We start from the raw sequence: 60,948 nt of genomic DNA on the forward strand, positions 1-60,948 counted from the left end.
GGTCTATCTGTCTGTCTCTGTACCAATACCATGCAGTTTTTATCACTATTGCTCTGTAATACTGCTTGAATTCAGGGATAGTGATTCCCCCTGAAGTCCTTTTATTGTTGAGGATAGCTTTAGCTATCCTGGGTTTTTTGTTATTCCAGATGAATTTGCAAATTGTTCTGTCTAACTCTTTGAAGAATTGGATTGGTTTTTTGATGGGGATTGCATTGAATCTGTAGATTGCTTTTGGTAAAATGGCCATTTTTACTATATTAATCCTGCCAATCCATGAGCATGGGAGATCTTTCCATCTTCTGAGGTCTTCTTCAATTTCTTTCCTCAGTGTCTTGAAGTTCTTATTGTACAGATCTTTTACTTGCTTGGTTAAAGTCACACCGAGGTACTTTATATTATTTGGGTCTATTATGAAGGGTGTCGTTTCCCTAATTTCTTTCTCGGCTTGTTTCTCTTTTGTATAGAGGAAGGCAACTGATTTATTTGAGTTAATTTTATACCCAGCCACTTTGCTGAAGTTGTTTATCAGCTTTAGTAGTTCTCTGGTGGAACTTTTGGGATCACTTAAATATACTATCATGTCATCTGCAAATAGTGATATTTTGACCTCTTCTTTTCCGATCTGTATCCCTTTGATCTCCTTTTGTTGTCTGATTGCTCTGGCTAGAACTTCAAGAACTATATTGAATAAGTAGGGAGAGAGTGGGCAGCCTTGTCTAGTCCCTGATTTTAGTGGGATTGCTTCAAGTTTCTCTTCATTTAGTTTAATGTTAGTAACTGGTTTGATGTATATGGCTTTTACTATGTTTAGGTATGGGCCTTGAATTCCTATTCTTTCCAGGACTTTTATCATGAAGGGGTGTTGAATTTTGTCAAATGCTTTCTCAGCATCTAATGAAATGATCATGTGGTTCTGTTCTTTCAGTTTGTTTATATAATGGATCACGTTGATGGTTTTCCGTATATTAAACCATCCCTGCATGCCTGGGATGAAGCCTACTTGATCATGGTGGATGATTGTTTTGATGTGCTCTTGAATTCGGTTTGCCAGAATTTTATTGAGTATTTTTACGTCGATACTCATAAGGGAAATTGGTCTGAAGTTCTCTTTCTTTGTTGTGTCTTTGTGTGGTTTAGGTGTAAGAGTAATTGTGGCTTCGTAGAAGGAATTTGGTAGGGCTCCATCTGTTTCAATTTTGTGGAATAGTTTGGATAATATTGGTATGAGGTCTTCTATGAAGGTTTGATAGAATTCTGCACTAAACTCGTCTGGACCTGGGCTCTTTTTGGTTGGGAGACCTTTAATGACTGCTTCTATTTCCGTAGGAGTTATGGGGTTGTTTAACTGGTTTATCTGTTTCTGATTTAACTTCGATACCTGGTATCTGTCTAGGAAATTGTCCATTTCCTGAAGATTTTCAAATTTTGTTGAATATAGGTTTTTATAGTAAGATCTGATGATTTTTTGAATTTCCTCTGAATCTGTAGTTATGTCTCCCTTTTCATTTCTGATTTTGTTAATTTGGACGCACTCTCTGTGTCCTCTCGTTAGTCTGGATAAGGGTTTATCTACCTTGTTGATTTTCTCAAAGAACCAACTTTTGGTTCTGTTGATTCTTTCTATGGTCCTTTTGTTTCTACTTGGTTGATTTCAGCTCTGAGTTTGATTATTTCCTGCCTTCTACTCCTCCTGGGTGTATTTGCTTCTTTTTGTTCTAGAGCTTTTAGGTGTGCTGTCAAGCTGCTGACATATGCTCTTTCCTGTTTCTTTCTGCAGGCACTCAGCGCTATGAATTTTCCTCTTAGCACAGCTTTCATTGTGTCCCATAAGTTTGGGTATGTTGTACCTTCATTTTCATTAAATTCTAAAAAGTTTTTAATTTCTTTCTTTATTTCTGCCTTGACCAGGTTATCATTGAGTAGAGCATTGTTCAATTTCCACGTATATGTGGGCATTCTTCCCTTATTGTTATTGAAGACCAGTTTTAGGCTGTGGTGGTCCGATAGCACGCATGGGATTATTTCTATCTTTCTGTACCTGTTGAGGCCCGTTTTTTGACCAATTATATGGTCAATTTTGGAGAAAGTACCATGAGGAGCTGAGAAGAAGGTATATCCTTTTGCTTTAGGATAGAATGTTCTATAAATATCCGTTAAGTCCATTTGGCTCATGACTTCTCTTAGTCTGTCGACATCACTGTTTAATTTCTGTTTCCATGATCTGTCCATTGATGAGAGTGGGGTGTTGAAATCTCCCACTATTATTGTGTGAGGTGCAATGTGTGTTTTGAGCTTTAGTAAGGTTTCTTTTACGTATGTAGGTGCCCTTGTATGGGGCATAGATATTTAGGATTGAGAGTTCATCTTGGTGGATTTTTCCTTTGATGAATATGAAGTGTCCTTCCTTATATTTTTTGATGACTTTTAGTTGGAAATTGATTTTATTTGATATTAGAATGGCTACTCCAGCTTGCTTCTTCTGACCATTTTCTTGGAAAGTTGTTTTCCAGCCTTTCACTCTGAGGTAGTGTCTGTCTTTGTCTCTGAGGTGTGTTTCCTGTAGGCAGCAGAATGCAGGGTCCTCATTGCGTATCCAGTTTGTTAATCTATGTCTTTTTATTGGGGAGTTGAGGCCATTGATATTGAGAGATATTAAGGAATAGTGATTATTGTTTCCCTTTATATTCATATTTGGATGTGAGGTTATGTTTGTGTGCTTTCATTCTCTTTGTTTTGTTGCCAAGACGATTAGTTTCTTGCTTCCTGAGGCTCAAGTTCGCTCGTGGGGTGCTGCCCAGGGGCTGTCTGCAGCGGCAGCAACCAGGAAGACCTGTGCCGCCCCTTCCGGGAGCTTCAGTGCACCAGGGTTCCAGATGGTCTTTGGCTTTTTCCTCTGGTGTCCGAGATCTGTGTGCAGGGAGCAGTCTCTTCTGGTTTCCCAGGCTTGTCTGCCTCTCTGAAGGTTTAGCTCTCCCTCCCACGGGATTTGGGTGCAGAGAACTGTTTATCCGGTCTGTTTCCTTCTGGTTCTGGTGGTGTCTCAGGCAGAGGGGTCCTGCCGCTCCTGGGCCCCCCCCACGGGAGCCCAGAGGCCTTATACAGTTTCCTCTTGGGCCAGGGATGTGGGCAGGGGTGAGCAGTGTTGGTGGTCTCTTCCGCTCTGCAGCCTCAGGAGTGCCCACCTGACCAGGCGGTGGAGTCTCTCTCTCACCGGGTCTGGGAGCAGAGAGCTGCTGATAATGTATATTTTTAAATTTGAGAAGCTTGTGTTTAATATGTGTATATTTAGAATTGTAGTATCTTTTTGTCATTGCAAAGTATGAAATGAATTTCCTTACATCTTCTGGACAGGATGAGTTTGAAATCTATTCTGTCAGCTACATAGACAAACTGAATAGGGACATGGTTCTTAGTTCGGTTTCACTAGTATACCTTCTATATCTCTCAGGATGGTAATCCTGTTTCTGGCTTAATATATGTCTGTTTACTGGGGAATTGAGTTTAGTGATATGTAAATATTTTTCAAACCTCTGTGTTAATTTTGTCATTTTTTTAAATTTTTGACTTTTTCATCCATTTCATTTGATTGACTGTCCTAGTGGTGTTAATTTATTTCCTGCGACCTCTGGTATTTTATCCTTCCCTGCAAACTATAGTATTACTATTAGGATCCTCTATAGAGCTGGCTTACTGATTATACATAGTTTTTAATTTATTTATAATATCCCTTAATCAGCACAGTAGCTGGGCAGCTGCCTGTCCTGCATGGAATTAGGTCTAATTTCCAAACAATGTCTCTGAACTCCTACTTACTATGCAGCATCTTGGCTGCTCTTTGTTCCACTTGGTCAGCCCTCAGGACCAGGCTTTCCTCTGTCTTAACCCATGGCTGCTGTCCTCCTTCCTCTCTCCTCTCCATCACATCCATTCTTCCTTTCTTCTTGGCAGCTCCTTCCTTCTTCCCCCCTCATGATCCTCTCTAGCAAAGCCCTCAAAAACGCACCTCCACCATCTGTCTGCTGTGCTTCTTTATAATCACAATTAATGGGAGAAGGGTCACTTTTCTGCGGGTTAAACAGTCTTACATTCTACAAATTAGCATTAAAATACAAGCTGAATTTTATCAATACACCACAGGATTTTCTTTCGCTTTGTTTTGGTTTAATTTTTCTTTTAACTTTTAACTTTTCATTTCATTTTTGGCTATCTTTTATTAATTGGTTATTTTATTAATTTACATTTCACATGTTATCCCGCTTTCCAGACTCCCCTCATCAAGCCTCATCATCATATTTCTTCTCAGCATTTTCTATATAACAGCCTTCCCCGAACTACACATATCCATTCCCACCTCACACATCTAGGATCTCCATTTGGTGGGGCCTCATTCCTACCAGAGTCAAGGTGCTACCACCACATTGATACCAGATAAGTCAATCCTCTTCTACCCAGTACCTAGGACAATAGACCCATACTTGTATACACATTGCCTAGTTATTTACTCCCTAGGACCAAGGAAGATTGGTGAGAGAGGGTCTGGTTAGATATTTAAAACCAATGATTGCTGCTTTCTCTTCTTTTTTTGGTTATTGGTAAAAATATGTTTGTATACTTCTCTTTTTTGTAATTATTGTGAGATGATTAATTTCTTGGATTTTCTTGGATAATATTTAGTTCATTGTCTTGGAGTTTTCTTCCTATTATCCTCTGGTGTGCTTTATAGAGAAAAATATAGTTTAAATTTGATTTTGTCATGTAATATCCTGGTTTCTCCATTTATAGCGATTGGGAATTACTCAGTGTATAGGAGCTTGGGTCTGCATTACATCAGCCCAAGATTTTCTGGCTTTTAGAGTCTCTCTTGAGAAGTCTGGTGTAATTCAAATTGGTCTGAATTAATTTGGTACTGGATATTTGTACCTTACCCCTTTTAATGTACTTTCTTGTATCTGTGCATTTAGCGTTTAATTTTTATTTGAAGGGAGGAATTTTTCTGGTATAATTAATTTGGCGTTCTGTAGGCTTGTTGAATGTTTTGGCCTTTTCTTTCTTCAGCTTACGGAAGTATTCTGCGATGATGAAGATATTTACTGAACCTATGAGCTGGAACTCTTAATTCTCTTCAATATCTATTATCCTTAGGTTTGGACTTACATTGAGTCCTGAAATTCATGGATATTTTGGATTCAACAAACCGTACATGTTTATCTGAGATGGATTTTTTGTGCTTTGTGGGGTGACCTCCTTGACCCCTACGCTTCCATTTATTATCTTGTTGGATAATGAGACATGGTCAGGAATGGTGACCTCTTGCCATAAACTATATGAAAATAGTGAGGTCAATTTATGTGTGTCAATATCCGTAGTCTTCTGGGTGGTTTTGGATCCTGGTTGGACATATGCAACTATTTCAAAAGCCCAGGATTGATATTCCTTGGGGTCCCATGATGATGCAATCAGACATGACAGAAAAAGACCAGAATACACATCAGAGAATGTGATTTGTATAATAGAGAGAACATTATTAATGTTCTAACTTATTAAGTTAGGATACAGAATATCTGATCACACTGTGATCTCCAAGAATGTATTATTTAACGAAAAACTATGGTTTGGTATAGCATTGCAAGGGCAAGGACATTTACGTAAGATCTGTTTGTTTCCTGTAAACATGGACTTTATTACTGTATGGTTCACCTACCACACACCTTTATTGCAAAGGTAAAAAGTGCACTTAGGTCCAGAGAAGATCGAGGCATGACTTGACAGAAAATGAAGATAACTAAGGCAATGGAAAGTCTTAGAGTTGAAGGATTACTAAGAAAGTGCTCAGAGGGAACAAGAATCACCTCTCTGGGAGGTCAGTGAATTAGGAAGGACAGTTGGGAGCTTTACTTGACGTCAGCATCTAAGTCTGGAAACGTCATTGGTAAAATTAATGTCTGGAATTTTGTGTTGTGAAACAGCACATTGGCTCTGCAGCATTTGGCAAGGTCCATGGACAGAGAGATTACACCAGCTGGAAACAATCTGAAAAGAAATCAGGTTTTATTCAGTTACCTGTGAAATCCTCAAGGAGAGGGGAATGGATGGGTAGCACCTTAATAGAAGGATTTATGATCTCAATAGTGCTACTCTAGATGCCTTCAAGATAGATGCAGAAAAAGAAAAACTAAATAACTTCACAGGAATTAGAACAATTCTGACCATGATTATTTCACATTGGCAGTTTATACTTGATTCGTCTTTTTAAATTTAAAACAAGAGCCTAGGGTGTAAATTCGAGGTAGCATTAGAATCACAGTATGTTCACACCACCTTTAAGGTGCCCAGCATCTAACACTCCGTGGCTAGAGATTCTACTTTTAACTGGATCACCAGAGAAAATCTACAATCAACCATGCTAGGGAGGCCCTGATCAGTGTGTATACTTTGTCCATCTCCACGACAACCCACTTCAGCAGAAACGCCTCCATTTTACAGGTGAAGAAACCACAGCTCAGAGCCAATTATCATCAGATCCCTCAGTCTCACTGGCTGTCAGTTACACCCACATCCTTCTCTGTGAAGGGAAGCTTTGGGCCTGATGTGGGCTGTGCAAGCTGACTCTCCTGAGATGATCAATGCTCTTCTTGAACCTGGGAGAACTGAAGACAAGATGAGCACACAGACTCCTGGGATAGATCCTGCCTCTGGGACCTAGGATGGGACACAGTATCCCTTGCCATGTGCCTCTCCTCATCTGAGGAATCTGTTCCCATGTGTCAGCTTCTACGGCAGTGGGTCTCAACACTCCTAGTGCTGCAACTCTGTAATACAGCTCTTCATGCTGTGGTGACCCCAAGTATAAAATTTTTTCATTGCTACTTCCTAATGAAGTTTGCAGTACTTATAAGTCATAATATGCAAGGTATCTGATATGCAATCTGTGTGTGAAGTTGTGCCTCACAGTCTGAGAAACATTGCTTTATATAATTTTTTTTAAAAGAAAGGCCTTCCTATGAGGAGGACCCGGAGCAGACATAAAGGCAGAGACACCGTGAAGTAGTGACAAGTGTCAGCAGGCCCAAGGCTGCTTGCCTTAATGCCAACAGAGATTTTCTAGCTAAAGGTACAATCTGGAATCACTGGCCCCATGACAATCTTACCTCAATTTTCCCACTTACAATGTCTGTCTGCTTGGACATGTCTGTCCAGGAAGCTAGTCCCTGTAGTCTCTGATAAAGGCAGAATGCTAAAGGCAGGTATGGTTTCCCTCTTTTGGCCCACAGTCACTTGTATAGAAGTAAGTTCAAATCCCCTGTGGGTAAATGTGTGTCTCTCACATAGTGTATTAGAATTGAAATATCTGTTTGAGTTGAGAAAAACCAACTCCCACTTCAGATTTAGAGCTGACCAACATTTTCTTTCAGGAGAATGAAGAAGCTGGCCAGGCCTGGAGACCCAGATCCCCTCCGTGCCTGGGATAATCCCACCTACAGTAGACTTCAGCTTCACCTAGCAGGTGTTATCAGAAAAATCTGACCTTAAGATTCTGAAATCCACAATATGCACAAACCCTAGAGTTGTTAGGTGGCCGATTTGGGAGATTTCTCCAGGTTATAATCATTCTGGCCTCTTCTCTTCCCTTGGATGCACTCTGTTCTCTCTTGTCTGTTGGTCCTAAAAGGACTTGGGTCAACTCAAGGACTTCTAGGGGAGGAGCTTTTGTTGTGGGAGTGAGCATGGATCAAGAATGTAACCCCATTCTGACTGGGCAACTAATCTCCAGAAAAATCTTCTGCAGGCAAAGAACTGGGTCCTGTGATAGACTACACTGTTTAACAGGGAGATCTGGTTGCTTTCTCCAGGAAGAAGCACTTGGGTGTTGACTCTCACTTCTCAACCTTCTGTTCTAAATCACTTCTGAGAAGGGGCACTTTCGTCTAACTCCTCAAAGGGACCTACCCTTCATTGTGGCTGGAGGATCCTATGGTGTTGCAGCTCTGAGCTGGGAGTGGGAGCACTCAGACTGACTTGGAGAAGCCTCTTTTCACAGCTGATCTAGATGTGAGGAACAGGTGCTTTTAAAGAAGCATGGGAAAGTATTTCCTGCAGGAGAGACCTCTGCAGGCAAAGACACACAGGACAGGGAAAAGCGAGTTTATGTACTGCCATCACATCCTAGCAGTCTCTATATGGGGCAAGCTTTTCCTCACCTTAGTAACAACAGCATGTAATAAATGAACCTTTTGCTGATTTCTGTCGTGGTTCCGACGTCAAAATGTCAATGAGCACCATGCAGACCCCGGACTTAGGCTGTATTAAAGTAGTCCACAGTATCAGTGTTATCTGCAAGGTACCATGGGACAGTAGTAATGCTTATTTGCATGAACCTGGACAGTTTTCACTACAGTCTTCTAAGTCATTTTATAAAATTTTATAGTGAGTTCATGGAAGAACAGGCTCAAACATAGACAGGAACATGCACACACACACACACACACACACACACATACATACATACATATACATATACTTTACTGAAATGGTGCATATTCTTTGTACACCAAAAAAAGGTGAGCATTAATGAAAATATACTAATAATTGAATAAGTGGTGGAAGCTGTGTAGAGACTGTGGCTTATAGTTACTTAAAAGGTCCTCACCAGGCTCTCTTCTTGTTGGTGGGTAAACGTCAAGTGCAATTGGGGTTCGTTATTTTCTTTCTCCATAGCACGCCGGACTAGGGTGGAAGCTAGGGTTTTCAGAATATTTGGTAAGTACTGTAACATTGAATGAAATCCTAAGGCTGGAACACTATTAATGTTCTAAAATATTACAGGGCAAGCTAAAGTCATATATCTACTGTATTTAAAGAAGCAATGAGAGCGAGGTAGATTGATGCCCTGTCTAAATTCAGAAATGTTGGAGACCGAATGTCTCCTGATGGTGTTATTTTATCAATGTAACATAACATATGTAACATATGCTCTTTAAAAGTAAAGGCCAGAAGTCCACAGAATAACAGCATTGGCCTTACCATATCCTCCCTTTGGGGATGGGAAAACTAATGTTCTGAAATCTTTGACTCTCAGGAAATGTGATCTTCATGGAAATTCAATTCCGTTGCAGATGGTCCAGTTGTTGTGGCCCATTGTTAGAAATATCAGCCTAAACCTATACTCCATCTGACAGAAAGCTCAGAATACAATTCACAGAACTTACTCCACATTCCCCAGACTTGTTTCTTTTTTCCATTATTTTTTTTTTTTTGATGAAAGGCCAGATTGCCTCACACTACTCTGTCGAAAATCGCCATTCATACTCCCAAAATTCTTGGGAAGATCGGAAAATGTGTCTTCCTATGTATCTGCCAGGCAGGGACTGAGAAAAAGTAGGGCACTGGTTGTTACTACAACACTGGTGACATCACAGAGGATGCCAAGAACTCTCTAGGAAACCATAGAATTTCCAAGAAGGGACATCTGATATCATAGAGAACAGAATTTGCCTCCCTGCTAATAACCTCCCTGTACAGTGCATAAGCTGAGGTGCCCTTTCCAGGAGACTTTCCTAGGGCATAGACACTGAGCACCTCCTGATTCCAAGGCCAAATATTCCTCAAGGCTTGATTATGGAAACCTTAGTAATTCCTATGCGTTTTAATGAATATTTCCCTGCTATTCCTGCCCAAAAATGTCTCATCTCAACTCAAATTATCCTCATTCAGCAATATTAGCCATTAAAAATTCCTGAAAAATAACACCAGTTTGAATATGCAGTCAAAAGATTCTCTTGTCTCGTTATGTACATGTGCTTGAGATCACATCAAGAAATAGCCTGCATGGTAGGTTGCGACATGGGTGTGTGTTATGGGAACTCTCATGAAGCCTTGTACTTAGCATTCCACAGTTGCCACAAAATCCCTTAGGAGAAAGAGTTGAAATCATTATTGTGCTAGGAACAGTTTGGAGTCCAATTGACAGAGGAAAAGTCAAATGTTGGAGCCACCAATGAAGGCACCCTCATGCTGCTTGTGGGGTTCTCCTCCTTGCACCAATTTCACCAAAGGACCATTGCTCACAGGCCTCTGTAAGCTATACCATGAGATCCTATCTGACAGTTTTTACCTTGGGCCTTTCACTGGGCATGCCCTCACCTTCTGTAAATTTAACCCCATTCTTCTAGTTTTAAGACCAAATGGTGATTATCTCTTTACAAGTACGTACTGTTTTGGTCCATATCGCTTCCCTACCATGTCTATTCTGAATCTCCAGCTTCAGCTTGCCTCACCCTATGTTCCTCTGTTTGCCTGGAGTTCTGCCCACATACATTCTGAGGTAGCTCTTGGCCATAAGATCTTCATTACGTACAATCGGCAGTGAGACAAGACCTGATAGAACTCTCAGCTTGTGTTGAGCTGGTGAGAAGGACAAACATCTACAAAGTAGCAAACCTGATGATGGATCATAAAATGATTAGAAAGAAATCCTGCTATCACTTAGCTCTCTGCCAGTAAAGAACTAAGACTTGAAGTTGACACACCTTAGTACAAAGAGACGTCACCTCAGCATTTCCTCTTTTACACCAAGAAATACCCTTATCTTTACATTGATAAGCTAGATAAAGTAAGATAAATTTTGAGATGCATCACATAAGAATGACAGTCCCAATATTCAGTCCATTTCTATTTGGCAAAATTGGAGAAGGTACTTCATTAACTAAATTATATTAGTGTAAAATTTTGTACCTGAATCACTTTCTCTCAGTTCTTAAACTTTTTTATCCTCTGTCTATCATAACTTTCATTTATTAACCATAATAACTTCCCCGAATCAAAAAGTACTATATTTCATTGTAAACAATTTAAGGGTCTATGTCCTTCATCTTTTTAATTTTATACCTCTTTTGTGGACATATTGCCATTTTTTATTTTTTCTTTTTTCATCTTCCACAAGTAGATCATTTTTTCTCTGATATGGAGAAGGATGCAAGGGTGGACTACAGATATGAGGGGGTGGTGGATATCAACGGAGTTGAGCTGCATGTTGCGAAATTCACAGAGAACAAATGAGAAGTTTAAAAAAATTAAAATGTGCACATTGGGGATAAAGAAGTGAATGCTTAACATGGAGAGGTTTGGCAGTGGACTGGGTATTTGTGGGGGTGGGGTGTATTTGGGTGGGGTTCTGACATGGTAAGAACACTGTCTGTTCTGGTCCTTCCAGGGAAACTCCTCCCATCCCACCTCTGCCTCTATCTCCACCTCCAACAGCTGAAACTGCCTCCTACTACAGCAGCAGCTTCTGGGCATCTGCCTTTCTGCTCAAGCTCTTCTAAGTGCTCGGGGGTGATACAAGCTTTGAAAAGTCCGGGGCAGCAGTCAGGCCATGCACACTCTGTTGTCATCCCCGTCGGGGCTCAGGATTTATGGTGCCAGAGCAGTTGTGGCGGGCATTTTGATGCTGCAGTGGGTTGTCTGTCGAGCCCCTCATTCTGGACCTCCCATGTCCCCCCTGGTCCTGTCAGGTTCCTAGTTGTCACACTCCTGTGTGATGGTGAACTCGTTTTCTTTTCTGAGTCTCATGACAAGAAAAGGTTAAGAGTAAACTATCTAATCATCTCCATCTGAGACCTGAGAAGGAGAAATGTTGCCTGAAGAAACAGGAAATTCAGAGCAAATAGCTTCCAATTCTAAAGAAATGACAGAAATTGTTGGCTACCGTGACAGACAGTCAGCAAATATTCTTGTGTCAGTGTGGCATCCAGTGTCAACTGAATGGGCCAGGGGCTCTGACAACAATGCTTTGAAGTAGGTCACTTGAAGGACTATCCTCACTTTCTCTCCAAAGCCTGGGACAATAGACTTCCCCATGATCCCCTTCTCCACAGTCTGTACAGCTTTCTGGCAGCAGTGGAGGTAAGTGGGTAGTGTTTCACCCCATGGCCAATTCGCCACATTTGAAGGACACTCCAGTTAGGGTTCTTTAGTGCCCATCATTTTCTTCAGAATAGCATGAGGACACTGCCCGGACTTGAGGTCTCTCCCACTGTGAAAAGCCTTTGACTACAAGGACATCTGAAATGGCAGATTCTTCAGATCTATAAAGAATTACAGAACCATCTTTTTATGTAAAGTCTATCTCAGTGCACAAATGTGGAATTTTTTCAAAGGATTTACTGTTTAATTTGAATACATATAAAAGAAGCTAAATAAAGCTTATTTCTGTACCTAACTAAACAAGTACCTAACATCACTAGAACACTGATTATTTATACTTGGATAGTACTATTTGCATTCCTTAATTATCCATGGCAGTGTACAGTAGTAATTTTATACAATTAGAATTTTACACCGTATTGTGAATAAGATGCATATACTTATATCTTAAACAAGAGTTTAATCATTTATTCAAGTATAATATGAAATTCTATCATCATTCAAATTCCATGTCATCCTAAAATATTTGACACTTGGTGTTGCTTCCTAGTATAAAAAAAGATTGAATATTCTATGCTTTTTGTCATGTTAGCCCCTTTCTCCTGCTTCCCAAAACCCTAGATAGGAGAGATAAATGGTTGAGGAGAGAAAGAGAAAGTAAGTAAGATGTCCCTGATTCTATTCTCTTTAACTGTTTCCTCACATTCCATGACCAGTAAAAACTTGCATCCAACCCACTAAATGACAATAAACATCTCTAACCCACTGCAGACAAATAAGCAGCCACCCATCCTTCTTTTGAGAATGAGGGTGTCATGTTCTCTAAAGTTGTATCCCTATGAATGTGGGGTGACAAGTTTTGGGGACCTTGCAATAATTGGGATATTTTCCAAATCCTGTGATTTCTTACAGTTTCCTATGCTTTCAGGCCCTGAATGTGGAGGGAATAACTGAAGTCTTTGCTACATTAACAACTGAAAATACAAACACACATTCATACTATTTGAGGAAGGTCACACACTATCTACCTCTTGATGTTTGCTCAAAATAATTGGTCAATTACTATTTTATATAGCTTCATTTATCTTCTTAGTATGCAGGCAGAAAAGAGACAGATTGTTTGCCAAAATAATGTTAATTACTTCTATGCCAGTCACCAATAGAATTCCTGCAATCCTTTGAAGTCTTTCAGAGAAGCTCTATTTTGCACAATACTCACAATACTTATGTCTCCCATGTGGCAAACTAAAATGGACTGTTATGATCTGCTTACATATTTCAAAAGTTTTCCCACTCCAAAGTCTTACACCCTCCTCCAAAATACAAGAGATTCCCCGCAAAAAAAAGTCCACTAGTGCTGGTTCCAGTTTATATATCCGTCACATATCTATTACTGCAAAATCTACCATGAGCAAAAACATCTCAAGGAATCCAGTTTTTCACATTGTGGTAACCAACCCCCAATTACAAAATCATGTCATTCCTAAGTCATAAATGTAAGATTACTACTCTTTGGAAGTGTAATGTAATTATCCTGTATAAAGTATGTCTCATGAGTGATTGCCCTGAGAAGGGGTTGCAAGAAAAAGATTGAAAACTGCATCTTGTGTGTGGAGGTGGTGGTGGTGGTGGGTTTTTTGTTTTGTTTTGTTTGTTAGTTTGGCCTCTTTTTCAAAAACCAGAGGCTGATGAGAACATACACCAATAACTGGGTCTTTTATATAATTCCTATAGACTTTGTGTCTGTTCTCATGACATCAACAGGCTGGGTTTCTTTTTTACTATTCCCCAAAATGAACTTGAACTTATTAAAGGTGACGCATCCTGCAGTGATGAACTGTCTTACTATTTAGCAGTGTCTGACTGCCCTGCTCATTTGTGCTTTCATGGATTTTGAGATCTTTTTTTCATTCCCATAAAGCCCTGCATCCTAATTAGGACAGGATGGATGTTAACTAGTAAATGATTCTGCTAGGATTTGATATAACAATATTAATCATACTGATGCATGAAAATGAAAGGTCTTTTCATTTTCTAGTTTCTTCAATTTTTTTCTTAATTTTTGTAATGTTTTCATTGTAACAAGTCTTCACTTTCTTAGATTTATTACAAGATTTTAAAGCTATTCTGAATGTTTTTGTTTTTTTGGTATGTTTGTTGATATTTATTGTTGCTATACAGGAATTTTATTGATTTTAATGTGATTTCAGTTAGTGGGTCCATGAGCTGTAGTTTTCTAGTGGAACCGTAGTGTTCTTTACATATAGATCATATCACCTGCAAATGAGAATACTCTGACTGCTTTCCTTCATATGGACATGCCTTTCCATCTTTCTATTTTCTGTTTTGGAGAAGACTTCACATACTACTTGGATTAGATGAAAAGATTGAACACCTGTGACTTATTATTATTTTAGTGAAATGCATTAAGATATTCTCCAGTTAGGATGCTGTTGGCCTTGTATATTGCCATTATTTTGTTAAGGTGTATCTTCTCCATATCCCAGATTCTCCAGGACTATTTTGTGTATCACTGTGAGACTTTGCCAAAGAAATTGTCTGCCTCTAGTGCAATGATCATGTGTTTCCTGTTCTTGGTTTCATGTGGTGTATTGTTTATTCATCTGTATTTGTTGAAACATTCTCGGTCCCTGGAGTCAAGCCAGCTTGATCATGGTACCTGATATGTTTGGTATATGTCTGAATTTTATTTGCCAGGATTCTATTGAGAAATTTTTCACTTATGTGTTCCTTCCAATCTTTATTTGTTTTATAGGCTGCAAAGAGATACCATGAGCAAGGGAACTTTTCGAAGAAAGAGTTTATTGGGGCTTACAGTTTCAAGGATCATGAGTCTGATATCAGGGGTACATGGCAGCAGGTAGGTCAACGTGTTTCTAGAGAACTAGCTGAGATCTTACATCTTATCTGCAAGTTGGACACTGAGAAAATGAGACTTAAGTGTAAATGGTATTGAATTTGGAAACCTCAAAGGCCAATCCCAGAACAATCCTACAAAAAAACAAAACAAAACGAAACAAAACAAAACAAAACTATATCTTCTATTGCTTCCCGAACATTTCCTCTAACCAGAAACAAACATTCATACATGTGAGTTTATGGAGACCATTATCATTCAAAAGACCACATTCTACTCCTAATTGTCCATAGGATCTTAAACATATCATAATGAAAAATGCACTTAGCTTGCTTTGCAAAAGCCCTATAGTCTTTACTGTCTACACAGTTTATCCAAAGAGCTTCATAAAACTGCAGGCAGTCCCTTAATTATTCCCCCTATGAAATCAAATGGCCAATTACACACATCCAATGTGTAATGCCAAATCACATATGTTATCATTGCAAAGTGAAGTTGGGAAGGATGGCCCGCCAATTCAAGGCATAATCGCAATAGCCCACACTCCACATTCTCTCCTTCTGACATAAGAGAAAGAGATTAGATGGGTTCACTCCTCTGCCTTTGCTGACTGAAACGTAATTCATAAACATTTGTTGTATCATATAGAACTGTGGATGGTGGTTGTGTTTTCAATGTCACTCATTTCTAGGAATTTTTCCTTTTTCCTTATTTATTTCTCCCCTTACCCTTTCAGTAGTATATTGTTTATGTTACTTACTTTCCATGAGTGTCTGTATTTTCTGTACTTTTAATTGTGTGATACCAGTTTGATTCCTTTGGGCTCAGATAGAACGCACGACATTATTTCAACGCTCTTATATTTTCTGAGGCTTGTTTTTTTCCTACTCTCTGGTCAATTTTGGAGAAATGTCCACAGGCTGATAGAAAATATATGTATAGTTCACTGTAGTTTGTTAGTTCCATTTGCCTGATGATGTCACTTAATTCTCACCTCCTGTTTTGTTTATTTGCATATGATCTGTTAAGTGGTCAGAATGGAGAAGCAAAAGATGTCACAAACACTATTAGAACGAATCTGTAGTTTCATACCTATCTGATAACATATATTTTTAAATTTGGGAAGCCTGTGTTAATATGTATATATTTAGAATCGTAGTATGTTTTAGTAATTGCAAAGTATGAAGTGAATTTCCTTACATCTCTGGACAGGATGAGTTTGAAATCTATTCTGTCAGGTAGATAGAGAAACTGCATAGGATTGCTAGAGGGACATGTTTCTTAGTTCTGTTTCTCTAGTATAACCTGTATATCTCTCATGATGGTAATCCTGTTTCAGGCTAAATATATGATTGTTTACTAGGGAATTGAGTTTAGTGACATGAAAATATTATTTAAACCTCTGTTAACTGTTGTCATTTGGTTAATTTATGAGATTTTTGTAGGCTGCTTTTGATTTACTGTCCTAGTGGTGTAAATTTATTTCCTGTGTCCTCTGGTATTATATCCTTGCAAATAAAGTATTCCTATTAGGATCCTCTATAGAGCTGGCTTACTGGTTATACATAGTTTTTAAATTATTAATAATATCCCTTAATCAGCACAGTAGCTGGGCAACTGCCTGTCCTGCATGGAAATAGGTCTCATTTCCAAACAATGACTCTGAACTCTTACTTATTATGCAGCATCTTGGCTGCTCTTTATTCCACTTGGACAGCCCTCAGGTTCAGGCTATCCTCTGCCTTAAACCGTGGCTGCTGTCCTGCTTCCTCCTTCCTCACCATCGCATCCATTAGTCCTTTCTTCTTTGGCAGCTACTTCTTCCTTCTTCCCTCCTAGTGATCCTCTCTAGCAAAGCCCTCAAAAACTCACCTCCACAATCTCTCTGCTGTGCTTCTTTATAATCACAATTAACTGGGAGCAGAATCACTTTTTTGGGGGGTTTAACCAGTCTTACATTCTACCAATCAGCATTAAAATACAAGCAGAATTAGGTCAATCCTCTACAGGGTTTTCTTTTCTTTCTTTCTTTCTTTCTTTCTTTCTTTTTTTTTTTGGTTGGTTTAATTTTTCCTTTACCTTTTTACTTTTTATTTGATTTTTGGCTATTTCTTATTAAATGTTTATTTTATTTATTTACTTTTCCAATGTTGTTCCTCTCTCCAAAATCCCCTAATGAAGCCTATCATCACATTTCTGCTCAGCTTTCCCTATATAACAGTGCTCCCCACCTCACACATATCCATTCCCACCTCACACCTCTAGGATCTCCATTTGGTGGGGCAACAGGCCTAGCAGAGTCAAGGTCCTACAACCACATTGATACAAAATAAATCAATCCTCTTATACACAGTACCTAGGACCATAGACCCATACTTGTATACACGTTGGCTTGCAGTTAAATCCCTAGGAGCTGGGGAATTGGTCACAGAGGGTCTGGTTAGATATTAAAGACCAATGATTACTGCTTTCTCTTCTTTTTCTGGTTATAGTCGAAATTATGTTTGTGTCCTTTCTTTCTTGAAATTTTTGTGAGATGATTAATTTCTTGGCTTTTCTTGGGTAAAATTTAATTCATTGTCTTGGATTTTACCTCCTATCATCCTCTTTTGTGCTTTCTTAGAGAAAAATATTGTTTAAATTTGATTTTGTCATGTAATATCTTGGTTTCTCCATTTATGGTGATTGGGAATTACACAGTGTATAGGAGCTTGGGTCTGCATTACATCTGCCCAAGATTTTCTGGCTATTAGAGTCTCTGTTGAGAAATGTGGTGTAATTCAAATAGGTCTGAATTCATTTGGTACTGGATATTTATACCTTACCCCTTTTTAATGTTCTTTCTTGGATCTGTGCATTTAATGTTTTAATTTTTATGTGAAGGAAGGAATTTTTCTCCTAAAATTAATTTGATTTTTTTGTAGGCTTGTTGGGGTTTTTTTTCTTTTTTTCTTTTTCTTTTTTCTTTTTTTCTTTTTTTGGCCTCTCAATTCTCTTCTATATCTGTTATCCTTAGGTTTAGACTTAAATTGTGTCCTGAAATTCATGGATATTTTGGATTCAATACATTGTAAATGTTTATCTGAGATGGATTTTTGTGCTTTCTTGGGTGACCTCCTTGACCCCAACTCTTCAATTTATTATCCTGTTGGATAATGAGACATGGTCAGGAATGGTGACCTCTTGCCATAAAGTATATGAAAATAGGGAGGTGAACTTGTGTGTCAAGTATCAGTAGTCTCCTAGATGGGTTTCTTTCCTGGTTGGCCAAATACAACATTTTCTAAAGCCCAGGATTTATGTTCCCTGGGATTCCTACGATGATGCAATCAGACATGACAGAGAGAGACCAGAATACACATGAGGGAACTTGATTTATATAATAGAGAGAACATTTGTAAGTTAGGATACAAAATAACTGATCAGACTGTGATCTCAAAGAATGTATTATTTAATGAAAAACTACTTTGTGTGTTAGCATTGCCAGGGCACAGACATTTATACAAGAGCCGTTTGTTTGCTGTAAACATGGACTGTATTATTTATTACTGTATGGCTCACCTACCACACACCTTTCTTGCAAAGGTAAAAAGTGCACTTAGGTCCAGAGCAGTTCAAGGCAGGACTTGACAGAAAATGAAGATAACTAAGGCAATGGAAAGTCTTTGATTTGAAGGATATTTAAGAAAGTGTTCAGAGGGACCAAGCATGCCCTTCGTCTGGGAGGTCAGTGATTTAGGAAGGACACTTGGGAGCTTTACTTGACGTCAGCATCTGAGTCCAGGAACTTCATTGGTAAAATTAATGTCTGAAATTTTGTGTTGTAAAACAGTACATTGGCTCTGCAGCGTTTGGCAAGGTCCATGGACAGAGAGATCACACCAGCTGGGAACAATCTGACAAGAAATCAGGTTTCCTTTAGTCACCTGAGAGGTCCTCAAGGAGAGAGGAATGGATGGGTAGCACTTTAATAGAAGGCTTTAGGATCTCATTTAGTGCTACTCTAGATGCCTTCAATATAGATGCAGAAAAAGAAAAACTAAATGACTTCACAGGAATTCGCTTAATTCTAATCATGAGTATTTCACATTGGCAGTTTATACTTGATTCGTCTTTTTAAATTCAAAACAAGAGCCTAGGGTGTAAATTCGAGGTAGCATTACAGTCACAGTATGTTTACACCACCTGTATGGCACCCGGCATCTCACCCCACGTGGCTGGAGTTTCTACTTTTAAATGCATCACCAGAGAAAATTTCCAATTAACCATGCCAGGGAGGCCCTGACAAGTGTGTATGTTCTGTTCATCTCCACAACAACCCAATTCAGCAGAAAGGCCTCCATTTTACAGGTGAAGAAATCACAGCTCAGAACCAATGATCACCAGATCCCTCAGTCTCACTGGCTGTCAGTTAGACCCACATCCTTCTCTGTGAAGGGAAGCATTGGGCCTGATGTGGGCTGTGCAAGCTGACACTCCTGAGATGATCAATGCTCTTCTTGAACCTGGGAGAACTGAAGACAAGATGAGCACACAGACTCCTGGGATAGATTCTACCTCTGGGTCCTAGGGTGGGACACAGTATCCCTTGCCATGTGCCTCTACTCATGTGAGGAGTCTGTTCCCATGTGTCAGCTTCTATGGCAGTGGGTCTCAACACTCCTAGTGCTGCAACTCTTTAATACAGCTCTTCATGCTGTGGTGACCCCAACCATAAAATTTTCATTGCTACTTCATACTTGATATTGCTGTTCTTATAAGTCATAATATGCAAGGTATCTTATATGCAACGTATCTGATATGCTGTCAATGTGAGAGGTTGTGCCTCACAGGCTGAGAAACATTGGTTTGTATAATTTTTTTAAAAGAAAGCCTTTATACAAGGAGGACCTGGAGTAGTCATAATGGCAGAGACACGGAGAAGTGGTAACAAGTGTCAGCAGGCTCAAGGCTGCTTGCCTTAATGACAACAGAGTTTTCTTGCTAAAGGCACAATCTGAAATCACTGTCCCCAGCACATTTCTTACCTCAATTTTCCCCCTTACAATGTCTGTCTGCTTGTACATGTCTGTCCAGGAAGCTAGTCCCTGTAGTCTCTGAAAAAGGCAGAATGCTAAAGGCAGGAATGGTTTCCCTCTTTCGGCCCACAGTCACTTGTATAGAAATAAGTTCAAATCCCCTGTGGGTAACTGTGTGTCTCTCACATAGTGTATGAGTATTGAAATATCATCTGTTTGAGTTGAGGAAAACCAACTCCCACTTCAGATTTAGAGCTGACCAACATTTACTTTCAGGAGAATGAAGAAGCTGGCCAGGCCTGGAGACCCAGATCCCCTCCCTGCCTGGGATAATCCCACCTACAGTAGACTTCAGCTTCACCTAGCAGGTGTTATCAGAAAAATCTGACCTTAAGATTCTGAAATCCACAATATGCACAAACCCTAGAGTTGTTAGGTGGCTGATTTGGGGGATTTCTCCAGGTTATAATCATTCTGGCCTCTTCTCTTCCCTTGGATGCACTCTGTTCTCTCTTGTCTGTTGGTCCTAAAAGGACTTGGGTCAACTCAAGGACTTCTAGGGGAGGAGCTTTTGTTGTGGGAGTGAGCATGGATCAAGTATGTAACCCCATTCTGACTGGGCAACTAATCTCCAGAAAAATCTTCTGCAGGCAAAGAACTGGGTCCTGTGATAGACTACACTGTTTAACAGTGTGATCTGGTTCCTTTCTCTACAAGAAACACTTGGGTGTTGACTATAATTTCTTAACCTTCTTTTCTATGTCACTTCTCAGAAGGGGCACTTTGCTCTAACTCCTCCATGGGACCTATCCTTCATTGTGGCTGGAGGACCCTATGGTGGTGCAGCTCTGAGCTGGGAGTGGGAACACTCAGACTTACCTGGAAAAGTCTATATTCACAGCTGATCTAGATGTAAGGAACAAGTGCTTTTAAAGAAGCATGTGAAAGTATTTCCTGCAGGAGAGACCTCTGTGGATGGAAAGACACACAGGACAGGGAAAAGCCTGTTTATTTGCTGCCATCACATCCTACCAGTTTCTCTATGGGGCGAGGCTTTGCCTCACCTTGGTACCAACAGCATGTCTTAAATGAAGCTTTTGCTGCTCTCTATAGTGGTGCCGATGTCAAAATGTTACTGAGAACCATGCAGAGGCCGGATTCAGGTTGTATTAAAGAAGGCCATAGTTTCAGTGTTTCCTGCAAGGTACCATGGGACAGTAGTAACACAAGTCTGCATGCACCTCGACAGTTTTCACTAGAGTATTCTAAGTCATTTTATAAAATTTTATAGTGAGTTCATGGAAGAACAGGCACAAACCTAGACATGAACACACACACACATACACACACACACACACACACACACACACACTTTACTGATATGGTGCATATTCTTTGTACACCAAAACAAGGTGAGCATTAATGAAAATATACTAGTAATTGAATAAATGGAGGAAGGTGTGGGGAAATGGTGGCTTAGTGTTACTTAAAAGGTTATATGCAGCCTCTCCTTTTGTTGGAGGTTATCCTTCAAGTGCAATTGGGGTTCGTTATTTTCTTTTGCCATAGCACACAGGACTAGGGTGGAAAGTAGGGTTTTCAGCAGGTTGGCAAGTACTGTAACACTGAATGAAATCCTAAGGCTGGAACACTATTAATGTTCTAGAAAATTACAGGCCAAGCTGGATGAAGACACCTAGCTGACAATGTGGACATCTCAAGACATGTACTGGACAATGACAGAAATGTCTGAAGACTTGAAATGTTTGGGAATCACAGAGAGAATGGAAGGCCCCTGAGATTACACTTTACACTAAGGACAGTTTGTTCAGAAAGGGATGACATGAAATTTTGTTTCCTGTTACAGAAGTCAGTTGAATTTATCCAAGGTATTGTATGCCAATGGTAGCATTAACAGGACAAAGCCCATATGGTCTTGAAGTCTTATAAATTATGAGTATGTGTAGCAAGAACCAGGTCTTTACCTAGTAACTGAGGACGTCAAATACAGTAACAATGTTATAGTGTGGTGGATATCTAGTTACCACTAGCTTCTGTTTTGATACAGATGACTCTTTCTGTGGCATGGTTAGCTCATAATGAATGACTAGAGGACCTATGTTTGAGAATAAACAAACACTACATTGCTTCTGTAACTGCTGAGCTTTAAAGCCCTGGTGGGACAGCAACTGTTTGTGGACATTCTGGATTATTACTTCTGTATTTTTACGTTTTGAGTAACTCAGACTCTGAGTAAATCAGTTCAATTCCATAAATCGGAAATCAGTCACCTGGAAAAAATACTTGTTACAACAGGGACCTAGATTTGTCATGGAAAAAAGGCAGCTTTTACTGGCCCACCTAGGTTCTGGGTTTGCACAGGCTTGCTATCCAAATGAAACGTGCTCACAGCTGTAGGCTGCATTCACTATTTTTGCTCTTAGGTTCCTCCCTATACTGCTTAGATTAAGATAATTTTCTTGCTGTCTATCAAAAGAATTCATTATGTGCAGCTGGCCTACAGGAAGATAGTTTCCATTCTGTATTTTATAAAATGTGCATAGTAGATACGGTCATCACTGATACTAGGTGAAGGATCTGCTCTAATATGGAAACTAAGTGATGCTGGAATAACATCCTGAATCCACAATGACAGAGGGCCCTGTATGGATTCTTGGTAGCCTAACACATTGAGCCTGCACAGCTCAGTAAGGTAAATGTGAATACACATTTCCTGAGATCTTTCTATTTAATTGGAGGTGACCTTGTCCACCTAAGAGAGCACATGCTCTCAAAATACAAAGGCATCCTGCGGGAGCTGTGGTCTTGCCTCACAGGTTAGAGCATCTGCTGCTCTCTCAGAAGAAGCACATGGTTCCTAACAATCATCTACAACAGGGGATGTGATTTCTTCTTTTGGACTATGAGGGAATTTCACCCAGGACAAGCCACAGACATTCAGTAGAGAAAAAGACCCATTGACATAAATGAGCATTCTATGCCTAATCCGCAACAATAACAACACAGCATATGTATGGTCTAGGACAACAGCATTTATCAAAACCTATTTCCCAAGATGATTTTGAAGGTCATTATCTGTGTGGATATATTGACCGCGTACTGCAAGAAAGCACGAAGCACATGGTTCTCCATTATGATTACTTCTATATTTCTTTGGAATCATTGTCAATTTTTCTGCAGCTCTACAACTATGAGTGTATATTAGTCAATATGTGGTACACAGGATCAATGATGAATGTGTGTTGTAGACTATTATATACTAAGATTAGCAGAACACATGACCGCATGGATAAAGAATGGCAGTGATCACATCATAAAATGTGCATCCAAGAAAAGAACACATTATCCAGCCAATATACGCTATCACACTTAGTACCCCTTGGTGACTTTGAATTCACTGTTTAGGCCAGAAACTCTGGACCATGCAGAATCCATCTCTAGCCATCATTTTTAAGAGCACAGGAGGGGACAGAACACTTGAATAAGCAAGATGGTTTCAAGAGTCAAGACTTACAAATCAAATTTTATTCATAAGGAATGCAATTTAAAACAAAAAAGGATTAAAATGAATATTAATATAAATATTTAAAAGTATTTTCACACGTGAAAAATATTAACAAGAACATATAACTATGAAATACCAAAAAGAAAACTTCATTTAAAATCATAACAAAAATATTTCTAAACAGCATATTCTTAGTGAACATTTTGAAGCACAGTTATATTGCTGTTTCTCCTCTAGCAGGCAAAATGGCATTGCAGTCCCCAAGTCTTCTCTCAAGTGGTGTTATCCTAAAAAAAAGGGAGTAAGACCTCAATCAGTCAGGCTGGCTTAGTGAAAGATAAATTTAGGGTTTCTTAGCAATTAATAAATTAACTGTGAGGGATATTATTCATCCAAAATATGTTGTTACTATTCAGGATGGTAGTCAGCAGGGCACTCCTGAGAAAGCAACAGATTCTTCAGGATGCTCCCTTCCTGCTGTGTGTCCCATTCCTGCTCTCTTGCACTTTCTGAGACCAGGGAGAGGAAGGCAGTTATTCAGACACTGATTTGTTGGAGACCTGCATGCCAGCTGTCAGGTTTCTGCCTTGTACCACCTCAGCTCTATTGGACGTCACCATTGATGTGTTATCTGATAACATTGCTGGTGTGTCTGTGGGCAGGGCAAAGTCTACAGCAATCCTGACAGTAATGTGCGCTGCCCATCTGGGACTCAGACTTAAACCAGTGCAAACCAAGAACAGGGCAATGGGAAGAGACCTCATTGGGTTACAGGAAGAAATGTGAAGGCCATGTGTCACCAAGACTAAAGACAATGACAAGGATTAATTTGCCATTTGCACGCGGTAATTATCACTGAAAGGTGCTTCCCAACTTGGAGGTCACATGACCAAAAAATGTCATTTATCACAGGACCAAAACTTGTTCAAAGTGCTACATAGCATCCATTCTATCACTGGGGCAGGAAATATTATGATATCAATTGTCTGTCACCATTTCTAGACTGCAGCTTCAAAAAGAGCAGCAAAGCATACTTGTTAATCATTCAGTTTCTAAAAAGTGCTGGACTTCCCTGAAATCTTGTGCATAGACAGAGCAATGAACAGTTCAATTGCATGAGGTGGTTGGCTTGTTGGGAGTGTAAATTAGTAAGGTGGTAGGGGAAAGCAAACAGGTATGAAATTAGCAAATGGAATGAGATGTTGTTAAGCTGACACAGCTGCTTGTCCCTACCAGATGTTGCTGGGTCTGGAGGTTGCTCTTCTTCTCCTGTTCATCCTTATCGTTCTTGTGCAAGTCAATCAAATATTTCTGTACCAGCGGTGTACACTCCAGATGTTCTGCTTTGCTTGCCTTCTTGAATGGGAATAACTTCTTCTGCACACATATCTTGTCCATATGGATCCGGCTGGGAAGGTAGCTGGAAACACACTCTGCATAGTTAGATCCTGCAGCTTCTTCCTCCCATTTCTACTCCCAAGTCCCACAAACTTGCCCTGGACCCAGATACCAGTGAAAACTTCATATACTACCTCTCTATGCACACAAGGCTGCTGCACAAACATCAAGCAGCCAATTCAGGGAAGAATAAATTGTTTCTGTGACCCAAGTACCAATAAGTACCCAAGTACCATGTCTCTCCAAAACAACAGGGGAACTACTTCTATCCATGGAAAGAAAATGCATGGGGGCAACATTAATAAATAGTGGGCAAATACCCTCAAAGGAGGTCAGTAGAATTAAGGGAAGGTCATGTTATCCAGTTGGTCCACACATTGAGTTTTGTTAAACCTGGTGTGACCGCAAAGGCCCAGTTCAGCCTATTAGCCATTTGGTGAGCTGAATCAGTACTGGTCTACCTAGAGCCTTCTGAAGATGTGTAGACACTCTGGGTATGAGTAACAGTCTCCTGTGGACCTAAAAACTGAGTCCAAAAGACCCAGGGCACAGTGATGTTTAAAGAGCACAAGACATGAAACAGAGCTGCAGACCTCAAATCAGAACAAAGGAAGGCAGGTGTGGGCAAAGCACAGTAATGGCCTTTCTGACCAGTGCTCACCGATAGAAGTTAATCTCCTTCTGGAGCTCCTGAAATTTCTCACAATGCTCGATGTTCCTCATCTCTAAGTTGTGCAGTAATGACATGACCTCCCTCTCCTTTATCTTCAATTTTTCATAAAATGGATTTGACCTGACATAGCGGCTGGCCCTAGGAGAGTAAAACCCAATGAACATCTGCGTTTAGGAATATATGAAAGCAGGCTGGGTCTTCTACTACCCCAGCCATGGGAGGACAATTTCTGAGTTCTACATATTGGGAGCTTCTTCAGCTTCAGAAACCTGTTATTCTGGGCCCAGGACCCCATAAGCTCGGCATCGAGATAAAGGGTTCCCAGGTTCCCTTTCTACACTCAGAAGGGCTGTATCTGCAGTCAAGCTAGTTATGCTAACAAGGGCCTAGGCCACAGCTCTCCCACCTCCAAGACCTAGAAAACTGTGATTTCAATTTTCCTGTTTTGACAACAGGAATTCTACATCCTGAATAATTAATATTGTAGAGACACACAATTCACACAATTATGGCGTTGAGACCATAAATCGCCACAAAATTATAATCTGCCCAAATGGCACAAATATACAGACAAATGTGACCACATTGGCAAAGAAGTGTGCAGTTGAAAGAGGGACTCACAAAACAAAGCACTCACGTCACCATGAAATTGTTATACATGAATATACTCAGGAAAAAACATAGACCCCTAGATTCCAAGTGTGGGGGGAAATATAAACATATAAAAATTGTGCATGTGCATGTAGGTGTGTACACACAGAGACACAGAAACTGGGACACACACACAGGAAAAGAAAAGAAAACAGTAAGAGAATGAAAAAGGGAGCGAAATATGCAAAAGGAGAACACAATCAGAATCAGAAAAAATGCATGCCACATTATTGGCTCAGAGGTAAACAAAAAAGAAGGAAAAGCCCTGTGTCTCTGGCCATCTAGTCAAACATTGAGATGAACAATTTGGGATCTGTCACCTCAGGCTACTGCAACAAGAGTCCAGCATCAGTCACCTTCCTAGCACACACCCAAACTCACAGCACCTAGAACCTTGCAAAGCTACCACCTGTCAAGGGCTTTCCAAATGCACACTGGGAACTCATGCTCCAGGAACGTTATCCCTGAATCCTCACTAAGGCCACAAGTTCAGATTTTCAGCTGGAGGCAGCAGATGAGACCATTTCCCATCTCACTCCTGACCAAGGGTCAGGTTCTGAATCTCCTCTATATCAGAAATGAGGTTTAGGACGAGTATTTTGGGAGGCACAGCTTTCTAGACCCAACACCTTAATAGAATAAGATGTAGGTGACACTGCAGGTCCATGAGTGACACAAGGCAGTTTGGAGCAATGCATACCTGTTGTTCCTGTATCTCTCTGTCACGTAAGTCAGGAGATCTCTTAGCTCATTTCTCTCCTCAGTAGCTGACTGCAGCTGTCTAATCAGTCTCTGCTCTTCTGTGTTCTCCGTGTTGGCCTCCTTGTTGATTACCACAGGGCCAGGGGATGATGTCAGTGTCCCATCCTCTGTAGGTAGAAGAACACAAGTGAACATTTTTGGGGAAACTGATGAGTGTGCATAGACCATGGTGAGCCCCAAACAGGAGGAGAACATGTGTAGAACACAGTGTCACCACAAAGAGTTTGTTGTTGCCTAAGAGACCTCCTCAGTGGAAGTCAACTCTCCCAGCACTCTATAGAGACCAAGAGATGTCAGATGCCGGGTGTTCCCTATGCCTGCTGACCCATGCTCCATGTACCACAGAGATGGCTTCTACGGGATTGTTATCAAGTTAACAGGGTACAACTTTCTTTCAGGACCCTCACCGCTGTATTTTCAGAAGTCAGATGATAAATTCAACCTCCAAAAGATTTGAGTGATTGGAGATACTCAGATGTCCTGCACTGATACTCTAGGCCACACCATTTGGATTTAAAAAGCATTGCGGGGGATGTCATGGTCAACAGACTTATCAATTCCCCTAACTGAAACACCAAATGCCACAGAAGTGCCAATTGGTTACAGGCTGAATCTTGGTCTACCTGCTACAAATAGTTTTAGTACTGTAAAAAAATGTTTGTAACACACAAACTCTAATTTATAATACTAAAGATGTCCCATCTCTGCCAATTAGAAAAAGTCAGAGGAGTTCTAAGAACATAAGGCCAGAAGCTTAATTCTCTCCCTGATACTAAAGACAGAGATCTACTGTATTTAAAGAAGCAATGAGAGTGAAATAGATTGATGTCCTGTCTAAATTCAATAAAGTTGGACACTCAGTGTCTCCTGATCGTGTTATTATATCAATGTAATGTAACATATGCACGTTAAATGTGAAGGCCAGAAGTTCACAGAATAATAGCATTGACCTTACCAAATCTTCCCTTTGGGGATGGGCAAACTAATGTTCTCAAATCCTTGACTTTCAGGAATTGTGATCTTCATGGAATCCTTTGCTGATACTCCAGTTGTTGTGGAGTATTGCTAGACAGGTCAGGCTAAGTCCATTCTCCCTCTGAAAGAAAGCTCAGCATACAATTCACAGTACTTACTCCGCATTCCCCAGGCCAGCTTTCTTTGTCCATCATTTGTTTTTGATGAAAGGCAAGATTCCCTCACTCCATTCTGTCCAAAATCGACGTTCACTCTCCCAAAATGCTTGCGAAGAGGGGAATACATGTCTTCCAATGTATCTGCAAGCAGGGACTGAGAAAAAGTAAGGCACTGGTGGTTACTACAACACTGGTGACATCACAGAGGATGCCAAGAACTCTCTAGGACACAATAGAATGTTCAAGAAGGGTCAGCTGATGTCATGGTGAACAGACTTTGCCTCTCTGCTAATAATCTCCCTGTATAGTGCATAAGCTGAGGTGCCCTTTCCAGGATACCTTCCCAGGGCATAGCCCCTGAGGACCTCCTGCTTCCAAGGCCAAATTTTCCTCAAGGCTTGATTATAAAAACCTTATTAATTCCTATGCATTTTAATGAATGTTTCCCTCCAAATCCTGCCCAAAAATGTCTCATCTTAAGTCAAATTATCCTTATTCATCAATATTAGCCATTTAAAATTCCTGAGAAATAATACCAGTTTGAATATGCAGTCAAAAGTTTCTCCTGTATCCTTATGTACATGTGCTTGAAATCACATCAAGAAATAGACTGCAAGATAGGTTGCAACATGGGTGTGTGTTATGGGAACTCTCATGAAGCCTTGTACTTAGCATTCGACAGTTGCCCCAAAATCCCTTAGGAGAAAGAGTTGAAATCATTATGGTGCTAGGAACAGTGTGGAGTCCAATTGACAGAGGAAAATGAAATGCTGGAGCCACCAATGAAGGCACCCGCATGGTGCTTGTGGGGTTCTCCTCTTTGTACCAACGTCACCAAAGGAGCATTGCTCACAGGCCTATGTAAGCTCTATCATGAGATTCTGTCTGACAGTTTGTATCTTGGGCCTCTCACTGAGCACGTGCTATCTTCTCTATATTTAACCCCAGTCTTCTAGTTTGGAGACCCAACGGGTGATTATCTCTTTAGAAGTACGCACTGTTTTGTTCCATATCTCTTCCCTACCATGTCTATTCTGAATCTCCAGCTTCAGCTTGCCTCACCCTATGTTCCTCTGTATGTCTGGAGTTCTGCACACATACTTTCTGCTGCAGCTCTGGGCCATCAGATCTTTATTTCGTTCAATCGAAATCAGGTGAGACAACAGCTGATAGATCTCTTACCTTAGGTTGAGCTGGTAAGAAGGTCAAACATCTACAAAAAAGAAAACCTCATGCTGGGCCATAGAAATGACAAGAAAAAGTTCTGCCAGCTCTTAGCTCTCTGCCAGTAAAGAACTAAAAATTGAAAGCTGACACACCTTAGTACAGAGGGAGGTCACCTCATCATTACCCATGTTACACCAAAAAATACCTTTATCTTTAACACTGATCAGCTAGATAAAATCAGAAAATTTATGGGATGCATCAGATAAGAATGACTGTCACAATATTCAGTCCATTTGTATTTGGCAAAATTGGAGAAGGTACGTCACGAACTAAATTATATTAGTGTAAAATTTTGTACCGGAATCATTTTCTCTCACTTTTTAAGCTTTTCTATTCTCTATTTATCATAGTTTGCACTTATTAGCCATAATAACTCTCCTGAAATGAAAAGTAATTTTGTTTATTTTAAATAATTTAAGGGTCTATGTCCTTCATCTTTATAATTTTACACCTCTTTGTGGACATATTGCCATTTTTTTCTTTTTCTTTTTTCAACTTCCACAAGTAGATTATTTTTCTCTGATATGGAGAAGGATGCAAGGGTGGACTTCAGATATGAGGTGATGGTGGATATCAATGGAGTTGAACTGCATGATGTGAAATTCACAGAACAAAAAAGGAGTTTAAAAAATTAAAATGAGCACATTGGGGATGAAGAAGTGAATGCTTATTATGAAGAGGTTTGGCAGTGGACTCGGGATTTGTGGCGTGGGCTGGGTGTGGGTGGGGTTCTCGATTAGTCAGAATGTTATCTATTCTGGTCCTCCAAGGAAACTCCTCCCTCTTCTCTCATCCCTCCTCTGCCTCCAGCTCCACCTCTAACTTCCATAACTGCCTCCTACTACAGCAGCAGCTTCTGGGCATCTGCCTTTCTCCTCACTCTTGTAAGTGCTCCGGGGTGATACAAGCTTTGAAAAGTCCCGGGCAGCAGTCAGGCCATGCACACTCTGTTGTCATCCCCGTCAGGGCTCAGGATTTATGGTGCCACAGCGGTTGTGGCGGGCATTTTGATGCTGCAGTGGGTTGTCTGTGGAGCCACTCATTCTGGACCTCCCATGTCCCCCCTGGTCTTGTTCAGGTTCCTAGTTGTCACAGTCCTGTGTGATGGTGAACAAATTTTCTTTTCTGAGTCTCACAACAAGAAAATTTAAGAGTAAATTATCTAGTCTTCAACTCCATCTGAGATCGGAGAAGGAGAAATGTTGCCTGAGTAAACAGGAAATTCAGAGCAAATAGCTCCAATTCTAAAGAAATGACAGAAATTGCTGACTACCGTGTCAGACAGTCAGCAAATATTCTTGTGTCATTGTGGTATACCCTGTCAATAGAATAGGCCAGGGGCTCTGACAACCATCCTTTGAAGTAGGTCCTTTGATGGACTATCTTCTTTTTCCCTCCTAAGCCTGGGACAATAGACTTCCCATGATCCCCTTCTCCACAGTCTGGACAGCTTTCTGGCAGCAGTGGAGGTAAGTGTGTGGTATTTCACTCGATGGCCACTTTGCCACATTTGAAGGACACTCCAGTTAGGGTTCTTTAGTGCCCATCATTTTCTTCAGAATAGATTGGGGACACTGAAAGAGATGAGGTCTCTCCCACTGTGAAAAGCCTTTAACTATTAGGACATCTGAAATGGGAGATTCTTCAGATCTCTACAGGATTTGAGAATCACCTTTTGAAGTAAAGTCTATCTCAGTGGAAAAAAGTGGCTTTTTTCCAAGGGATTTACTTTCTGTTTAACTTTGAAATCATACAAGAAGATTCATAAAGCTGCACTAACTAAACTGTACCTGATTTCCCCAGAAGACTGAGTATTTATAGTTGGACAGTACTAGCTTGCATTCCTTAATTATCCATGGCAGTGTACAGTGGTAATTTTATACAATTAGAATTTATACCAAAGTGTGAATAAGCTTCATATACTTATATCTTAAACAAGAGTTTAATTATTTATGCAAGTACAATTTTAAATTCTATCATCATTCAAAATCCATGCCATCCTAAAATATTTGAGACTTGGAGTTGCTTTCTAGTATAAAAAGAGATTGAATAATCTATGCTTTTTATTATTTTAGCCCCTTTCTCCTGCTTCCAAAACCATAGATAGCAGAGAAAAAGGTTTGAGGACAGAACGAGCAAGTAAGAAAGATATCCCTGATTCTAATCTCCTTTACTGTTTCCTCACTGACCATGACCAGTAAAAATTGCAACCAACCCCCTGAATGACAATGAACATCTATAACCCACTGCTGACAAATAAGCAGCCACCCATCCTTCCTTTGAGAGTTTGGGTGTCATGTCCATTAAAGTTGTATCCATATGTTTGTGGGGTGACAACAAGTTTGGGGACCTTACAATAATTGGGATATTTTCCAAATCCTGTGAGATCTTGCACTTTCAAATGCTTCCAGGTACTGAATGTGGAGGGATTAACTGAAGTCCTGGCTACATTAACAATTGAAAATATGAACACACATTCACACATTTTGAGGAAGGTCACACATTATCTACCTTTGAATTTGCACAACACTATTGGTTCGTTACTTTTTTATTTAGATTCAGGTATCTTGTTAGTATACAGGCTGAAAGGATATAGATTGTTTGCCAAAACATTGCTAATTGCTTCTAAGCCAGTCACCAATAGAATTCCTCCATCCTTTCAAGTCTCATCAGAGAGGCTCTATTTTGCACACTACTCACAATACTTATGTCACCCATGTGGCAAACTAATAGGGAGTGTTATGATCTGCTTAAATATTTCAAAATTCTCCCTATCCAAAGTCTTACACGGTCCACCAAAAAAAAAAAAAAAGAGAGAGAGAGAGATTCCTCACAAGGACAAGTCTACTAGTGCTGGTACCAGTTTATATATCAGTCACATTTCTGTTACTGCAAAAAAATACCATGACCAAAAGCATCTCAAGGAATACAGTTTTTCACCTTATGGTAACCAACCCCCAAGTACAAAATTATATCGTTGCTAAGTCATAAAGTTAGGTTACTACTCTTTTGAATGGTGATGTAAATATCTTGTATAAAGTATGTCTCTATGTGATTTCCCCAGGAAGTAGTTGGAACCAACGGGTTGAAAATTGCAACTTATGTGTGGAGGTGGTGGTGGTGGTGGTGGGTTTTTTGTTTTGTTTTGTTTTGTTTCTTAGTTTGGCCTCTTTTTCAAAACCCAGAGGCTGATAAGTACATACACCAATATCTGGGTCTTTTATATAATTCCTATAGACTTTGTGTCTGTTCTCATTGTTTTCTTCTTTACTATTCCCCAAAATGAACTTGAAATTATTAAAGGTGATGCGTTCTGCAGTGATGTACTGTATACTATGTAGTAGTATCTGACTGCCCTGCTCATTTGTGCTTTCATTGGTTGAGATCTTTTTTTCATTCTCTGAAGCCCTTAATCAGAATTAGGACGGGATGGATTTAAGCATGTAGATGATTCTGGTAGGATTTGATATAACAATATTAATCCTACTGATGCATGAAAATGAGAAGTGTTTTCATTTTCTGGTTTGTTCAATTTTTTGTTATTTTTTTTAATATTTTCATTGTAACATGTCTTCACTTTCTTAGATTTATTACAAGATTTTTAAAGCTATTCTGAATGTGTTTGTTTTCTTGGTATGTTTGTTGATATTTATTGTTGGTATTCAGGAATTTTATTGATTTTAATGTGATTTCAGTGAGTGGGTCCATGGGCTATAAGAATTTTCTAGTGGAACCGAAGTGTTCTTTACATATGGATCATATCACCTGCAAATGAGAATACTCTGACTGCTTTCCGTCATATGGATATGCCTTTACATATTTCTGTTTTCATATTGTTTGGAGAAGACTTCACATACTACTTGGATTAGATGAAAAGATTGAACATCTGTGACATATTCCTTATCTTAGGGAAATGCATTAAGATTTTCTCCAGTTAGGATGCTGTTGGCCTTGTATATTGTCTTTATAATGTTAAGGTATATCTTCTCCATATCCCAGATTCTCCAGGACTATTTCGTGTATCACTGTGAGAATTTGCCAAAGAAATTGTTTGCCTCTAGTGCAATGATCATGTGTTTCCTGTTCTTGATTTCATGTTGAGTATTGTTTATTCATTTGTATTTGTTGAAACATTCTTGCTCTCTGGAGGGAAGCCAACTTGATCATGCTACCATGTCTGAACTTTATTTGCCAGGATCTTATTGAGAAATTTTTCACTTAAGTGTTCCTTCCAATCTCTGTTTTCTAGGCTTCGAAGAGACACTATGAGCAAGGGAACTTTTCGAAGAAAGAGTTTATTGGGGCTTATTGTTTCAAGGATCATGAGTCTGTGATCAGTATGTGGGGGTACATGGCAGCAGGTAGGCCACCATGTTTCTAGAGAACTAGCTGAGATCTTACATCTTATCTGCAAGTTGGACACAGAGAAAGTGAGAGTTAAGTATAAATGGTATGGAATTTGGGAACCTCAAAGCCCAATCCCATAAAATCTTACAAAAAAAAAAAACAAACAAACTTATCTTCTACTTCTTCCCGCATATTTCCTCTAATCAGCAACAAATATTCATACATGTGAGTTTATGGGAGCCACTATCATTCAAAAGAACACATTCTACTCCCAATTGTCCATAGGATCTTAAACATATCGTAATGAAAAATGCACTTAGCTCGCTTTCCAAAAGCCCTAAAGTCTTTCACAGTCCACACAGTTTATCCAAAGAGCTTCATAAAACTGTAGGCAGTCCCTTAATTATTCCCTCTATGAAATCAAATGGCCAATTACACACATCCAATGTGTAATGCCAAATCATATATGTTATCATTGCAAAGGGAAGTTGGGAAGGTGGCAAGCCAATTCAAGGCATAATCCCAATAGCGCACACTCCACATTCTCTACCTCTGACAGAAGACGAAGAGATTATATGGGTTCACTCCTTTGACTTTGGTGATTGTAACATAATTCATAAACTTTTATTGTATCATATAGATCTGTGGATGGTGGTTGTGTTTTCAATGTCACTCATTTCTAGGAAGTTTAATATTTCCTTATTTTTTTCTCACCTGATCCTTCAGTAGTGTATTGTATATGTTACTTACTTTCCATGAGTATTTGTATTTTCTGTACTTTTAATTGTGTGATACCAGTTTGATTCCTTTGGGCTCAGATAGAATGCACATCATTCCTTCAACTTTCTTATATTTTCTGAGGCTTATTTTTTTCCTAATCTGTGGTCAATTTTGGAGTAATGTGCACAGGCTGATAGAAAATATATGTATAGTTCACTGTAGTTTGTTAGTTCCATTTGCCTGATCATGTCACTTAATTCTGCTTCTCCTATTTTGTTTATTTGCATATGATCTCTTAAGTTGTCAGAATGGAGAAGTAAAACAAATCACAACCACTATTATAACTAATCTGTAGTTTCACTATTATAATTAACTGTAGCTATCTGATAACATATATTTTTAAATTTGGGAAGCCTTTGTTAATATGTATATATTTAGAATTGTAGTATGTTTTAGTAATTGCAAAGTATGAAGTGAAGATCCTTATGTCTTCTGGACAGGATGAGTTTGAAATCTATTCTGTCAACTAGATAGAGAAACTGCATAGGATTGCTAAAGGGACATGGTTCTTTGTTCTGTTTCCCTAGTATACCCTCTATATCTCTCATGATGGCAATCCTGTTTCAGGCGAAATATAAGATTGTTTACTAGGGAATTGAGGTTATTGATATGTAAATATTATTTAAACTTCTGTGTAAACTATTGTCATTTTGTTAATTTTTAAGATTTTGTAGGCTACTTTTGATTGAATGTCCTAGTGGTGTAAATTTTTTTCCTGTGTCCTCTGGTATTTTATCCTTCCCTGCAAATAAAGTATTCCTATTAGGATCCTCTATAGAGCTAGCTACTGGTTATACGTAGTTTTAATTTATTTATAATATCACATAATCAGCACAGTATCTGGATAGCTGCATGTTTTGCATGGAATTATGTCTAATTTCCAAATAATGACTCTGAACTCTTTCTTACAATGCAGCATCTTGGCTGCTCTTTGTGCCACTTGGACAGCCCTCAGGACCAGGCTTTCCTCTGTCTTAACTCATGGCTGCTGTCCTCCTTCCTCCCTCCTCACCATCACATCCATTCTTCCTTTCTTCTTTGGCAGCTTCTTCTTCCTTCTTCCCTCCAAGTGATCCTCTCTAGCAAAGCCCTCAAAAACTCACCTCCACCATCTCTCTGCTGTGTTTCTTTATAATCACAATTAACTGGGAGCAGAGTCACTTTTTTGGGAGGTTTAACCAGTCTTAACATTCTACCAATTAGCTTTAAAATACAAGGAGAATTAGGTCAGTCCCCTACAGGGTTTTCTTTTCTTTTCTTTTCTTTTTTTTTTTTTTGGTTGGTTTAATTTTTCCTTTACCTTTTTACTTTTTATTTGATTTTTGGCTATCTCTTATTAATTGTTTATTTTATTTATTTACATTTCCAATGTTGTTCCTCTCTCCAAAATCCCCTAATGAAGCCTATCATAACATTTCTGCTCAGATTTCCCTATATAACAGTGCTCCCCAACTCACACATATCCATTCCCACCTCACACCTCTAGGATCTCCATTTGGTGGGGCAACAGGCCTAGCATAGTCAAGGTCCTACAACCACATTGATACAAAATAAATCAATCCTCTCATACACAGTACCTAGGACAATAGACCCATACTTGTATACATGTTGGCTGGCAGTTAAATCCCTAGGAGCTGTGGGTTTGGTCACAGAGGGTCTGGTTAGATATTAAAGACCAATGATTGCTGCTTTCTCTTCTTTTTCTGGTTATAGAGGAAATTATGTTTGTGTGCGTCTCTTTCTTGAAATTATTGTGAGATGATTAATTTCTTGGATTTTCTTGGGTAAAATTTAGTTCGTTGTCTTGTAGTTTAACTCCTATTATCCTATGTTGTGCTTTCTTAGAGAAAAATATTGATTAAATTTGGTTTTGTCATGTAATATCTTGGTTTCTTCATTTATGGTGATTGTGAATTACACAGTGTATAGGAGCTTGGGTCTGCATTACATCTGCCCAAGATTTTCTGGCTATTAGAGTCTCTATTGAGAACTCTGGTGTAATTTAAATAGGTCTGAATTCATTTGGTACTGGATATTTGTACTACCCCCTTTAATGTTCTTTCTTGGATCTTTGAATTTAGTGTTTTAATTTTTATGTGAAGGGAGGAATTTTTCTGGTACAATTAATTTGGCGTTCTGTAGGCTTTTTGAATTTTTTTGGCCATTGTAATTCGCTCCTATATCTATTATCCTTAGGTTTGGCCTTAAATTGTGTCCTGAAATTCATGGATATTTTGGATTCAATACACCATACATTTTCATCTGAGATGGATTCTTTTGCTTTGTGTGGTGACCTCCTTGACCCCAATTCTTCCATTTATTATCCCGCTGGATAATGAGACATGGTCAGGAATGATGACCTCTTACCATAAACTATATGAAAATAGGGAGGTGAATTAGTGTGTCAAGTATCAGTAGTCTCCTGGATTGGTTTCCTTCCTGGTTGGCCATATACAACATTTTCAAAAGCCCATGATTTGTGTTCCCTGGGATTCCTACGATGATGCAATCAGACATAACAGAGAAAGACCAGAATACACATGAGGGAACTTGATTTATATAATAGAGACAACATTTGAAAGTTAGGTTACAAAATATCTGATCACACTGTGATATCCAAGAATGTATTATTTAATGAAAAACTATTTTGTGTTATAGCATCGCCAGGGCACAGACATTTATGCAAGAGCGATTAGTTTCCTGTAAACATGGACTTTATTACTGTATGGCTCACCTATCACACACCTTTCTTGCAAAGGTAAAAAGTGCACTTAGGTCCAGAGCAGATCAAGGCAGGACTTGAAAGGAAATGAAGGTAGCTAAGGCAATGGAAAGTCTTTGAGTTGAAGGATTTTTAGGAAAGTGTTCAGAGGGAACAAGAATACCCTTCTTCTGGGAGGTCAGTGAATTAGGAAGGACAGTTGGGAGCTTTACTTGACGTCAGCATCTGAGTCCAGGAACTTCATTGGTAAAATTAATGTCTGGAATTTTGTGTTGTAAAACAGCACATTGGCTCTGCAGCGTTTGGCAAGGTCCATGGACAGAGAGATCACACCAGCTGGGAAAAATCTGACAAGAAATCAGGTTTCCTTTAGTCACCTGAGAGGTCCTCAAGGAGAGAGGAATGGATGGGTAGCACTTTAATAGAAGGCTTTAGGATCTCAATAGTGCTACTCTAGATGTCTTCAATATAGATGCAGAAAAAGAAAAACTAAATGACTTCACAGGAATTAGCTCAATTCTGATCATGATTATTTCATATTGGCAGTTTGTACTTGATTCGTCTTTTTAAATTTAAACAAGTGCATAGGGTGTAAATTCGAGGTAGCATTACAGTCACAGAACATTTATGCCATCTTTAAGGTGCCCAGCATTGAACCCCACGTGGCTGAAGATTCTACTTTTAAATGCATCACCAGAGAAAATTTCCAATTAACCATGCCAGGGAGTCGCTGATCCGTGTGTATGCTCTGTCCATCTCCACAACAACCCAATTCAGCAGAAACACCTCCATTTTTCAGGTGAAGAAACCACAGCTCAGAGCCAATGGTCATCAGATCCCTCAGTCTCACTGGTTGTCAGTTAGACCCACATCCTTCTCTGTGAAGGGAAGCATTGGGCCTGATGTGGGCAGTGCAAGCTGACTCTCCTGAGAAGATCAATGCTATTCTTGAACCTGGGAGAACTGAAGACAAGATGAGCACACAGACTCCTGGGATAGATTCTGCCTCTGGGTCCTAGGATGGGACACAGTATCCCTTGCCATGTGCCTCTCCTCATCTGAGGAGTCTGTTCCCATGTGTCAGCTTCTATGGCAGTGGGTCTCAACACTCCTAGTGCTGCAACTCTGTAATACAGCTCTTCATGCTGTGGTGACCCCAACCATAAAATTGTTTCATTGCTACTTCATAATAAATATTGCTGTTCTTATACGTCATAATATGCAATGTATCTATTATCAAGGTATCTGATATGCAATCTATGTGAGAGGTTGTGCCTCACAGGTTGATAAACATTGCTTTATACAATTTATTTTTAAAAGAAAGGCCTTCATATAAGGAGGACCTGAGGCAGTCCTAAGTGCAGAGACACCGTGAAGTAGTGACAAGTTTTAGCAGGCTCAAGGCTGCTTGCATTATCGACATCAGAGCTTTCTGGCTAAAGGCACAATGTGAAATCACGGTCCCCATTACTTTTCTTACCTCAATTTTCTCCGTTACGTCTGTCTGCTTGGACATGTTTGTCCAGGAAGCTAGTCCCTGAGGTCTCTGATAAAGGCAGAATGCTAAAGGCAGGAATGGTTTCCCTCTTTCAGCCCACAGTCACTTGTATAGAAGTAAGTTCAAATCCCCCGTGGGTAACTGTGTGTCTCTCACATAGTGGATGAGAATTGAAATATCTGTTTGAGTTGACAAAAACCAACTCCAACTTCAGGTTTAGAGCTGACCAACAATTACTTTCAGGAGAATGAAGAAGCTGGCCAGGCCTGGATACTCAGGTCCTCTCCCTGCCAGGATAATCCCACCCACAGTAGACTTCAGCTTCACCTAGCAGGTGTTACAGAAAAGTCTGTCCTTAAGATTCTGAAACCACAATATGCACAAACCCTATAGTTGTTAGGTGGCCGATTTGGGGGATTTCTCCAGGTTATAATAATTCTGCCCTCTTCCCTCCCCTTGGATGCACTCTGTTCTCTCTTGTCTGTTGGTCCTAGAAGGATCTGGGTCAACTCATGGGCTTCTAGGGGAGGAACTTTTGTTGTAGGAGTGAACATGGATCAAGAATGCAACCCCATTCTGACTGGGCAACTAAGCTCCAGAAAATTTCCCCAGGCAAAGACTTGGGTCCTGTGATAGACTACACTGTTCAACAGGGAGATCTGGTTGCTTTCTCCAGGAAGAAGCACTTGGGGGTTGAGTATCACTTCTCAACCTTCTGCTTTAAGTCACTTCTCAGAAGAGACACTTTGTTCTAACTCCTCCATGGGACCTACCCTTCAGTGTGGCTGGAGGATCCTATGGTGTTAGAGCTCTGAGCTGGGAGTAGGAGCACTCAGACTGACTTGGAGAAGCCTATTTTCAAGTTTATCTAGATGTGAGGAACAGGTGCTTTTAAAGAAGCATGTGAAAGTTTTTCCTGCAGGAAAGCCCACTCTGCTGGCAGAGTCAGGCAGGACAGGGAAAAGCGAGTTCATTTGCTGCCATCACAACCTATCAGACTTTCTATGGGGTGAAGTATTCCCTCACCTTGGTAACAAGAGCATGTAATAAATGAAGTTTTGCCACTCTCTGTAGTGGAGCCGATGTCAAAATCTCACTGAGAATCATGCATAGCCTGGATTTAGGTTGTATTAATGTAGGCAACAATTTCAGTGTTATCTGCAAGGTACCATGGGAGAGTAGTAACCCAAGTCTGCATGTACCTTGACAGTTTTCACTGTAGCCTTCTAATTCATTTTATAAAATTTTATAGTGAGTTCATGGAAGAACAGGCTCAAACATAGACATGAACAATCACAGACACCCACATACACACACACACACACACACACACACACACGCCCATACTTTACTGACATGGTGCATAATTTTTGCACACCACAAATATGGTGAGCATTAATGAAAATACACTTATTATTAAATCAATGGAGGAAGCTGTGGTGAAGCTGGGGCTTAGAGTTACTTAAAAGGTCGGTCCTATGAAGGCTCTTCTTTTGCTGGAGGCTAAACTTCAAAGCAATTGTGGTTCCCTATTTTCTTTTTGCATAGCACATAGGACTAGGGTGGAAACCAGGGTTTTCAGCATGTTTGGCAAGTACTCTAACATTGAATTAAATCCTTAGGCTGGAACAGTATTGGTGTTACACAAAATTACAGGGCAAGCTGGATGAAGACACCGAGCTGACAGTGTGGACATCTTAAGATTTGTACTGGACAGTGACAGACTTTTCTGAAGACTGGAAATGTTTACAATGTCAGAGAGAATGGAAGGCCCCTCAGACTACAATTTACTCTAAGAACAGTTTATTCAAGTAAGGGATAACTTGAACTATTGTCTCCTGTCACAGATGTCAGTAGAAATTATGCAAGGTATTGTATGCCAGTGGTAGCATTTGCAAGACAAAGCACACCTTGTCTTGAAGGCTAATAAATTAGGAATATGTATAGCAAGACTCAAGCTCTTCCAGGTCCTTTCATAGTAACTGAGAACCTCAAATACAGTGGCAATGTGAAAGTATGGTGGATATCTAGTTACCACTAGCTTCTGTTTTGATACAGACGACCCTTTCTGTGGCATGGTCAGCTTCTAATGAATGACTAGAGGACCTTTGCTTGAGAATAAACAAACAATACATTGCTTCTCTAGATGCTGAGCTCTTAAAAGCCTTGGTGTCACAGCAACTGTTTGTGGACATTCTGTATCATTCCTTCTGAACTTTAACTTTCTGAGTAACTCAGACTCTGAGTAAGTCAGTTCAATTCCATAAATTGGAAATCAGTCACCTGGAAAAAAATGCTTTTACAACAGGAACCCAGATTTGCCATGGAAAAAGGGCAGCTTGAACTGGCCCACCTAGGTTCTGGGTTTGCACAGGCTTGCTATCCAAAGGAAATATGTGTTCCCAGCTGTAGGCTGCATTCACTATGGTTTCTCTTGAGGTTCAGTCCTAAACTGCTTAGATTAAGATAGTTTTCGTAATATCTATCAAAATAATTCATTATGTGCAGCAGGCCTACAGGAAGATAGTTTCCATTCTGTATTTTATAAATGTGCATAGTAGATATGGTCATCATTGATACTAGGTGAAGGATCTGCTCTTATATGGAAACTAAGTGATGCTGGAGGAACAACCTGAATCCTCAATGAGCAGTGGGGCCACCTGAGCCCTCTATGGATGCCTGGTAGCCTAACACATTGAGCCTGCACAGCTCAGTAAGAATACACATTTCCTGAGATCTCTCTGTTTAATTTGAGGTACCCTGTCTACCTAAGGGAGCACATGCCCTGGAAAGACAAAAGCCACCTGCAGGATCTGTGGTGATGCCTCACAGGTTAGAACCTGCAGGATCTGTGGTGATGACTCACAGGTTAGAACCTCTGCTGCTCTCTCAGAAGAAGCACATGGTTCCCAACAATCATCTACAACAGGGAATGTGATTTCTTCTGTTGGACTATGAGGGAAATTCACCCAGGACAGGCCACAGACATACAGTAGAGAAAAAGACCCATTGACATAAATGATCATTCTACACCTAATCTGCAACAATAACAACACAGCATATGTATGGTCTAGTACAACAGCATTTATCAAAACCTTTTTCCCAACATGACTTTGGAGGTCATTATCTGTGGGGGTATATTGACAGTGTATTGCAAGAAAGACTGAAGTATATGGTTCTCCATTAGGATTACTTCCATATACCTTTGGAAATGTCAATTTTTCTACAGCTCTACAAATAAGAGTGTATATTAGTCAAAGGTGCTACACAGGATCAATAATGATCGTGTGTTGTAGACTGTTTTATTAAGATTAGCATAAAACATGACCGCATGGATAAAGTATGGCAGTGATCACATCATAAAATGTGCATCCAAGAAAAGAACACATTATCCACACAAAACACACTATCACTCTAGGTAACCATTGGTGGCTTTGAATTTACTATTAACCCAGGAACTCTGGACCATGCAGAATCCATCGTTAGCTGTCAGTTCTAAGAGCACAAGAGGGGACAGGACACTTGAATAAGCAAGATGGTCTCAAGAGTCAAGAGTTACAAATCAAGTTTTATTCATAAGGAATACAATTTAAAACAAAAATGATTAAAATGAATATTAATATAAATATCTAAAAGTATTTTCAGATGTGAAAAATATTAACAAGAACATATAACTATGAAATAACAAAAAAAATTCATTTAAGATCATAACAAAAATATTTCTAAACAGCATATTCTTAGTGAACATTTAGAAGCACAGTTATATTGCTGTTTCTCCTCTAGCAGGCAAAATGGCAATGCAGTTCCCAAGTAGTCTCTCAAGTGGTGTTATCCTAAACAGAAAGAGAATAAGATATCAATCAGTCAGACTGGCTTAGTGAAAGATAAATTTAGTGTTTCTTAGCAAAAAATGAATTAAACTATGAGGGAGAGTATTCATCCAAAAAAGGTTGGTATTATTCAGGATGGCGGTCAGCAGGGGAATCCTGAGAAAGCAACCTATTCTTCAGGAGGCTCTCTTCCTGCTGTGTGTCCCATTCCAGCTCTTTTGCAATTTCTGAGACCAGGGAGAGGAAGGCAGTTATTCAGAAACTGATGTGTTGGGGACTTGCATGCCAGCTGTCAGGTTGCTGCCTTCTACCCACTCAGCTCTATTTAGGTCACCATTGATGTGTTAACTGATAACATTGCTGGTGTGTCTGTGGGCAGGGCAAAGTCTACAGCAACCATGACAGTAATGTGGGCTGCCCATCTGGGCCTCAGACTTTAACCAGTGCAAACCAAAAACAGGGCAATGGGAAGAGACCTCATTGGGTTGCAGGATGAAAGGAGAAATCAACCTGTCACCAAGATTAAAGCCAATGACAAAGAATAATTTGCCATTTGCACTCAGTTCTTATCCCTGAAAGGTGCTTCCCAACTTGGAGGTCACATGACCACAGAATATCATTTATCACAGGAACAAAACTTGTTCAAAGCGCTACATAGCATCCATTCTATCACAGGGACATGCAGTAATATGATAGGTTATTCATTTGTCACCATTTCCAGACTTCAGCTTCAAAAAGAGCACCAAAGCATAGTTGTTCATAAGTCAGTTCCTGAAAAGTGGTTGTCTTCCCAGAATACTCGTGCACAGACAGAGGAATGAACATTCCATTGCATGAGGTGGTTGTATTGTTGGAGTGTACATTATTAAGGTGGTAGGGAAAGCAAACATGTATCAAATTGGCAAATGGAATCAGATAATTTTAGGCTGACACAGCTGCTTGTCCCTACCAGATGTTGCTTGGTCTGGAGGTTGCTGGTTTTCTCCTGTTCGTCTTTATCTTTCTTGTTCAAATCAAACAAAAATTTCTGTAGCAGCGGTGCAGAATCAAGCTGTTCTGCTTTGCTCTCCTTTCTGAATGGGAACAACTTCTTCTGCATACATATCTTGTCCATATGGATCCGGCTGGGCAGGTTCCTGGAAACACACACTTCATAGTTAGATCCTGCACACTCTTCCTCCCATTCCTACTCCCAAGTCCCACAAACTCGCTCTGGACCCAGATACCAGTGAAAACTTCATAGAATACATCTTGATACACACAAGGCTGCTGCACAAACATCAAACAGCCAATACAGGGAAGACTAAATTGTTTCTGTGACCCAAGTACCAAAAAGCGTTCATTTCTCTCCAAAACAACAGGGGATGTACATCTATCCATGGAAGCAAAAGGCATGGGGGCAACATTAATAAATAGTGGGCAAATACCCTCAAAGGAGGTCAGTAGAATTAAGGGAAGTTCATGTTATCCATTTGGTCCACACACTGAGTTTTGTTAAACCTGGTGTGACCGCCGAGGCCCAGTTCAGCCTATTAGCCATTTGGTGAGCTGAATAAGTACTGGTCTACCTAGAGCCTTCTGAAGATGCCTAGACACTCTGGGTATGAGTAACAGTCTCCTGTGGACCTAAAAACTGAGTCCAGAAGGCCCAGGACACAGTGATGTTTAAAGAGCACAAAACATGGAGCCAGAGCTGCTAGACCTCCAATCAGAACAAAGGATGGCACCTGTGGGCAAAGCAGAGTTAATGGCCTCTCTGACCAGTGCTCACCGATAGAAGTTAATTTCCTTCTGGAGCTCCTGAAATTTCTCACAATGCTCGATGTTCCTCATCTCTAAGTTGTGCAGTAATGACATGACCTCTCTCTCCTTTATCTTCAATTTTTCATAAAATGGATTTGACCTGACATAGCGGCAGGCCCTAGGAGAGTAAAACCCAATGAATATCTGTGTTTAGGAATATATGAACTCAGGCTGGGTCTTCTAGTACCCCAGCCCTGAGGACAATTTCTGAGTTCTACATATTGGGAGCTTCTTCAGCTTCAGAAACTTGTTATTCGGGTCCCAGGACCCCATAAGCTCGGCATCGAGATAAAGGGTTCCCAGGTTCCCTTTCTTCACTCAGAAGGGCTGGATCTGCAGTCAAGCTAGTTATGCTAACAAGGGCCTAGGCCACAGCTCTCCCACATCCAAGACCTAGAAAACTGTGATTTCATTTTTCCTGTTTTGACAACAGGAATTCTACATCCTGAATAATTAATATTGTAGAGACACACAATTCACACAATTATGGCGTTGAGAACATAAATCGCCACAAAATTATAATCTGCCCAAATGGCACAAATATACAGACAAATGTGACCACATTGGCAAAGAAGTGTGTAGTTGAAAGAGAGGCTCCCAAAAAAATGCACTCACATCACCATGAAATTGTTAAACATGAATATACTCAGGAAAAAACATAGACCCCTAGATTCCAAGTGTGGGGGGAAATATAAACATAAAAATTGCGCATATGCATGTAGGTGTGTACACACAGAGACACAGAAACTGGGACACACACACAGGAAAAGAAAACAGTAAGAGAATGAAAAAGGGAGCGAAATATGCAAAAGGAGAACACAATCAGAATCAGAAAAAATGCATGCCACATTATTGGCTCAGAGGTAAACAAAAAAGAAGGAAAAGCCCTGTGTCTCTGGCCATCTAGTCAAACATTGAGATGAACAATTTGGGATCTGTCACCTCAGGCTACTGCAACAAAAGTCCAGCACTCAGTCACCTTCCTAGCACACACCCAAACTCACGGCACCTAGAACCTTGCAAAGCTACCACCTGTCAAGGGCTTTCCAAATGCACACTGGGAACTCATGCTCCAGGAACGTTATCCCTGAATCCTCACTAAGGCCACAAGTTCAGATTTTCAGCTGGAGGCAGCAGATGAGACCATTTCCCATCTCACTCCTGACCAAGGGTCAGGTTCTGAATCTCCTCTATATCAGAAATGAGGTTTAGGACAAGTTCTTTGGGAGGCACAGCTTTCTAGACCCCAACACCTTAATAGAATAAGATGTAGGTGACATTGCAGGTCCATGAGTGACACAAGGCAGTTTGGAGCAATGCATACCTGTTGTTCCTGTATCTCTCTGTCACGTAAGTCAGGAGATCTCTTAGCTCATTTCTCTCCTCAGTAGCTGACTGCAGCTGTCTAATCAGTCTCTGCTCTTCTGTGTTCTCTGTGTTGGCAACCTTGTTGATTACCACAGGGCCAGGGGATGATGTCAGTGTCCCATCCTCTGTTGGTAGAAGAACACAAGTGAACATTTTTGGGGAAACTGATGAGTGTGCATAGACCATGGTGAGCCCCAAACAGGAGGAGAACATGTGTAGAACACAGTGTCACCACAAAGAGTTTGTTGTTGCCTAAGAGACCTCCTCAGTGGAAGTCAACTCTCCCAGCACTCTATAGAGACCAAGAGATGTCAGATGCCGGGTGTTCCCTATGCCTGCTGACCCATGCTCCATGTACCACAGAGATGGCTTCTACGGGATTGTTATCAACTTAACAGGGTACAACTTTCTTTCAGGACCCTCACCGCTGTACTTTCAGAAGTCAGATGATAAATTCAACCTCCAAAAGACTTGAGTGATTGGAGATACTCAGATGTCCTGCACTGATACTCTAGGCCACACCATTTGGAATTTAAAAGCATTGCGGGGGATGTCATGGTCAACGGACTTATCAATTCCCCTAACTGAAACACCAAATGCCACAGAAGTGCCAATTGGTTACAGGCTGAATCTTGGTCTACCTGCTACAAATAGTTTTAGTACTGTAAAAAAATATTTGTAACACACAAACTCTAATTTATAATGCTAAGGATGTCCCATCTCTGCCAATTAGAAAAAGTCAGAGGAGTTCTAAGAACATAAGGCCAGAAGCATCATTCTCTCCCTGATACTAAAGACAGAGATCTACTTTATTTAATGAAGCAATGAGAGTGAAGTAGATTGATGCCCTGTCTAAATTCAATAAAGTTGGACACTCAGTGTCTCCTGATCGTGTTATTATATCAATGTAACGTATCATATGCACTTTAAAAGTGAAGGCCAGAAGTTCACAGAATAATAGCATTGGCCTTACCATATCCTCCCTTTGGGGATGGGCAAACTAATGTTCTGAAATCCTTGACTTTTAGGAATTGTGATCTTCATGGAAATTCAATTCCTTTGCAGATACTCCAGTTGTTCTGGCCTATTGCTAGACAGGTCAGCATAAGCCTATTCTCCCTCTGACAGAAAGCTCAACATACAATTCACAGAACTTACTCAGCATTCCCCAGGCCAGCTTTCGTTGTCCATCTTTTATTTTTGATGAAAGGCGAGATTCCCTCACTCCAGTCTGTCCAAAATCGGCGTTCACTCTCCCAAAATTCTTGCGAAGCCGGGAAAACATGTCTTCCTGTGTATCTGCCAGGCAGGGACTGAGAAAACGTAGGGCACTGGTGGTTACTACAACACTGGTGACATCACAGAGGATGCCAAGAACTCTCTAGGACACAATAGAATGTCCAAGAAGGTCCCTGATGTCATGGTGAACAGACATTGCCTCCCTGCTAATAATCTCCCTGTACAGTGCATAAGCTGAGGTGCCCTTTCCTGGAGACCTTCCCAGGGCATAGCCACTGAGCAACTCCTGCTTGCAAGACCAATTTTTCGTCAAGGCTTGATTATAAAAACCTGAGTAATTCCTATGCATTTTAATGAATTTTTCCCTCTAAATCCTGCCCAAAAATATCTCATCTTAAGTCAAATTATCCTTACTCATCAATATCAGCCATTAAAAATTTCTGAGAAATAATAGCAGTTTGAATAAGCAGTCAGAAGGTTCTCCTGTCTCCTTATGTACACGTGCTTGAAATCACATCAAGAAATAGCCTGTAGGTTAGGTTGCGACATGGGTGTGTGTTATGGGAACACTCATGAAGCCTTGTCCTTAGCTTAGCATTCGACAGTTGCCACAAAATTCCTTAGGAGAAAGAGGTGAAATCATTATGTTGTTAGGAACAGTGTGGAGTCCAATTGCCAAAGGAAAGTGAAATGTAGGAGCCACCAATGGAGGCACCCTCATGCTGCTTGGGGGTTCTCCTCTTTTTACTAATGTCACCAAAGGAGCATTGCTCACAGGCCTCTGTAAGCTCTACCATGAGATTCTGTCTGACAGTTTGTGTCTTCGGCCTTTCACAGGGCATGCACTATCTTCTCTAAATTTAACCCCATTCTTCTAGTTTTGAGACCCAACCGGTGATTATCTCTTACCCCCTATGCCCTGTTTTGGTCCATATCACTTCCCTCCCATGTTTATTCTGAAGCTCCAGCTTCAGCTTTCCTCACCCTATGTTCCTCTGTAAGCCTGGAGTTCTGCCCACATACTTTCTGCAGCATATCTTGGCCTTCAGATCTTTATTATGTGCAATCGGCAGTTAGACAACACCTAAGAGATCTCTCAGTTTGTGTTGAGCTGGTGAGAAGGACAAACATCTACAAAATAGCAAACTTGATGATGGACCATAGAAATGACAAGACAGTAATCCTGCCAGCACTTAGCCCTCTGCCAGTAAAGAACTAACAATTGAAAGTTGACACACCTTAGTACAAAGGGAGCTCACCTCATCATTTCCCCTTTTACACCAAAAAAAAAAAAAAAGAAAAAAAACTTTATCTTTAACACTGATCAGCTAGATAAAATTAGAAAATTTATAGGATGCATCAGATAATAATGGCTGTCACAACATTTAGTCCATTTGTATTTGGCAAAATTGGAGAAGGTACTTCATGAACTAATTTATATTAGTGTAAAATTTTGTAACTGAATCATTTTCTCTCACTTTTAAGCTTTTTTATTCTCTATTTATCATAGCTTGCACTTATTAGCCAAAACAACTCTCCTGAAATGAAAAACAATTTTTTTAATTTTAAATAATTTAAGGGTTTATGTCCTTCATCTTTATAATTTTACACCTCTTTTGTGGACATATTGCCATTTTTTTTCTTTTTTCAACTTCCACAAGTAGATTATTTTTTTCTCTGATATGGAGAAGGATGCAAGGGTGGACTTCAGATATGAGGTGATGGTGGATATCAACGGAGATGAGCTGCATGATGCGAAATTCACAGAGAACAAACAATGAGTTTAAAAAAACTAAAATGAGAGCAGTGGGGATGAAGAAATGAATGCTTAGTATGGAAATGTTCGGCAGTAGACTCTGCATTTGTGGCGTGGGCTGGGTTTGGGTGGGGTTCTGGAGTAGTCAGAATGTTGTCTGTTCTGGTCCTTCCAGGGAAACTCCTCCCTCTCCTCTCATCCTTCCTCTGCCTCTACCTCCACCTCCAACTGCCATAACTGCCTCCTACTACAGCAGGAGCTTCTGGGCATCTGCCTTTCTGCTCAAGCAGAAGTGCTCGGGGGTGATACAAGCTTTGAAAAGTCCAGGGGAGCAGTCAGGCCATGCACACTCTGTTGTCAAACCCGTAGGGGCTCAGGATTTATGGTGCCAGAGCGGTTGTGGCGGGCATTTTGATGCTGCAGTGGGTTGTCTGTCGAGCCCCTCATTCTGGACCTCACATGTCCCCCCTGGTCCTGTCAGGTTCCTAGTTGTCACATTCCTGTGTGATGGTGAACTCGTTTTCTTTTCTGAGTCTCACAACAAGAAAAGGTTAAGAGTAAACTATCTAATCATCTCCATCTGAGACCTGAGAAGGAGAAATGTTGCCTGAAGAAACAGGAAATTCAGAGCTAATAGGTTCCAATTCTAAAGAAATGACAGAAATTGTTGGCTACCAGACAGACAGTCAGCAAATTTTTCCATGTCATTGTGTCATCTACCCTCAGATGAACATGTCAGGGCCCCTGAAAATATCCTTTGAAGTGGGTCACTTGAAGGACTATCCTCTTTTTTTTCTGCAAAGCCTGGGACAATAGACTTCCCCATCATCCACTTCTCCACAGTCTGGACAACTTTCTGGCAGCAGTGGAGGTAAGTGGTTGGTATTTCACCCCATGGCCACTTTGCCACATTTGAAGGGAACTCCAGTTAGGGTTCTTTAGTTCCCATCATCTTCTTCAGACAGACTGGGGACACTGCCAGGAGTTGAGGTCTCTCCCACTGTGAAAAGCCTTTAACTATTTGGACATCAGAAATGGCAGATTCTTCAGAGCTCTAAAGGATTTGAGAACCACCTTTTTATGTAAAGTCTTCCTCAGTGGACAAACGTGGCTTTTTTTCAAGGGATTTACTTTCTCTATACCTTTGAATACATATAAAAGAAGCTAAATAAAGCTCATTTCTGTACCAAATGAACTAGTACCTAACATCAGTAGAACAGTGATTATTTATAGTTGGATAGTACTATTTGCATTCCTTAATTATCCATGGCAGTGTACAGTAGTAATTTTATACAATTAGAATTATACACCACATTGTGAATAAGATGCAGATACTTATATCTGAAACAAGATTTCAATCATTTATGCAAATACAATTTTAAATTCGAAATCCATGACATCCTGAAATATTTGAGACTTGGTGTTGCTTTCTAGTACAAAAAGAGATTGAATAACCTATGCTTTTTTATCATTTTAGCCCCTTTCTCCTCCTTCCCCAAACTTCTAGATAGGAGAGTAAAGGGTTGAGGAGGGAAAGAGAAAATAAGTTAGACATCCCTGATTCTAATCTCCTTTACTCTTTCCTCACTGACCATGACTAGTAAAAACTAGCAACCAACCCACTAAATGACAATAAAAATCTATGACCCACTGCAGACAAATAATTAGCTACACATCCTTCTTTTGAGAATGAGGGTGTCATGTTCTCTAAAGTTGTATCCCTATGAGTGTGGGGTGACAACAAGTTTTGGGGACCTTACAATAATTGGGATATTTTCCAAATCCTGTGAGATCTTGCAGTTTCATATGCTTCCAAGTCCTGAATGTGGAGGGATTAACTGAAGTCCTGGCTACATTAACAATTGAAAATACAAACACACATTCATACAATTTGAGGAAGGTCACACAATATCTACCTCTTGAAGTTTGCTCAAAACAATTGTTTAGTTACTTTTTTATTTAGCTTCAGGTATCTTCTTAGTATACAGGCAGAAACGAGACAGATCGTTTGCTAAAATAATGTTAATAGCTTCTAAGCCAGTCACGAATAGAGTTCCTGCAATCCTTTGAAGTCTCATTAGAGAGGCTCTATTTTGCACACTACTCACAATTCTTATGTCTCCCGTGTAGCAAACAAAAATGGACTGTTATGATCTGGTTACATATTTCAAAAGTTGTCCCAATCCAAAGTATTCCACCCTCCTCCAAAAAACACGAGATTCCTCACAAAAACAAGTCCACTCCCTCAGATACCAGTTTATATATCAGTCACATTTCTGTTACTTCAAAAAAATACCATGACCAAAAGCATGTCAAGGAATACAGTGTTTCACGGTGTGGTAGCCAACCCCCAACTACAAAATTATTTCATTGTTAAGTCATAAATGTAAGGTTACTACTCTTTTGAATGGTAATGTAAATATCCTGTATAAAGTATGTCTCCTATGTGATTGCCCCAGGAAGTAGTTGCAACCAACTGGTTGAAAACTGCACCTTATGTGTGGAGGTGGTGGTTGTGGGTTTTTTGTTTTCTTTTGTTTGTTACTTTGGCCTCTTTGTCAAAACCGAGATGCTGATGAAAACATACACCAATATCTGCGTCCTTTATTATCTTCCTTTAGACATTGTGTTTGTTCTCATTGTATCAACAGGCTGGGTTTTTTTTTTTACTATTCCCCAAAATGAACTTGAAATTATTAAAGATGATGCGTCCTGCAGTGTTTTACTGTCTTACTATTTGGCAGTGTCTGACTGCCCTTCATTTATGCTTTCATTGGTTGAGATCTTTTTTTCATTCCCATGAAGCCCTGCATCACAATTAGGACGGGATGGATTTAAACTTGCAGACGATTCTGGTAGGAATTCGATAAAAAATATCAGTCACATTGATACATGAAAACGAGAGGTGTCTTCATTTTCTTCTTTCTTCAGTTTTTTCTTATTTTTCTTAATGTGTTCTTTGTAGCAAGTCTTCAGTTCCTTAGATTTATTACAAAATTTTTAAGGCTAGTCTGAATGGGTTTCTTTTCTTGGTATGTTTGTTGATATTTATTGTTGGTATACAGGAATTTTATTGACTTTAAAGTGATTTTAGTGAGTGGGTCTATGAGCTGTAGGAGTTTTCTAGTGGAAACATCGTGCTGTTTATATATGGATCATATCACCTGCAAATCAGAAAATTCTGACTGCTTTCCTTCATATGGACATGGCCTTTCCATCTTTCTATTTTCTGTTTTGGATAAGAATTCACATACTACTTGGATTAGATGAAAAGATTGAACACCTGTGATTTATTACTGATCTTAAGGAAATGCATTAAGATGTTCCCCAGTTAGGATGCTGTTGGCCTTGTATATTTTCTTCATAATGTTAATGTATATCTTCTCCATATCCCAGATTCTCCAGGACTATTTCATGTATCACTGTGAGATTTTGCCAAAGAAATTGTCTGCCTCTAGTCAATGATCATGTGTTTCTTGTTCTTGGTTTCATGTGGTGTATTGTTTATTCATTTGTATTTGTTGAAATATTCTTGCCCCTCTGTAGTCAAGCCATCTTGATCATGGTACCTGATATGGTATATGTCTGAATTTTATTTGCCTGTATTTTATTGAGAAATTTTTCAGTTAAGTATTCCTTCCAATCTTTGTTTTATAGGCTGTGAAGAGACACCAAGTCCAAGGGAACTTATAGAAGAAAGAATATATTGTTGCTTACAGTTTCAAGGATTCTGAGCTATGACTATTATGCTGAGGTACATGGCAGCAGGTAGGTCACCATGTTTCTAGAGAACTAGCTGAGAGCTTACATCTTATCTGCAAGTTGGAGACAGAGAAAGTGAGCGTTAAGTATAAATGGTATTGAATTTGGAAACCTCCAAGCCCAATCCCATAATACTCCTCCAACCAATACATATCTTATAATTCTTCCCGCACATTTCCTCTCACAAGAAACAAACATTCATACATGTGAGTTTATATGGGCCATTATCATTCAATTCACCATATCCTACTCACAATTATCCATAGGATTTTAAACATATCAAAATAAAAATGCATTTCCCACATCCTTCAAAAATCCTTGTAGTGTTTCACAGTCTACACAGTTCAGCCAAAGAGCTTCATAAAACTCCAGGCAGTCCCATAATTATTTCCCCCCTATGAAATCAAAAGGCAAATTACACACTTCCAATGTGTAATGCCGAATCATATATCTTATCATTGCCAAGGGAAATTGGGAATGTGGTGAGCCAATTCAAGGCATAATCCCAAGAGCACACACTCCAAATTCTCTCCTTCTGATAGTAGACAAAGAGATTAGACCTATTTTAAATTTTCCTTATTTATTTCTCCCCTGACCCTTTCAGTTGTTGTATTGTTTATGTTACTTACTTTCCATGAGTGTGTGTATTTTCAGTACTTTTAATTGTGTGATACCACTGATTCCTTTGTGCTCAGATAGAATGCATGACATTACTTCAACTTTATTATATTTCCTGAGGGTTGTTTTGCATCCCAATATGTGGTCAATTTTGGAGAAAGGTCCACAGGCTGATAGAAAGTATATGTATAGTTCAATGTAGTTTGTTAGGTTCATTTGCCTGACGATGTACCTTAATTCTGCTCCTCCTGTTTTGTTTATTTGCATGTGATCTGTTAGGTGGTCTGAATAGACAATTTAAATAAATCACAACCACTATTATAACTAATCTGTTGTTTCATATGTATCTGATAATGTATATTTTTAAATTTGAGAAGCTTGTGTTTAATATGTGTATATTTAGAATTGTAGTATCTTTTTGTCATTGCAAAGTATGAAATGAATTTCCTTACATCTTCTGGACAGGATGAGTTTGAAACTATTCTGTCAGCTACATAGACAAACTGAATAGGGACATAGTTCTTAGTTCGGTTTCAGTAGTATACCTTCTATATCTCTCAGGATGGTAATTATGTTTCTGGCTTAATATATGTCTGTTTACTGGGAAATTGAGTTTAGTGATATGTAAATATTTTTTAAACCTCTGTGTTAATTTTGTCATTTTTTTAAATTTTTGACTTTTTCATCGATTTCATTTGATTGACTGTCCTAGTGGTGTTAATTTATTTCCTGTGTCTTCTGGTATTTTATCCTTCCCTGCAAACTATAGTATTCCTATTAGGATCCTCTACAGAGCTGGCTTACTGGTTATACATAGTTTTTAATGTATTTATAATATCCCTTAATCTGCACAGTAGCTGGGCAGCTGCCTGTCCTGCATGGAATTAGGTCTAATTTCCAAACAATGTCTCTGAACTCCTACTTACTATGCAGCAACTTGGCTGCTCTTTGTTCCACTTGGTCAGCCCTCAGGACCAGGCTTTCCTCTGTCTTAACCCATGGCTGCTGTCCTCCTTCCTCTCTCCTCTCCATCACATCCATTCTTCCTTTCTTCTTGGCAGCTTCTTCCTTCTTCCCCCCTCATGATCCTCTCTAGCAAAGCCCTCAAAAACTCACCTCCACCATCTCTCTGCTGTGCTTCTTTATAATCACAATTAATGGGAGCAGGGTCACTTTTCTGGGGGTTAAACAGTCTTACATTCTACAAATTAGCATTAAAATACAAGCTGAATTTTATCAATACACCACAGGGTTTTCTTTCATTTTGTTTTGGTTTAATTTTTCTTTTAACTTTTTACTTTTTATTTTAATTTTGGCTATCTTTTATTAATTGGTTATTTTATTAATTTACATTTCAAATGTTATCCCGCTTTCCAGACTCCCATCATCAAGCCTCATCATCATATTTCTTCTCAGCATTTTCTATATAACAGCCTTCCCCGAACTACACATATCCATTCCCACCTCACACATCTAGGATCTCCATTTGGTGGGGCCACATTCCTACCAGCGTCAAGGTGCTACCACCACATTGATACCAGATAAGTCAATCCTCTTCTACCCAGTACCTAGGACAATAGACCCATACTTGTATACACATTGCCTAGTTATTTACACCCTAGGACCAAGAAAGATTGGTGAGAGAGGGTCTGGTTAGATATTTAAAACCAATGATTGCTGCTTTCTCTTCTTTTTTTGGTTATAGGTAAAATTATGTTTGTATGCTTCTCTTTTTTGTCATTATTGTGAGATGATTAATTTCTTGGATTTTCTTGGATAATATTTAGTTCATTGTCTTGGAGTTTTCTTCCTATTATCCTCTGGTGTGCTTTATAGAGAAAAATATAGTTTAAATTTGATTTTGTCATGTAATATCCTGGTTTCTCCATTTATGGCGATTGGGAATTACTCAGTGTATAGGAGCTTGGGTCTTCATTACATCGGCCCAAGATTTTCTGGCTTTTAGAGTTTCTCTTGAGAAGTCTGGTGTAATTCAAATTGGTCTGAATTAATTTGGTACTGGATATTTGTACCTTACCCCTTTAATTTACTTTCCTGTATCTGTGCATTTAGTGTTTAATTTTTATGTGAAGGGAGGAATTTTTCTGGTATAATTAATTTGGCGTTCTGTAGGCTTGTTGTATGTTTTGGCCTTTTCTTTCTTCAGCTTACGGAAGTATTCTACGATGATTTGTTGAAGATATTTACTGAACCTATGAACTGGAACTCTTAATTCTCTTCAATATCTATTATCCTTAGGTTTGGACTTACATTGAGTCCTGAAATTCATGGATATTTAGGATTCAACAAACCGTACATGTTTATCGGAGATGGATTTTTTGTGCTTTGTGGGGTGACCTCCTTGACCCCTAAGCTTCCATTTATTATCTTGTTGGATAATGAGACATGGTCAGGAATGGTGACCTCTTGCCATAAACTATATGAAAATAGTGAGGTCAATTTCTGTGTGTCAGGTATCAGTAGTCCCCTGGGTGGTTTTGGATCCTGGTTGGACATATGCAACTCTTTCAAAAGCCCAGGAATGGTGTTCCTTGGGATTCTCATGATGATGCAATGAGACATGACAGAAAAAGACCAGAATACACATGAGAGAATGTGATTTGTATAATAGAGAGAACATTATTAATGTTCTAACTTATTAAGTTAGGATACAGAGTATCTGATCACACTGTGATCTCCAAGAATGTATTATTTAACGAAAAAGTTTGGTCTGGTATAGCATTGCAAGGGAAAGGACATTCACGCAAGATCTGTTTGTTTCCTGTAAACATGGACTTTATTACTATATGGCTCATGTACCACACACCTTTCTGCAAAGGTAAAACGTGCACTTAGGTCCAGAGCAGATCGAGGCATGACTTGAAAGGAAATGAAGGTAACTAAGGCAATTGAAAATCTTTGACTTGAAGGATTATTAAGAAAGTGTTCAGAGGGAACAAGAATGCCCTTTGTCTGGGAGGTCAGTGATTTAGGAAGGACAGTTGGGAGCTTTACTTGACGTCAGCATCTGAGTCTGGAAACGTCACTGGTAAAATTAATGTCTGGAATTTTGTGTTGTAAAACAACACATTGGCTCTGCAGCTTTTGGCAAGGCCCATGGACAGAAAGATCATATCAGCTGGGAACTATCTGAAAAGAAATCAGGTTTTATTTAGTTACCTGTGAAGTCCTCAAGGAGAGAGGAATGGATGGATAACACCATAATAGAGGGCTTTAGGATCTCATATAGTGCTACTCTAGATGACTTCAATATAGATGCAGAAAAAGAAAAACTAAATAACTTCACAGGAATTAGACGAATTCTGACCATGATAATTTCACATTGGCAGTTTATACTTGATTCGTCTTTTTAAATTTAAAACAAGAGCCTAGGGTGTAAATTCGAGGTAGCATTAGAATCACAGTATATTTACAACACCTTTAAGGTGCCCAGCATCTAACACTCCGTGGCTAGAGATTCTACTTTTAACTGGATCACCAGAGAAAATCTACAATCAACCATGCTAGGGAGGCCCTGATCAGTTTGTATGCTTTGTCCATCCTCACGACAACCCAATTCATCAGAAAGGCCTCCATTTTACAGGGGACGAAATCACAGCTCAGAACCAATGAGCATCAGATCCCTCAGTCTCACTGGCTGTCAGTTACACCCACATCCTTCTCTGTGAAGGGAAGCATTGGGGCTGATGTGGGCTGTGCAAGCTGACTGCCTGAGATGATCAATGCTCTTCTTGAACCTGGGAGAACTGAAGACAAGATGAGCACACAGACTCCTGGGATAGATCCTGCATCTGGGTCCTAGGGTGGGACAGAGTATCCCTTGCCATGTGCCTCTCCTCATCTGAGGAATGTGTTCCCATGTGTCAGCTTCTAATGCAGTGGGTCTCAACACTCCTAGTGCTGCAACTCTTTAATACAGCTCTTCTTGCTGTGGTGACCCCAAGTATAAAATTTTTTCATTGCTACTTCCTAATGAAGTTTGCAGTACTTATAAGTCATAATATGCAAGGTATCTATATGCAATCTGTGTGAGAAGTTGTGCCTCACAGTCTGAGAAACATTGCTTTATATAATTTTTTTTTAAAGAAAGGCCTTCATATAAGGAGGACCCGGAGCAGACATAAAGGCAGAGACACCGTGAAGTAGTGACAAGTTTTAACAGGCCCAAGGCTGCTTGCCTTAATGCCACCAGAGATTTTCTGGCTAAAGGTACAATCTGAAATCACTGGCCCATGACATTTCTTACCTCAATTTTCCCCCTTACAATGTCTGTCTGCTTGGACATGTCTGTCCAGGAAGCTAGTCCCTGTAGTCCCTGATAAAGACAGAATGCTAAAGGCAGGAATGGTTTCCCTCTTTCGGCCCACAGTCACTTTTATAGAAGTAAGTGCAAATCCCCCGTGGGTAAATGTGTGTCTCTCACATAGTGGATGAGAATTGAAATATCTGTTTGAGTTGAGAAAAACCAACTCCCACTTCAGATTTAGAGCTGACCAACAATTACTTTCAGGAGAATGAAGAAGCTGGCCAGGCCTGAAGACCCAGATCCCCTCCCTGCCTGGGATAATCCCACCTACAGTAGACTTCAGCTTCACCTAGCAGGTGTTATCAGAAAAATCTGACCTTAAGATTCTGACATCCACAATATGCACAAACCCTAGAGTTGTTAGGTGGCCGATTTGGGGGATTTCTCCAGGTTATAATCATTCTGGCCTCTTCTCTTCCCTTGGATGCACTCTGTTCTCTCTTGTCTGTTGGTCCTAAAAGGACTTGGGTCAACTCAAGGACTTCTAGGGGAGGAGCTTTTGTTGTGGGAGTGAGCATGGATCAAGAATGTAACCCCATTCTGCCTGGGCAACTAATCTCCAGAAAAATCTTCTGCAGGCAAAGAACTGGGTCCTGTGATAGACTACACTGTTTAACAGGGAGATCTGGTTGCTTTCTCCAGGAAGGTGCACTTGGGTGTTGACTCTCACATCTCAACCTTCTGTTCTAAGTCACTTCTGAGAAGGGGCACTTTCGTCTAACTCCTCAATGGGACCTACCCTTCAGTGTGGCTGGAGGATCCTATGGTGTTGCAGCTCTGAGGTGGGAGTGGGAGCACTCAGACTGACTTGGAGAAGCCTCTTTTCACAGCTGATCTAGATGTAAGGAACAGGTGCTTTTAAAGAAGCATGTGAAAGTATTTCCTGCAGGAGAGACCTCTGCAGGCAAAGACACACAGGACAGGGAAAAGCGAGTTTATGTACTGCCATCACATCCTAGCAGTCTCTATATGGGGCAAGGCTTTGCCTCACCTTAGTAACAACAGCATGTAATAAATGAACCTTTTGCTGATTTCTGTCGTGGTTCCGACGTCAAAATGTCAATGAGCACCATGCAGAGCCCGGACTTAGGCTGTATTAAAGTAGGCCACAATATCAGTGTTATCTGCAAGGTACCATGGGACAGTAGTAATGCATGTTTGCATGAACCTGGACAGTTTTCACTACAGACTTCTAAGTCATTTTATAAAATTTTATAGTGAGTTCATGGAAGAGCAGGCTCAAACATAGACAGGAACATACACACAAACACACACACACACACACATACATACACTTTACTGACATGGTGCATATCCTTTGTACACCAAAAATAAGGTGAGCATTAATGAAAATATACCAATAATTGAATAAATGGAGGAAGCTGTGTAGAGACTGTGGCTTATAGTTACTTAAAAGGTCCTTTGCAGGCTCTCCTTTTGTTGGTGGGTAAACTACAAGTGCAACTGGGGTTCGTTATTTTCTTTCTCCATAGCATGCCGGACTAGGGTGGAAGCTAGGGTCTTCAGCATGTTTGGTAAGTACTGTAACATTGAATGAAATCCTAAGGCTGGAACACTATTAATGTTCTACAAAATTACAGGGCAAGCTAAAGTCAGATATCTACTGTATTTAAAGAAGCAATGAGAGCGTGGTAGATTGATGCCCTGTCTAAATTCAGAAATGTTGGAGCCTGAATGTCTCCTGATGTTGTTATTATATCAATGTAACATAACATATGTAACATATGCACTTTACAAGTAAAGGCCAGAAGTTCACAGAATAATAGCATTAGCCTTACCATATCCTCCCTTTGGGGATGGGAAAACTAATGTTCTGAAATCTTTGACTCTCAGGAATTGTGATCGTCATGGAAATTCAATTCCGTTGCAGATGCTCCAGTTGTTGTGGCCCATTGTTAGAAATATCAGCCTAAACCTATACTTCATCTGACAGAAAGCTCAGAATACAGTTCACAGAACTTACTTCAGATTCCCCAGACTTGTTTCTTTTGTCCATTTTTTTTTCTGATGAAAGGCCAGATTGCCTCACACTACTCTGTCGAAAATCGCCATTCACTCTCCCCAAATTCTTGGGAAGATGGGAAAACATGTCTTCCTATGTATCTGCCAGGCAGGGACTGAGAAAACGTAGGGCACTGGTGGTTACTACAACACTGGTGACATCACAGAGGATGCCAAGAACACTCTAGGACACCATAGAATTTCCAAGAAGGGACATCTGATATCATAGTGAACAGAATTTGCCTCCCTGCTAATAACCTCCCTGTATAGTGCATAAGCTGAGGTGCCCTTTCCAGGAGACTTTCCTAGGGCATAGACACTGAGCAACTCCTGATTCCAAGGCCAAATATTCCTCAAGGCTTGATTATGAAAAACCTTAGTAATTCCTATGCATTTTAGTGAATATTTCCCTGCTATTCCTGCCCAAAAATGTCTCATCTTAACTCAAATTATCCTCATTCAGCAATATTAGCCATTAAAAATTCCTGAAAAATAACACTAGTTTTACTATGCAGTCAAAAGATTCTCTTGTCTCGTTATGTACTTCTGCTTGAGATCACATCAAGAAATAGCCTGCAGGGTAGGTTGCGACATGGTTGTGTGTTATGGGAACTCTCATGAAGCCTTGTACTTAGCATTCCACAGTTGCCACAAAATCCCTTAGGAGAAAGAGTTGAAATCATTATTGTGCTAGGAACAGTTTGGATACCAATTGACAGAGGAAAAGTAAAATGTTGGAGCCACCAATGAAGGCACCCTCATGCTGCTTGTGGGATTCTCCTCCTTGCACCAATTTCTCCAAAGGACCATTGCTCACAGGCCTCTGTAAGCTATACCATGAGATCCTATCTGACAGTTTTTACCTTAGGCCTTTCACTGGGCATGCCCTCACCTTCTGTAAATTTAACCCCATTCTTCTAGTTTTAAGACCAAACTGGTGATTATCTCTTTACAAGTACGTACTGTTTTGGTCCATATCGCTTCCCTACCATGTCTATTCTGAATCTCCAGCTTCAGCTTGCCTCACGCTATGTTCCTCTGTATGCCTGGAGTTCTGCCCACATACTTTCTGAGGTAGCTCTTGGCCATAAGATCTTCATTACGTACAATCGGCAGGGAGACAAGACCTGATAGATCTCTCAGCTTGTGTTGAGCTGGTGAGAAGGACAAACATCTACAAAGTAGCAAACCTGATGATGGATCATAAAATGATTAGAAAGAAATCCTGCTATCACTTAGCTCTCTGCCAGTAAAGAACTAACAATTGAAGTTAACATACCATGGTACAAAGAGACGTCACCTCAGCATTTCCCCTTTTACAACAAGAAATACCCTTATCTTTACATTGATAAGCTAGATAAAGTAAGATAAATTTTGAGATGCATCACATAAGAATGACAGTCCCAATATTCAGTCCATTTCTATTTCGCAAAATTGGAGAAGGTACTTCATTAACTAAATTATATTAGTGTAAAATTTTGTACCTGAATCACTTTCTCTCAGTTCTTAAACTTTTTTATCCTCTGTCTATCATAACTTTCATGTATTAACCATAAAAACTGCCCTGAATTGAAAAGTACTTTTTTTTCATTGTAAACAATTTAACGGTCTATGTCCTTCATCTTTTTAATTTTACACCTCTTTTGTGGACATATTGGCATTTTTTATCCTTTTCTTTTTTCATC

General features: G+C 39.8%; 2 protein-coding genes and 1 long non-coding RNA gene across 5 annotated transcripts; all 3 read right to left on the reverse strand.

Annotated features, from left to right (window-relative positions):
• Positions 1 to 5,649: 5,649 nt before the first annotated feature.
• On the reverse strand, positions 5,650 to 9,375 carry LOC148004062 (uncharacterized). Of its 2 annotated transcripts, none has more exons than XR_015627173.1 (4): positions 9,210 to 9,372; positions 8,651 to 8,739; positions 8,202 to 8,334; positions 5,650 to 6,033 (listed from the first exon to the last, which is right to left on the reverse strand). It is a non-coding gene; the product is annotated as an uncharacterized LOC148004062 (long non-coding RNA). The 2 variants fall into 2 exon arrangements; XR_015627174.1 differs by having other exon boundaries at positions 5,656 to 6,033; positions 9,025 to 9,375.
• A 13,975-nt stretch (positions 9,376 to 23,350) lies between these two features.
• On the reverse strand, positions 23,351 to 28,137 carry LOC148004063 (disks large homolog 5-like). Of its 2 annotated transcripts, XM_087564042.1 has the most exons (5): positions 27,965 to 28,137; positions 26,770 to 26,938; positions 25,407 to 25,556; positions 24,581 to 24,767; positions 23,353 to 23,634 (listed from the first exon to the last, which is right to left on the reverse strand). In XM_087564042.1, exons 1-5 carry the CDS (start codon positions 28,089 to 28,091, stop codon positions 23,620 to 23,622), a joined length of 648 nt encoding a protein of 215 aa, XP_087420168.1. In that variant the 5' UTR covers positions 28,092 to 28,137; the 3' UTR covers positions 23,353 to 23,619. The 2 variants fall into 2 exon arrangements, with proteins under 2 accessions (XP_087420169.1, XP_087420168.1); XM_087564043.1 differs by lacking the exon at positions 25,407 to 25,556 and having other exon boundaries at positions 23,351 to 23,634.
• Positions 28,138 to 42,086: 13,949 nt separating this feature from the next.
• LOC148004064 (disks large homolog 5-like) lies at positions 42,087 to 46,884 on the reverse strand. The gene is made up of 5 exons (XM_087564044.1): positions 46,698 to 46,884; positions 45,496 to 45,664; positions 44,140 to 44,289; positions 43,318 to 43,504; positions 42,087 to 42,371 (listed from the first exon to the last, which is right to left on the reverse strand). Exons 1-5 carry the CDS (start codon positions 46,822 to 46,824, stop codon positions 42,357 to 42,359), a joined length of 648 nt encoding a protein of 215 aa, XP_087420170.1. The 5' UTR covers positions 46,825 to 46,884; the 3' UTR covers positions 42,087 to 42,356.
• Between the last annotated feature and the right edge of the window lie 14,064 nt (positions 46,885 to 60,948).

The sequence above is a fragment of the Rattus norvegicus genome, chromosome 8, assembly GCF_021556685.1.
Source record: "Rattus norvegicus strain SHRSP/BbbUtx chromosome 8, alternate assembly SHRSP_T2T, whole genome shotgun sequence".
NCBI classification, from domain to species: Eukaryota; Metazoa; Chordata; class Mammalia; order Rodentia; family Muridae; genus Rattus; species Rattus norvegicus.

What these genes read in the sequence shown, in the direction of transcription:
- LOC148004064 (XM_087564044.1), bottom strand. Translation starts at nt 46,824, where the DNA reads ATGTTTTCCCGGCTTCGCAAGAATTTTGGGAGAGTGAACGCCGATTTT. An exon ending in GCTGGCCTGGGGAATGCTGA is followed by an intron (nt 45,665 to 46,697) that starts GTAAGTTCTGTG and finishes TTCTACCAACAG; the next exon opens with AGGATGGGACACTGACATCA. An exon ending in AAGGAAATTAACTTCTATCG is followed by an intron (nt 43,505 to 44,139) that starts GTGAGCACTGGT and finishes GTGTGTTTCCAG; the next exon opens with GAACCTGCCCAGCCGGATCC.
- LOC148004063 (XM_087564042.1), bottom strand. Translation starts at nt 28,091, where the DNA reads ATGTATTCCCCTCTTCGCAAGCATTTTGGGAGAGTGAACGTCGATTTT. An exon ending in GCTGGCCTGGGGAATGCGGA is followed by an intron (nt 26,939 to 27,964) that starts GTAAGTACTGTG and finishes TTCTACCTACAG; the next exon opens with AGGATGGGACACTGACATCA. An exon ending in AAGGAGATTAACTTCTATCG is followed by an intron (nt 24,768 to 25,406) that starts GTGAGCACTGGT and finishes GTGTGTTTCCAG; the next exon opens with CTACCTTCCCAGCCGGATCC.